At 33.6% G+C, this 60,948-nt stretch overlaps 4 protein-coding genes and 1 long non-coding RNA gene across 7 annotated transcripts; 2 read left to right on the top strand and 3 right to left on the bottom strand.

The window, feature by feature from the left end:
- The first annotated feature begins 15,751 nt into the window (after window positions 1–15,751).
- LOC140866379 (transcription factor MYB1-like) lies at window positions 15,752–16,584 on the top strand. Its single transcript, XM_073271358.1, has one exon. It carries the CDS (start codon window positions 15,846–15,848, stop codon window positions 16,545–16,547), a length of 702 nt encoding a protein of 233 aa, XP_073127459.1. The 5' UTR covers window positions 15,752–15,845; the 3' UTR covers window positions 16,548–16,584.
- A 1,615-nt stretch (window positions 16,585–18,199) lies between these two features.
- Window positions 18,200–20,364, top strand: LOC140863654 (uncharacterized). Its single transcript, XM_073267236.1, has 2 exons — window positions 18,200–18,646; window positions 19,802–20,364. Exons 1-2 carry the CDS (start codon window positions 18,212–18,214, stop codon window positions 19,955–19,957), a joined length of 591 nt encoding a protein of 196 aa, XP_073123337.1. The 5' UTR covers window positions 18,200–18,211; the 3' UTR covers window positions 19,958–20,364.
- A 36-nt stretch (window positions 20,365–20,400) lies between these two features.
- Window positions 20,401–24,789, bottom strand: LOC140863652 (mitogen-activated protein kinase kinase kinase 5-like). 2 transcript variants are annotated; one of them, XM_073267234.1, is made up of 11 exons: window positions 24,205–24,785; window positions 23,101–23,640; window positions 22,928–23,015; window positions 22,785–22,847; window positions 22,537–22,700; window positions 22,368–22,443; window positions 22,221–22,280; window positions 22,013–22,138; window positions 21,263–21,475; window positions 21,032–21,129; window positions 20,401–20,955 (listed from the first exon to the last, which is right to left on the bottom strand). In XM_073267234.1, exons 1-11 carry the CDS (start codon window positions 24,579–24,581, stop codon window positions 20,709–20,711), a joined length of 2,052 nt encoding a protein of 683 aa, XP_073123335.1. In that variant the 5' UTR covers window positions 24,582–24,785; the 3' UTR covers window positions 20,401–20,708. The 2 variants fall into 2 exon arrangements, with proteins under 2 accessions (XP_073123335.1, XP_073123336.1); XM_073267235.1 differs by having other exon boundaries at window positions 20,813–20,950; window positions 24,205–24,789.
- A 3,795-nt stretch (window positions 24,790–28,584) lies between these two features.
- On the bottom strand, window positions 28,585–31,647 carry LOC140861688 (serpin-ZX-like). The gene is made up of 2 exons (XM_073264706.1): window positions 31,124–31,647; window positions 28,585–29,579 (listed from the first exon to the last, which is right to left on the bottom strand). Exons 1-2 carry the CDS (start codon window positions 31,622–31,624, stop codon window positions 28,800–28,802), a joined length of 1,281 nt encoding a protein of 426 aa, XP_073120807.1. The 5' UTR covers window positions 31,625–31,647; the 3' UTR covers window positions 28,585–28,799.
- Window positions 31,648–37,735: 6,088 nt separating this feature from the next.
- Window positions 37,736–41,889, bottom strand: LOC140865548 (uncharacterized). 2 transcript variants are annotated; one of them, XR_012144630.1, is made up of 8 exons: window positions 41,716–41,889; window positions 40,535–40,637; window positions 40,211–40,387; window positions 39,501–39,723; window positions 39,079–39,235; window positions 38,555–38,923; window positions 38,004–38,060; window positions 37,736–37,863 (listed from the first exon to the last, which is right to left on the bottom strand). It is a non-coding gene; the product is annotated as an uncharacterized lncRNA (long non-coding RNA). The 2 variants fall into 2 exon arrangements; XR_012144631.1 differs by having other exon boundaries at window positions 40,211–40,384.
- Window positions 41,890–60,948: the final 19,059 nt, after the last annotated feature.

Raw genomic sequence — 60,948 nt, 5'->3', positions numbered from 1 at the left:
CGTTTACCGACTCTATGAGGGTCATCAGGTGTCGGGATTGGGTACAATTACGACACATATAGGAGTCGATGCTTTGTTGTCAAGGATTCACCACACGCTTGCGAGTGTGGATATCCTATGCGATCTGAGGAGATATTAGTGTGACAAATCTCTGGCCAGAGTACTCAATGTGATTTAGTTTACTTGGTTTCCTAGTAGCACATGCGATGTCACTATTTGATTTTCAAGATGCATTGCATAGTTATTGAATCTCGAACGACTCTCGATGTACCAATGGTTGTTGATTCGATCGGGATATATGGATGAAGGGACCGCACTGTACGCTAACCAAAACCTACTAGTTCTTGCAGGCACTATCAGTGATACCTAGGGAATCATGGGGCGATGTTGCTAGGTGCTCTTACCATGATTCGATGGGTAAGTCGGAAATTGTTGTTCCGAGTCACAAGGAGTTGTGAGCCCACGACTAGCTGTATCCCTGAACCATTGAGGGTCACACAAGTAATGGATTACTAATCCCCGTTGAGATAGTTAAATTTAAAGAGTTAAATTTAGCTAAAGAGAAGTTGGACTTCTTAACTAAAGGGAGTGGAATTTCCTAAAATGACATAGGGATGGACATTTTTGGAAATCACTGAATTCGGATTCAGAAAAATTATCTTGACTTTAAAAGGTGCAAAAATGGTTTCTATGCACATTGGTAAAATCAGTTTATCAATCGGAGTCATGATGAATTTTATATTAATTTCTATAATAACAGGCTTGGCTTGTTGGACTTAAGTCAAGGATTATGGGCCCAAAGGAGTTAGTGTCCTAATAGACATATAACTTAATCCAGTCTAGAAATTATATATATATATGTGCAATTTTTGAAAATCACAATAGATTTTCTAAGGGGTTTTTCGAAATTCACTTCTCCTTTTTGAGAGAGAATTCAGTCTGTGATTTTTGGAAAATTACATTCTGAATTGACAGATCAAATCTGTAAATCTCTTCGATAAACATCTGATTGATTTCTAGTGCAATCAATCAGAGTGATTTAGTTTTCTTTTCGTGGACCTAATTCAGGAGATTGATCGAGCGAGTCATCAGTTCCTGGAATTTACAACAAGAGCAGATTAATCTGTTGGTATCCATAATCAAGCCATAGCTTGAAGAGGTAAAATATTAATTGTTATTATTATTTTACATGTTGATTTTAATCGTTAGGATTTGATACCCATGATATGGAATTGTTTCATATAAGAAAATAAAAATTTTTAAACTTCCGCTGCTCCGGGTATCATATCACACTGATCTAAAAACGTGTTCCATCAGTGGTATCAAAGCCAGGTTGCTCTCAGATCAAACGATTAAAATTAATCGATTGCACAAAATTTTTAAGCCTCGGGTTTTTAGAAACAAAAACAAAATTTTTAAAAATAAATTTGAAGGGCAACACGGGCAGCGATGTGATCGTTGCCCAGGGCCGCGCTGGACGCTGCCCATGGGCAGCAACTTGATCGCTGCCCAAGGGCAGTGACGGGCTGCCAATGCTCGGGCCCCACGTAGGGGCGGGGCTGCCCGGGAACATCCCGGGCAGCCCGGAAAATTAAAAAATTATTTTTAAGAATTTTAAATTTTTGAAATTTTAGCTTTTGGTCCGATCGAAAATTGTTTTGATTGGTCCACGAGGCATCAGATCAAATTGTTTGAGTTCTATAATTTTTAAAATTGATTTTTGGATAAATTTTAATTTTTGAAAAATTTATAAATTTTATCCGTTAAATTAGATTTTATAAAATTAATTATTTTTGTACAATTGATGATAAGATATGATCTTATGAATATATTAGATAAAATTTGATTTTATCTTTTTAATTAAATTGCCATTGCATGTTATCCAATGATTTAATTATTGAATTAAATATTGGATAAAAGGATGATCGATTGCCATGACCAATATTATAGGTGTATGTTAGGTTGTTTACATTTGATTTTTATTTTTGTTGTTGGGTTTTATTAATGGGCTTAGTTTATAGCCCAATTTGATTTGTCATTTGTAATAAAAGTGGGCCTGGTTTATAGCCCGTTCCCACCTTTAAATATGTATCCCCTACTTGTCATCGAAATTTATTGTAAATTTATTAGACTTAGTGGGAGATAAATATTTGAAGGCAATGGTGGGCCCAGCAGACAATAAAGACCGAAGAAATGTAAATTGGAAGCTCAATATAATAGAATTGTATTGCATACTTGCATATCACCTAGGATTGGACTTAGACTCGTGATTGGCAACCATGGGTCGATTAGTTATTGGGGTCGATCATCCTTTATATAATATATGATATTATTGTTGTATGCATGTTTAGACTAAATTGCATGAATCCCGCAAGCATACAAATTATTTAAAGATGAGACAATTTTCAAAATTAAAATCCCTCATTTTAAATATGATTTAAAATTGATATCAAGATAAACAAAAGAGAATTTAAATATTGTTTAAATGTTCCTACCTTTCATCAACGATCAATGTATGAGATGCTACCCGCGGGCACGGTCCGGCTCATATTATTGGAGGGGCCCGTTCGTCGGAAAGCTGTACATTGGATCGGCACATGTTGTAAGTTGGATGGAACTCCCATGGGATTGGCTCATATTATTGGGGATCCACATGGCGACCGTCCATCACAACTTAATATTGATGGATCATCTTGACATGTCACAATAAACGACGTCATATTATTGGGCCCTTATTGGACACGAGATAAAATCATGGGGGTTGCTTTGGAAGCAATTGGGCTCTACCTTTTAAAAATTATGGTTGGCTAATATTATTCGGGACTATGATTTGTCAATTGGACTTCATGTTTCCACTAAGGAAACCAGTTTCTCGTTTTCACTAGAGGGTAGTGAAATCGTTAAAATAGTGAGAGTGAAATTCATAAAATAAAACTCGCCATATTTTATGTCTTAGTAAGTTAATTAAACAATCACTGATAATTGTCTGTTTCAACTCAGTATTTCATTATGATGAATTCGCGCAATCCACTATTCTCAATTCTCGAACAAAATAAACTGACTGGCGCAAACTATACGGAATGGTTCCATAAGTTAAAGATTGTTCTAAGTTCGGAAATGGTTTTCTACGTGTTAAAAAAGCCTCCTCCGAAAGAAGCCCCGGCTGATGTGAGTCCGGAAGAATTGGCCAAACTTGACAAATGGTGGGACCATGATGTCAAGGCCAAATGTTACATGCAGGCTTCGATGTCTGATGAACTTCAGAGGCGATTTGAGAATGCAGTAAAGGCTGCTGACATTCACGATACTCTCAAGGAACTTTTTGGAGCTCAGTCAAGATCGGAGAGGTATGCCACCGTCAAAGAGCTCATGACATGCCGCATGCGAGATGGAACTTCGGTCCGTGAGCATGGGGTACACATGATTGGGCTCATTGAAAAGTTGGTAACACTCGATTTGACATTGGAGCACGAATTGAATGCGGACTTGTTACTTCTTTCACTTCCTTCGTCGTTTGACGGTTTTGTGATGAACTTCAATATGAACAAGATATAGGCCACCCTTGAAGAGATGGTCAATATGCTTGTCACATATGAGGCCACATTAAAGAAGGATAAACCGGTATTTTTTGTTGGTTCCTCTTCTAAATCTAAGAAGGGGCCAAGTGAAAAGGGTAAGAAACATTCTGCCCCACCCAAGAAAACTGTGCCAAAGAAGAATAACAAAACAAAGGCTTTAAACGTGAACAGATCTGAAGGCGTTTGCCATCACTGCAAGAAATCCGGTCATTGGAAACGTAACTGGAAAGAATATCTCGAGCAGTTGCGAACTGCAAAGGGTATGTTTTACATTGAAATAAATGTTTCACTTAATACTACTTCTTGGGTATTGGATACCGGATGTGGATCTCACATTTGCAATGATTTGTAGGTGATGATAAGAAGTCGTAAGCTTAGGATGGGTGAGACCCAGCTAAGGCTCGGAAATGGTTCTAGAGTTGAAGCCAAAGCTGTGGGAGACGTTTATTTAGTTTTGCAGAACAATTTTAAGTTACTTTTGAGAGATGTTTTATTTGTGCCAGATTTGGTTAAAAACATTATTTCTGTTTCTATGCTTGATAGAGATGGTTTTTCTTGCAATTTTGTGAATGAGATTTGCAATATTTACAAGAATGAATGTTTGGTTGGATGTGGACAACTTGAAAACGATCTATATAACTTAAAATTAAAAGACGTACCAATTAATTATGTTGATAAACCGGCAACAACAAATAAAAGGAAAAACGATAGTCAAAACTCGGCAAACCCTTGGCATGCTAGGCTAGGTCATATTTCCTCAAGGAGGATGAACAAGCTAGTGGGAGAGGGCATGTTTGATATGTCTGATATTAACTCTATACCAACTTGTGAGTCCTGCCTAAAAGGAAAATTGACTAAAACTCATTTCAAAGGAAAACCTGAGCGTAATCAAAATCTGTTGGATTTGATCCATACAGATGTTTGCGGCCCATTTAGTATTGGTACTAAATTTGGTCACACCTACTTCATTACCTTTACTGATGATTATTCTAGGTACGAGTATTTATATTTGATGAAATATAAGTCTGAATCATTTGAAAAGTTCAAAGAATTCAAGGCTGAAGTAGAAAATAAACTAGGTAAAAGTATTAAAGCACTTCGATCAGATCGAGGTGGAGAATACTTAAGTACCGAGTTTTTGGGCTATCTAAAAGAGAATGAGATTCTCTCTCAGTGGACTCCTCCTATGACACCTCAGCTAAATGGTGTTTTGGAGCGTCGCAATCGAACATTGTTGGACATGGTTCGATCTATGATGAGCTTCACTGAGCTTCCACCTTCGTTTTGGGGCTATGCGCTTGAAACAGCGGTATTGTTGTTGAACAATGTCCACACAAAGCAGTGAACAAAACTCCATATGAATTATGGACTGGCAAAACTCCTAAGTATTCGTACTTAAGTATTTGGGGATGTCCTGCTTATGTGAAGCAGACAGTGAGAGATAAGTTGGATAGTCGATCCACCTTATGTTATTTTGTAGGGTATCCGAAGAATTCAATCGGATATTATTTCTATCATCCTACTGAAACAAAAGTGTTTGTTTCGAGAAATGCCACCTTCATGGAGAAGGAGCTCTTACTTGATAAGAAAGGCATGATGATGGAACTTGAAGAAATTCGAGAAGAACCCAAGATACAAAATAACGATCCCACACCTCAGGAACCATTAAACAACACGCCTCTTTCTAGAAGATCCGAGAGGACTTTTAGACCTCCTATTCGATATGGTTTACTTCTTGAAGGGGGATCAAAGTGAATCCGACATTGGATGTGATCCAAAAAACTTCAAGGAAGCAATTTCTGATGCGGATTCGAATTTATGGCTTGAAGCTATGCAATCGGAAATAGACTCGATGCATACAAACCAAGTTTGGTCTTTAGTAGATCCTCCCGATGGAATTGTTCCAATAGGGTGTAAATGGATATACAAGAGAAAACTTGGGCCTGATGGTAAGGTATTGACTAGGGGTGCAAACGAACCAAACCTGTTCGTGAGCTTTACGAAATCGCTCGATAAATATTTGATTCGTATTCAAGCTTATCGAACTCGAGCCGAATTCGAACATGTTCGAACTTTTTTTCGAGCCGAGCTCGAGCCGAAATTACTCTGTTCGATAGTTTGCGAATAGTTCGCGAGTCTTAATATTTAATTAATATAATATAATTATATAATAATATATATACATTTCGAGCTTTCGAACTATAATATCCGAATAGTTCACGAATAGGTTCGAATATTTCGAACCGAACTCGAACTCGAACTCGAACTTCATTTCGAGCCAAACTCGAGCCAAAATATTTGAAATTATCGAACTTCGAATCGAGCTCGAACTCGAATATACTCTTATCGAGCCGAATTCGAACCTTAAAATTTTACCATTATTCGGCTCGATTCGGTTCGTTTGCACCCCTAGTATTGACCTACAAGGTACGATTGGTGGCAAAAGGTTATACTCAAAGACAAGGTGTTGACTATGATGAAACATTTTCACCAGTCGCAATGTTCAAATCCATAAGAATCCTTATTGCCATAGCAGCTTGGTATGACTATGAGATATGACAAATGGATGTGAAGACTGCATTTATTAATGAAAATATTAAGGAAGAGATTTATATGATGCAGCCTGAGGGAATCACATCCATGGGAAGCGAGCATAAGGTATGCAAGCTTCAGAGATCAATTTATGGTCTCAAACAGGCATCAAGAAGTTGAAACCAGAAATTTGATGAAACAATAAAGGACTTTGGTTTCATCAAGAACCCGGAGGAACCATGCGTGTACAAGAAAGTAGTTAAGGATGCTGTGACATTCTTAGTGCTTTATGTTGATGACATTCTACTCATTGGGAATGATGTAGGGATGTTGCAGTCAACAAAGATATGGTTATCAGGTAGATTCTCGATGAAGAACTTAGGTGAGGCGTCCTATATTCTAGGAATACAGATCTATAGAGATAGATCTAAGAGAATGATAGGACTCATTCAAGCTACCTACATCGACACTATATTGAAGAGGTTCTCTATGGATGAGTCCAAGAGAGGACATCTACCTATGTGTCATGGAGTTTCTCTATCCAAGTCTATGTCTCCCAAGACTGACGAAGAGATAGAGAAAATGACACACATACCATATGCATCAACCATAGGTAGTATCATGTATGGGATGATATCTACCAGATCGGATGTAGCATTTGCTCTGAGTGTCACGAGCAGATATCAGGCCAATCCCGGTCAAATGCATTGGAAAGCTGTGAAGGATATTCTAAAGAACTTGAGAAGGACTAAGAATATATTCATGGTTTATGGGGGAAGAGAATTGAAATTGGAAGGCTATACCGACTCTAGCTTCCAAAGTGACGTGGATGACTCGAAGTCAACCTCTGGATTTGTATTCATGCTCAATGGCGGTGCTGTCTCTTGGAAGAGTTCCAAGCAGGACACCACAACGGATTCCACCACTGAGGCAGAATACATTGCAGCATCAGTTACTGCTAAAGAGGCCGTTTGGATGAGGAATTTCGTCCAAGAGTTGGGCGTAATTCCTGAAGCTGTTGGTCCAGTCAAGGTCTCATCAAAGATCCAAACACATACTGAGGAAATACCACATCATCCGGGAGATCGTGGAAAGAGGAGACATCACTGTCGAGAGAGTGGCCTCTGCAGACAATATCACTGATCCACTTACTAAGCCCTTGCCAGGACCATTGTTTGACAAACATCGCGAAGCAATGGGACTACGTAGTATGACTAGTTGGCTATAGGGCAAGTGGGAGATTGAAAGAGTTGATGCCCCGCTAGCCAAGTTGTGGCTAAGGGCTTTGAGAGTCTCTTATTGTAAACAATCTTTGTTTAATATAATTTACATTCATTAATGGCATTTTCTTTATCTTTCTTCATAATGTTATATTGTGATATACTATTGTTGTTTTGATAAAGACCTTGAATATACTATAGTGTAAGTAAGATGAGATAGTGAATAAAGAGAGATCACTATCATGAAACACATCTTATAGTCACTGTATATTCTAAACATTTCCTAGTCAATTGAGCCATCCGCAAATAAGGATAAGGATCTCTCGAGATCGAGACTAGCATTTGCGATGCCAAGTACCACGTTTCATTGGTATGGAACATAGAGATGTTCAAAGCATGCAAATGGATATTCATATGATGAATGATCGAACTACCCTATTCGGAACTTCCAAGTGGTTATTATTAATTGAGTGGATAAGTCCGCGGTTTTGGTTGTACACCATTAGTCCTTACTACTTGAAACATCATGGAGACTCTATATGCTAGTACTATACTTTGACTCGTTTACCGACTCTATGAGGGTCATCAGGTGTCGGGATTGGGTACAGTTACGACACATATAGGAGTCGATGCTTTGTTGTCAAGGATTCACCACACGCTTGCGAGTGTGGATATCCTATGCGATCTGAGGAGATATTAGTGTGACAAATCTCTGGCCAGAGTACTCGATGTGATTTAGGTTACTTGGTTTCTTAGTAGCACATGCGATGTCACTATTTGATCTTCAAGATGCATTGCATAGTTATCGAATCTCGAACGACTCTCGATGTACCAATGGTTGTTGATTCGATCGGGATATATGGATGAAGAGACCGTACTGTACGCTAACCAAAACCTACTGATTCTTGTAGGCACTATCAGTGATACCTAGGGAATCATGAGGCGATGTTGCTAGGCGCTCTTACCATGATTCGATGGGTAAGTCAAAAATTGTTGTTCCGAGTCACAAGGAGTTGTGAGCCAATGGCTAGCTGTATCCCTGAACCATTGAGGGTCACACAAGTAATGGATTACTAATCCCCGTTGAGATAGTTAAATTTAAAGAGTTAAATTTAGCGAAAGAGAAGTTGAACTTCTTAAAGGGAGTGAAATTTCCTAAAATGACATAGGGATGAGCATTTTTGAAAATCACTGAATTCGGATTCAAAAAAATTATCTTGACTTTAAAAGGTGCAGAAATGGTTTCTATGCACATTGGTAAAATCAGTTTATCAATCGGAGTCATGATGAATTTTATATTAATTTTTATAATAACAGACTTGGCTTGTTGGGCTTAAGTCATGGATTATGGGCCCTAAGGAGTTAGTGTCCTAATAGACATATAACTTAATCCAGTATAAAAATTATATATATATATATATGTGCAATTTTCGAAAATCACAATAGATTTTCTAAGGGGTTTTTCGAAATTCCCTTCTCCTTTTTGAGAGAGAATTCATTCTGTGATTTTTGGAAAATTACATTCTGAATTGACAGATCAAATATGTAAATCTCTTCGATAAACATCTGATTGATTTCTAGTGCAATCAATCAGAGGGTTTTAGTTTTCTGTTCGTGGACCTAATTCAGGAGATTGATCGAGCGAGTTATCTGTTCCTGGGATTTACAATAAGAGCAGATTAATCTGTTGGTGTCCATAATCAAGCCATAGCTTGAAGAGGTAAAATATTAATTGTTATTATTATTTTACATGTTGATTTTAATCGTTAGGATTTGATACCCATGATATGAAATTGTTTCATATAAGAAAATAAAAATTTTTAAACTTCCGCTGCTCCGGGTATCATATCACACTGATCTAAAAACGTGTTCCAACATTACCTTCCTTCATTAGTCTTTTTTCCTTGAAGTTTTGATGCAAAGTCAAGGCTCGACTAAAATCTCTATCAGCTAAATTGTAGGCTATTCTTGGATAAATAACTCCCACAATTTTTCCTGCACATAAATTTCCAGAGATAGTTCCTAGAACCGCATCTTGTATATTCCCCATTCTTTTATCGCATACTACGATATCTATGGGTGAATCTATTCCCTTTTTAAAAGTAGCCTTGATCATAATCTGGATTGCTCCAATATGAATCCAAGACATTGTCTTTGCTACTTCTGTTTTTAATTTCTGTAATTCTTCTCGAATTTCTTCAAAGGGAATTAACTGCATTTCAATTTGATTACTGGTTAATTCCATAAGGATCGCCATTTCCCTTCTGGATACCTTATACATCAAATTATGTCTTCTTTGTCTTAGCCCTAGGTTTCCTAAGACCCTTTCAACTTGTCCTGCCGAAAATCCTTGGTACTTCTGTAATGTTGGATTTTCTCTCATAATCCTTTGGACCATATTATGAGATATCGTGGTTTGACTAAAGAACCCAGCCAAACTTTCATGTGTTTCATGGCGAAACACTTCCTCTTTACTCTGATTCTGATTCTGATTCTGATTCATATTCAGAAACTTCTCGACTAAACAATATATCTTCTTCGTATATGCTTTCATCTAAGGGGATATCCTCAAATTGATATACTTGGACTAGATCTTAAAAGAAGATCGCATCATCCATATCTGGTGTTGCTTCAAAGAGTTTAACTCTTTTTTTCTCGTTTTCTGGACAATTTGTAGATATATGTCCTCTTGCTCCACATGTCCAGCAGTTGCAATCCTTGAAACTTTCACTTGCTCTTGTATGAGTTCTTCTGAAAGTTCTACTTGATGGTTTTATTCCCCTGCTTTGTGATGAGCCTGTTGCTGGGGATGTTCTTGTAGGTCCACTTCTTCTACCTGATCTATAGGATCTGACCTTTTGTTTGGACCAAAATGTTCTTGGTTTCCAAGAACTTTTCATTCTTTTATTATAGGGATTATTTCTGAATTTCTTCCTTTTAAATCCCCGTGATCTGTTTCCAATGATCGTTGGAAGATCATTTTCTCTACAACACAAAGGTGTACGCTTATCTATACCCCTTATTTTCTTGTAGTTCTTCTGTAATGCTGCCATATGGCACCATTCTGCTAATTTTCCTTTTAAAAAGGAGGCACGTCTTGCCAATGTATCAAGATTGCCTGGAACATATTCTTTAATCAGCATTTCTCTCCAGGGACTTGGCATTTTTGCAAAAAATAGCTGAATATCTATATTTTCCTCGACTCCCAAATTCCATCTGTATTTAGTGAATAACATAATGTATTCATCAACTAAGCAGATATCATGTAACTCGAGGATATAAAGAGCTTGAGTATATCTTCTCTTTTCTCTGTATCTTGATTATTGAAATAGTCTACCCCTATGAATTGTGCTTTAAATAGGGTGGCCATTCTTTCTCCAATCTCGCTGAGGGATTCTCCTTCTAAAATTGATTCCTTAGTTTCTTGCATAGTCATCTCCCATGCGATCTTAACAGATCCCATTAGACTCATTTCTAGAAGTTTAATGAATCCTTCTTTATTGAGATCTAATGTCCCTGCTGCTATTCTCATAGCTGACGTCCAATTATCTATAAGATCTTCTCTATTTTTAAAGTCCAAAACATCAAGGTTTAACATAACCCCGTAAGGATGTATTGGATCTAAAACAGTTTTTCCGTAAGGAGTTTGATGGAGTGGGATTTTACTCCTTCTCGATCTGGTTCCTGCTGGATGTGAATTTTTTCCAACCTGGAACTCACTATGTGGTTCTTCTGTTTTAACCACATATCTTGGGGGATTCCCTATGGGTTGTTCACCCTCAGGGGAATTCATTTTTAGATCTATTACTTTGAGATTCGCAAAAAAATCCGCAAGATCTTGTAGATCCTCGAGGTTTAATCTTTCTAAAGTAGTCATCAGATAGTGTTTTTCTCTGATACTGCTTTTATAAGATTAATCATCATTTCATCATTGGTGAAAGGTTTTTGGACCATTTTGGTTTTACCTTTCTGATGTAACAAAGGTTCGGTACCAAATGAGAGTGGTAACCTTCCTCCTGTATTTCCTTTTCTAGAACCCGAAGTGTGTTCTAGATTTATGATTTTATTTTGAAGATCCTTTAGGTTTCCAAGAATTTCTTCTTGTTTCTTAAGAATTTCTTCAATTTGCCGAGGTATTTCATACAGCTGATTACTGTAATATTGTACCGTCTTTTGAATTTCTCTAAGATCTTCGGAGAGTTTAGAGGAATCTGGGGTAATCTCTAAAAATTGAGAGTTAGAAATCATTTTTCTTTATCTCTTCAAAACTAAGAGCATTAATCACAACCTGTTGTAAGTAATCTATTGTGAATAGATTAACTTGTTTATAGGATTTCATATGAATAAAATCCTCTTGATTCAAACCTTCATTTGAAGTCATCTTTTAAAAAAAAAAATCTTCTCCTCAACAAAGAAAAGCATGAATTAACGAATAATATTATGTCTGAATAATTAACCTAAGGTTCTGATACCATTTTTACGGATAATTCTTTGTACCATGAATAAGCACAAAATCTTCAGATTTTAGCATAAAAGTCTTTAGATTTTAAGCATAAAAAAGCATAAATCTAGTACAAGAATTAAACAATTAAATATTCAAGTTTTGTGGTCCTAGGGAGCTATTGCAAAGAATCTTATGGGTAGGAGCTAGAGCAAAGTCAAGTTTGGGTTTGAGGATTTATCACCAATTTGCTCATTTAAGTTTTAGTCTAATATTTTTTATTGTCTTGCAATTTTGGTCTTTATTCTATGTACAGCTGAGGTGACGCTAGTTGCGCCATCAATGATTCCAATGCCACGTAAGTATTTTCATGGAAAATTACAATATTTTAAAATAAATTAATGGCCAAAAATGAAAAAAAGAAGAAAAATATACATGAATAAAACTCCATAACCTACAAATCATAATCGGGGAAAAAGTAACATAGAATTTGAGGAGAAAAAAAAAATTCCCTCATTTCTTGGCTAGTGATTGTAATTTGTGACTTTGGTTTGCAAATTGTTGCGCCCAGAAACAGGCAACAGTATGTGGTTGGCGGGAAACACAAGGGGGGAGGGCCGGGAGGCATTGTCAATTATAAGCACAGAAGTTGAAGACAGACCAATCTCCACTAGTATTTTTATGACCGTGTTTAATGTTATGTTAATACGTGTATTAATATAATACAACCATTTATTAGACAAATAAGTGTGTCAAATTGATATTGTTTTTTTTGGATATTATGAATATAAAACTATGTCTTAACAAACCAATACACTATAAATTAATTAGTGACAAATAATTGCGTATTTAATTTATTAGTTATTTATATTTTTGGAAAAGGGTGTATGACGGACTTATTATTGGAGTGGATTTGGTGTCTGGATTTGGACCGTGCCGTTCGGCGGTCGGTGGAATGGTACTCTGACAGCCTGTAATGTTAGCAACTGCCCAACTGCAGCTGCTTTGACCTAACCAATAATATACTGACACGTGTGTCGAGGCTCCCAGTTGCCCTTTTTTCTTCCTGCCATGCTGGCTGGCGCGCTTTTGCTCTATGCATGTAGTCTAATTATAATGATTATTATGTTTGTTATTAGAAAAAAGGAGGATCAAATGAAGATATATTTTTGTCCATAAAATTTGGAGTAAGAGTTATATTTCTGGGTTATAAACCAAGCAGAATACAAAAAGTTTAGAGCGAAATGTTGGAACTTTATAATATTGTATAAGTATAGTAAGGTAAAATGTAATGTATATAAATATAAAATGGCAGAACACATGACTTCTCATTCTCCATTTGGTTCTTGAAACAAGAGGAAATAAAACCACGAAAAAATATAAAGAAAAATGCAATACGGCGAGTGGAGCCCGAAATGGGAGGCGAAAGTCAAAGCAAAACAGAGGGTGTGGAATCACGTGAGATTCTGCCAGGCTGTGGTGGGTCCCATATTACGTGGAAGCCGTTGAAGTCATCCCCAAACTGGTTAATTTTATTAATGGCCAAAATTCACCTTTTGCGAATGCCCACAGCTCATCGCAGCCGTCGATTCCACCTGGGGACTCCAACCCAAAAACCCCCACAGCTGTAAGTCTGCAAACTAGTCAAAAAGCGGTGGCACCCCACTTGACGTTTTTTTTGGCTTTTCTCTTCAAATCCCATTTGTGATGACAGCTTTCTCTTCACTGTCATCTTTTTTTGAACTACTACCGATTATTTTCCCATTCAAACTATAATTGTGTATTGTCCCACACCACTATATATACTCTTCTACAAGGTAATTAATTAGGAGTATCCGATCAGTCAGAGGTTTATGGTATAATTATCTATAAACATTATTAATAGGGTGATGCTACATGTACACGGAAGGTTACACGTTGTGTTACATGTTACAATTGACATTACATAAATATCCTTGATGTATTTTGGAAAGAATTTTTTCAAATAAAGTGAAGGGATAATTTTGTAATTTTATATAAAATGTGTAACCCAATGTGTAATTTTCTATATACATGTAGCATTTTCCTTATTAATATTCACCGTAGAGTCACAACGACTATATAAACATACAGTTCGAATCTGTCTTTTTAACTAAGGAGTTTTAATCCGGGTTCAAAGAATAGTTTTTAACACTAAAAGCAAGTGAGATTTGAGGACCATTAATTAATTTGTTATCTTAATGTTGAAGGAACATCGTTCATTGTTGTACGGGCAGAGGACAATATCAGAAATTGCACCCCCAATTATTAAACCTTGAATGTAGACTAGCAGACAAATGAGTCTCCCCCCCTCCTTCCCCATTCAATGAACCTAAGTATTGGTTTAACCACACAGTTAATTTACTTTGTTATGTCAATTAAAAATTTCAAATTAATGTTTGTCTGCCCAGATTTGTCATTTTATCCGCTGGGACAAAACATAACCAGTTACGACAATATCTATCCGCAGGTACAAAATCCCAAATTTGTTTAGCAAATGAGTGACCTCATCCACTCGTTGGAATTTACATATATTCATTTCAATCTGCCTTATCTATAATATATATGTTATGATTATAATCATCCATTCATGACTCCATCAAATTAATATTTTTTTATAGAAAAAATAATATTATGTATACACATGATATATATATATAATACAAATTTGTTAAATCAATATATGATATATGCTATGCAGCTAGTATAATTTAGGTATGGATGAAACATGTAAATTATTAGAGCATATGATATAAATATAGACGAGGATCTCATAATTTGACATTGTATCTTCCTTAAGATCCACCCAAGATCATGTCTTTATATTAAAAAATAATTAATTGAAACTTTCGTGGATGTTGTTTCCAGCATCCACCACAAACTGACAAAACATTTTCACATTTTAAAAAGCTGAAATTTATGTACTAAATTGGCGTCATATTTAAATTCTTCTCACCGATCTGGAAAATATCCTCATATTTACATTCAAAAGAATAAGACACTGTTGTGTTCATCATATTACTAATATATGTATAACTCATTTCATCACATCCCACGTTATTCTCATCATATTATTTATTCATATATTAACTATTTATTTTACAGCAATCAAATCATTAATTATTTATCTTACATCAATCAAATCATTTAATTTAAATTACTATATTACCTTTTATAAATAATATAATTTTTATTTTATTTATTGTTAAAAGGACAAAATAGTCATTTAACATTTTTATATAAAATTTAATCAATCAAATCAAATAAATTATAATCTATTAATCAAATCCAATAATATTTTAACTATTATTTTTTATTACATTATATTACTAATCTATATATTACTTATATTATTATATCTCAAACCAAACGGTGTTTAATATGGATGCATTTAATCCGGCTCTCTGGTCACTAATAATAGTGTCTAGTGACACAGATCGAGGGACAATCGTTACGTGATAAATTAAACCAACACGATACGTATAGCCCACAGGGGCATAGACGAGTTGGTAAGGTCTGAGGTGACGTGAGAAGAAATTTTCCAGCGTTGCGGGTTCGATCCTCGTGTGGAGCATATTCCCTGCTGAAATATTGTGGTATGCTCTGGGGATTGGGCCATGTGCTCCCTCCTTCAGGTCCCTGGCGCTCGTGCACATCCCTCGATTTACCCTTCGCATGAGCCAATGGGCCCCTGACTCATGTGGAACGGGGTTTCCTTCAGGGTCAACCCTTTTTTTTTATTTTTTTATTTTTTTTTGAACACTATACGTATATATAATTTGTGTGTCTTATATTCCAGATTATAATTTTATTTTTTCCTCCATAATAATGATAATAATAATAATATAAACCTACTTTACAGAAGGCAGTTTCCACGAACTAACCTCCCGTATTCTACCCTTGGGCCTAAAATGCATGCATCCTCTTAATAAAATACTCGTAGATTGCCATCTATATAAACTCTTCCACACACTCTGTATTCTCCCACTTGTTCTACTCTCTGCTAGCTCAAGCATTCATTCATTCATTCAATCAACCAACAAAATAATCTCGAACATGGAGAGATTCAACAGGTGTTCGTCGACGAGTTCTTCTTCATCGGACTCGTCATCGGACTCATACGGGACCAAGAGTACTACTACTCTTCCAGACGGAGACAAGTCTGAGAGAATCAAAGGTCCATGGAGTGCGGAGGAAGACAAGATTTTGACCAGATTGGTGGAGCGCTACGGAGCCCGGAACTGGTCTTTGATCAGCAAATACATAAAGGGCCGGTCCGGAAAATCTTGCCGCCTGAGGTGGTGCAACCAGCTCAGCCCAGATGTGGAACACCGACCCTTTTCGCCGGTGGAGGATGAGACCATCTTGGCGGCGCACGACAAGTACGGGAACCGCTGGGCTACCATCGCGCGGCTGCTCCCTGGCCGGACCGACAATGCTGTTAAGAACCACTGGAACTCTACTTTGAAGAGGAGATATCTGCAGAAGCAGAAACAGAGCATGGATGAGGCCAAGGAAATCGACAACGCCGCCGGTTCTGCGAGCTACGATTTCGACGAGTATGATCCCATGACGGCGTTGTCGCTAGCGCCGCCCGGTATGGGCGCCGCCGCCGCCGGGATGGCGGAGAACAGGGCGGGGATGGAGGGTGTGCCGGTGGGGTTTTGGGATGTGATGAGGAATGTGATTGCTAGGGAGGTGAGGGAGTATGTTTCATCGTCTTTTCCTGACCATAATTCCTCAAGATTTCACCAATAATTAATATTCAACGTGTTGATTTAATTATGATCATAAATTGGAATTCCCGTTTTTATTCCCTTTTATTGGTTGATTATTTGTTAATTTTCTGTTAACATAATGTTTTGAATCGATAGTATTCATAAGTAATTTATCAGCTTATGAACGTTCTCTAGCTTGAAAACTTACAACTCCTTTTTAACTATCCACGTGCAAATCACAACGTGCGAGAATGTTCACACTAATATCTACCTGGGAACATTTATCTCGTACACATGCATACATCTTTTTAGTGGAACATATCAGTATTGAAGGCATGTATGTACCTTCACTTAATGAGTGATGGATTGTATATTGATAAACAAAATTGATTTCGTGTCAGGTTTGGGTTGATGGATTAATAGATTTAGAAGAAAAAAGAACTTTGATTTGAGTTAATGATTCGACGTACGAGTATTTGAAATCCATCATAATTACACTTTCAATAGTATATGTCGAGTGAATTTGAGATTTTTAGTTTAATTTTATTCATCCTAGAAAAAAAAAAATCAAAGTCCATTAAATCAAACTCCACCTCAAGTATATTTGAGATAAGGTTCCTAACTCATTCAAATTATTGATGAGATATTCGGAAAATAATTAAAAATTAATGGGGTCAATGTCTTTATAAAATGTTGATTATAATTTTTTTAAAAATGTAGCGATTAGCACACATATCCGTTTTATATATGATGTTATGCACACAAGAGTTAATTAAGGCTCTTAATATTTTTAAAACAACAAATCACAAATTATATAAAAAAATATCTAATTTCAAACGGGGACTTATAGCTTAAGTTTAATGTGAGGCGATTATTGGTGGTAGATGGGAGTGGGGCACCCGACACAATGTCGTTTCTAGGTAGAAAAAGGGCACGTTTAATTTCAAGGGGAATTTACGTACTTTATTCTTTATTATTATTAATATTATTAGTATCATGTCGGCATATGAAATCAAAGTATTCATAGATTCGGACATTAAACAAAGCCTACACCACATTCTAAACGTGTATGAGAAAACATGGACGGTGTTTTTCTTTTTCCGTGACCCTTCTGTACCTGATTTCAGTTTGTAATAGTATTTCCAAACAATGGAAAATTTTGTCTTTATAATTGAATTTAACCTAGAGTAGGTGTGTATAAGTTTGAGTCTGACTTTGAGATACATAGCTAAAAAAAATGAGCTTGGATGATCGATAAATAGAGAGTTCAATTCAAGTTTCAATCGAACTATTCAAATAGCGATTCGGGAGATGTTAAATTATATTTTTCGTACGTTTAAGATTTTTTTTTTGGTTGGTACTTTATTTGCAAATAAGATAACCTATATGTCTTGGATTTATAAATGTATTCAATCATTTTTACGCCAAGAGTACTATGTGGAATTTAAGTATAATTTTCTTTGTTTCAATTGAAACCAATCATCATGATGTAAAAAAAAGAGAATGTTATCGAGTGAATGAACCGAGATTGGGCCTGATAGTAGGCAATCGCTAGAGAAAAATGGCCCAATTTGTATTATTGGGCTCTGTTGGATACAAGACGCGCAACTTGGCCCAATGTAGATTTGATCAAATGACATAAGAACGAGCCCCACGAATCATATTATATGTATTCGAAGATTCTGAAAGAGATCGAAAACTCAGATGAAATCTGTTCCAAAGAACCCATTTTTCTGCTTAAAATGGCCGTGGGACAATCGTCAGCAAGAAAACAACACCCAAATTTCCAATAAAAGCAGCTGCTCTGCAGAACCCCCTTGGCTCTTCAATTCACTCAAAAATCTTGGCACCTTTGCCTTCAATTTAATCGATTCTGCCAACAATAAACCTTTTCGTTTGAGCACTGACATCAGCCAGAACAGAAAGGTTTTGAGCCCCGAGGAGCAAGGTGAGGCGGAACAGAGAGCGTTTGCCGCTGCTTTAGCAAGTGGAAAAAAGGCCACAGTTCTTGAGTTTTATTCACCGAAGTGTAGCCTTTGCAATTCCTTGCTCAATTTTGTGATTGAAGTTGAGAACAGGAATACTGATTGGCTTAATATTGTCATGGCTGATGCTGAAAATGATAAGTGGTTGCCCGAGGTAATAATCTTTGAAGTGTCAATGTCATGCCTTCAGATTCTTTACCGCTATTAGATATTAGGTGCAACTAAGGAACATGTCCTAGTGCGAATTAGCTTATACGGGGCAAATAGTTACGTTTTTAGGCACGGCCATCTCCCGCAGCATCTTGTTTTGCACCTCTAGAATGGGGCAACTGTTGCTTAGCCAAATATTGGGTGTTAGAGTTCAGTTCAACAGAAATGGAAATTCAGCTGCTTTTCTGATTACTTTGTAGCAAAAGGGATGCTTGTGTTAATGTATGCTAGAGTCCAAAACCAAGGAATCAAAGTGCTGATCACCAGAGGTGGAGCTGATTTAGGCACTATCTCCTCTAACTTTGATCCAGTATATACATTTGCAGTTTTTTATTAGTAGTTGCGTATTTGCATCTGAAATCTGTGGAATTGTTTTCTTTACTGTCTTGGTTTGAGAAGGTGAAGGTGATGCTGCCAACGAGATTGGCTGTTAACTTTTAAGTTGGTTAACCACATAAAACAGGGTGTTTCCTCTTCTACACCTAATTGGTTATACCTTGTGAAATCCTTCCAAAACGATGACAGCACTATCTTGAACAACCTTTTATGTCTCTCATAATGTTTGCCTATTCTATGGTGCACAAGGGAGTGCTGTGTCCTCGGCTAATTGTTTCTAAGATATGAAAAACAGATGTCCCTTTGCTTGAACATCCAGAACATGCAAAAGTAACTAAAGAAAGTTTTTTCAGTAGCCAAAATGAGGGTGCCAGGGTTATTTACCATCTGACTACTTATCATCAAGGGGTAACACATGATAATTAAAATTCTATGTCTCTTCTGGCCAAAACTTTTTATTTTCCGAGTGACTTGTTTAGGCTTGAGTTTTTAACTTCCTTTTTTTTTAAAATCAGGAACTATTGATTTATTAGTTGGTAAATAAAATCTCCGAGGTTCATTACCTGTGAATTTTTCTCGGTGCTGAGGACTTTTGGATGAATTTTGCTTAAATATACTCTCTTCTTAATTGAATTAAAATTTTGTCTTTTATTTTTTGAATCAACCTTTGCTCATCAAGAAATTTCTTCACTCTTGGTATTATGTAGTCTGTTTTTTTATTTTCTCGGTTGCTTAAATACTCTTTTGTGTTCTCTTCTTGCAGCTGCTCCACTATGACATCAAGTACGTTCCATGCTTTGTCTTACTAGATGAACATGGGAATGCACTTGCAAAAACTGGTGTCCCCAACAATAGATACCATGTGATTGCAGGTGTTTCCCATCTTCTCAAAATGAAACGCCCTCATCACAATCATTAGAAAGGAAGCCTTTTTATATCAGATTGGCATTGAACTGAAAGTTGAACTCAGGAAATACAAGAATTTGCTCTTGATGTCAGAAGATGGATGCTTCCTACATTCAGCTGCTGAATGAGTGTGAATCATCTCTATGTTCGTCCTCTACATTTGTTTCGTCTCTGAAAATTCTCAGCTATCGCTGCGTTCTCAACTTTCACCAACCTTCTGTTAAACTAGTATGGGAGTGAGAGAAGAATTGTTTTGTGTCACAGGACTCGTAGTTGCAGTTTATGTTGTTAGGCAGGGGCCAGGAGTTATATCAAATGTTCTCTTTACTGTTATTGAATGTGTTTATGCAGATATCACAGAATTTATATTGTTAGGCAGGGACCAGGGATATATCGAATGTTCTCTTTACTGTTGTTGAATGTGTTTATGCAGATATCACAGAATTCTGATACGGCTGCTAGACAATGAGGTGATAACTATAAAATTCTAATGATCAAATTTACAAACAATGTTCTCTGTTTGAGCAAATCAACTCATATATTACAATACATACTTGATTCAGTGTTTTATTGGCGTTGAGAAATTTTAACAAAGTTACGTCAGAAAGAATACATGCTGCTGCCTTCAATATCAGGGCAGCAACATTGTGAAAGCCTAAAATTTTTCACATCCAATGGAATTTCTATCAAATTTACAAGGGGGAACCTGAATATGATGATCAGGAAAACGGACTAATACTGAAAACGGCTGTTGATTGCAGCACTTATTGTTTTTTTCTTTCTGCCATTTTTGGTATTAGATGACTGAGGTTTCTCTTCCATGCACTGTTGATCCCAGCTTTAAAAACTGAATTATTTTGAATGCTTGAAGGGCTTGTAATATTTGAACCACGATTTAGGTCCGGTGAAGGTATACCAGAAAGGAGTTCAAGTGTTGAACGAGGAGACTGATGAGGTGTCACTCCAGTTTCTGAGGATTCGGTGACAGATTGTCGCTTTTTGTCACCTGAACTGTAATCAGATTTTAGTTAAAAAAAACCACGTTATTCAACTGTCTGTAAAACAAAAAGGACAGGATTAAATATACCAGTTAAGTGGCAGTTTCCCTTGCTGGATCATTGGAGTCGATGATGGCTGCACCACATCCTTGTTCCGTCTAGTCCAGCCACTTGGACTCTGTATTTCCTGGATGATACTATTTACTGTAAGATTTTGAATTTCAGACAAAATAGAGAAGTGGCAAAGGGAAATGTCAACAAGAAATTGCAATTTATTCAGGTTTTAAATGTACGATTTAGCTTGTGTGTGTGAATCTTACAGGGACTCTCATCCGTGATAATTCTTGAGGAAACCCTCCAGCATGATTCTGATCCTGGGAGCTTCTTAAGAAAGGATGCTCGAGCAGCTTAACAGCCGATGGTCGATCTTCAGGTTTTCTCTGAAAACACCATTGCAGGAAATCCTTCCCTTCTGCAGACAATGTTTCAGGTATGGGTGGTGCTCTGTTCAATACATTGAACATTGCTTGTACCTACCATCAAAACGAATGTCACAACTCAACACTCGAATATACAAAACCTTAGCTTCAACAGCATATTTAAAGGATCACAATTAGTGATCCACAACATGAAGCATTGTTTTTGGCTCAAGATCGCATTCACGGCATTGAATATCAAAACTTGTTTGATATCGCTTGTCATGATTCCGCGTTGACTCCACAGAAAATCGTGGAGTAAAAAATAATTATGGGAAAATTTCCAGTTTAATAAACTAGTACTCTGGGTTACCGGGTCAGCATCGATAGTGCCATATATATCTTCAGATAATGGATGGAATTAAGATGCATTTGTGGATTGTCGACAGATAAGTAAAACCATCCAGTTTAGGCTAGGTGACATACGCTTAGCAGTATTTGTATGATTCCACATTTGTTTTATAAGAAATTGTGCAGTGACCTATAATTTGGGAGGCTTTTCGCACCTAGGCAAAAATGTGGATTTGAGTTCTACTCTTGGGTTTATGGCCTATTAGTTTCTTACGTGCAGATCTGGGTGATTCAACTACTTACACCATTATGTTCACTCCAAGGAGGTTTTCCTGTCAGCATCTCAATGACTGTACAACCAATGCTCCATATGTCGACTCCATAGGCCAGTTCCGGATGAGCATCCTTTCGCATGACAGCCTGTAGTACCTGTGAGACACAGTTCGTCAAGTGTTTGGAAATTTAGGTCAGCAAAAAGGCAGTGAGCGTATCCGAATGGGAAATGAGATACCTCTGGAGCCATCCAATGTGGGGTACCCTTCAATGAAAGTTCTATATGATGCCCTGTAAGCTAGAAGAACAAACAAGAGCGAAAACATGTCAGTAAATTCATTTAGAAGCTTGAAAACAACATGAGTTATAAGTTACGAAAGCTCACATGTTTTGCTAATCCAAAATCAGCAAGCTTGACGACACCAGATGCATCCACAAGTAAGTTTGCCCCCTTAATGTCCCTGTTTTAGTCATATAGAAACTTCAAGATTATTCTAAAGACATTATGTCAATAATCAGAACCATTTTTGCTCAAGTCCTAAACTGACTGTCACCTGTGTATCGTCTTTGTGCCATGCAAGTAAGCCAACCCTGAAAGAATGTGACGGGTGAAATTGCGAACAATACATTCAGTCATAGCCCCACAATGTTCACGAACATATTTGTTAATTGATCCAGGGTGAACGTACTCCAAATATATGCACAATCGATCATCAATCTACAGAAATTACATCTTCTGGGTCAATTTGTTTGTTATCAGTAACTATAGTCTATAGACATCAAGGAACCGATATTTGCTTACAGTCTCGGATCCAAAGTATTGGACTATGTTCGGATGCTTCAACTCCTTTAGAAATTTGATCTCCTGATTCCGAGAAACAGATTAGATAATATATAAAATATGTCCTATAATATGTATAATAGTAAGAGGATGATCTCAAGAACCTGCTCCAACTGCTTCACACATTCTGCACATTTAGGGTCATCTGGAACAATCTCAACTTCTTTCACTGCACATGTCGCGCCAGTTTCACTATGGAAACAAAGCCAAACAAACTTAAATCAACTGAAACAAAATACCACAGTTAGACAAACCCATTTATATTTTTTACTCGTACCAGTGAGTTGCAACATAAACACTCCCATATGTCCCCCGTCCTATTAGTCGTCCCCTCTGCCATGGCCCTTTACCTGACAAGCTATCTGATTTGTTCATGCTATGTCGAGTAGAAGGTGATGGCCTTGATATTGCTGGTGGACGAGGCAAAGGATGAACATTGGCATTATTATGTGAATGAATTAGAATACTCTCACGACTTCTCAAGTTCTCAGCTTCAGACGAGCTTCGGAATGGAGAGTGGTCGGGGGTTGCAGATATTCTGTCGGAAGTGGAAGCCTCTAATTCTAAAGCTGATGTGACATGAAACGAGGGGTTGAAAAGATCCACTGTTTTATATCTTTGTGGGCTCAATATGGGACTAGAGTAACCGCTGCTCGGAGCACTTCTTGCAGGGAAATGTATTTGGACGTCTTTTTGTGCTGTATCGACATTTAGGTGTTGAGGCAACCCTCTTCGGCTTCGACGGTAAGTTGGATAAACGTATGATCTTACGGCAATATCATCTGTGGTTTTTCCCAGATTTCGATGCAAATTATTTCTGCATGATGAACACTGAATAATTTATGTTTCTTTCTAATTTTTGAAATTTTAAGGCTTAACAGCTGCTTGAGAACTCGAAATTATGAAAATTCACTCTTCATTTTCTCCCCTATGCATGTACCAATTATACCTTCAAGCTTTATTCTTTCTTACAGGCATGGGATCTACTACAGTCCCCTCTCAAAGTACCTTGCTTCCTTGGCCTTTGATTGGGAACAAATGGTATGATAATTGATATTCTCACCAAACTCAAATCAAGATTTAATTCCTTGTTTGTAGTGTTTCTTTTAGTAAAATTGATATTTATCTGAAGCTCTAAATAGCTAAAAATCATGATAGTTTTCACCATTCTCTCAAGCTCCAAATCAAGACTCAAATTTAAATAATAACAACAGCAATGTTTGTGCTAGTAAAATCAGCATCTAAATATCTGTTAACGAGACTCTATCCAAATCATTCATCCAAGGGTGTTTACATCTCAATATATATATATAATTAATATTACAGTGGTCATGCAATCCAATCAAATATTAATCAAAATCATTAACACAAAAAGTCAAACCTGGCAGCTGAAGAGCCATGCAAACTGTCATTCTGCTTAGACGGAAAAGTCACTCCAGGAAGGGGAAGGGGAAGCGGTTGCGGGACAGCGGAGTTGGACCAGTGACCGCCGCACGTCTGTGGCACGGACACTGAATCAGGAGAAACAGGCCACGACCGAGAGCCATCAAGACTGCTCCTCCCCAGACGAACTTCGTCATCCGTCAAATATCTCAATTTGCTTTGCCGGCTCAGCTTCTTCTTACTCTGATCACAACTCCTCGAGTTCATGAAGATATCATTTGAGCTTTTGCTCTTGCTCTTCAATGACGGATTTGAGGGAGAAGAAGATGATGATGATGAAGTAGAGGATGAAAATGCACTCCAAAGAGAAGGCATGGTTACACAGGATTTGAATCTTTAATTTCTTGAATTTTTATACAAAGTCTAAAAGAGCCACGTCCCATAGGATAGATGGGGAAGGGAGAAAAACATGGTCAAACTCTATATCCTTCATTCTTCATATGAATAGTGCCTCTGCTTCACATTAAGTAAACATTTGGAGTCAAAAACACGCACAGAGTTTTGTAAATTCTTTCTTAAGCCCAAATAAATAAATATTTGGGGCAAATGAGAGTCAATGGTGACGATTATGAAAAAATGGTGTGTTCTTTTAATGAAATTTCGTTGGAGAGGCTGAGGTTGACAAAACATTGCCGTGTGGGACTTGCCAGTTGTACGCAAAACGTACTATAAAAAAAAATCATATAATCCAATATAAATTATGAAAGAGGATAAAATTCAATAAACTTATTAATATTTATTTATTGAATACTACAATTACTTATTCTCCAAGGCAGTAATTATTTTGGCGAATTAATGTGATATAATAATATCTGTTTAAGAAAATCTTACATAACTCTATGGTACTGTCTATGAGTGCAAAAATATATCATTTGTCAATTTATAAATAAATACGCGCGCTCGCACACGCATATATATCATATTTTCTTAAAATATGATTTTCACTTAATTATTTTTTTAAATTATCAAATTTAATTAGATTTCGTCTCCAGTTGTTCTTATAATAATATCTAAAAGTCGTGAAATTGATTTCTCAAATTTTAAGACGAAACTACGAAATATGTATTGTTGTCGTCTTGTTTTTGTGTTTAATTCTAATTATATGTCACACTCCAAAGCAACTTGAATTGATTAATGAACTGTCTTTAGTTATTTCATTTGTATGTATCTAGTTATTTTACGTACAAATAAAATTAGATAGTAGTACATTTTACTCTCCCTTTTTTTTAAAAAAAAATGTTTTGGTTGGTTCATAATTATACCCGATGTTTCATAATTTTAATTTTATTAATTAGTCAAAATAAAACATAAATATGAATTTTAAGTTGATTAAAATTATATTATTTCATTCATAAATTTACTCTATTATAATAATTTATATGGTATATGATTAAAAATATTTGAGATTATTAATTTCTAAATCTAAAAGGTATATTTTGTCCTATACACAATCCAAATTTCATCCATCGGCTAAAAGAGGGGAAAAAAAGAAGAAGAAATTTAGAGAAGCTTCTTCTTGATGATGGTGATTATTTATTATTATTTCAAAATAAAAATTGGATTGCACCGGTCATCAAACGTAATGTCTGACTTGTTAAACTAAACTATACACGTTGATATATAAAATATATTTTATATACACAGCGGTCTTATATATCTAAATTATTATTTAAAAATTGCCCATCTTTCAAAATCTACATTAAGTAATTAATTTGCAACTCAGTCTAAATCGTGTGGTCTACGTACAGACTTTAAGCCAATTCAAAGTGCGTGTAAGCTGGAAAACAAACGAGTTTATTTAGGTTTTGGATTTGATTTTTGTGCTGAATCAAGTGAACTTCATGTGACATTAACATGATCAATGGTTCTGCAATACATAACACCAGAGTGGTATGAGTATCTTTCCACGTTTAATTGGTTACTTTGTCAACAATACACACATATGGCCAATCATACATCTTTTTGTTATTTTTTAACATATAAAACGCGATTCAGTGGTATGGAATATTCACATGTTTTTTCTTAAAAAAAATAAAAAAATAAAAAAATATTAACATGTTTTAGAGTTTTATTTGTACAAGTATTCTCGTGCACGCACGCACGTGTGTTTATTTTAAGAAAAAAAAAATGCATTTAATTTTACAAATAAATGATATTTTCATAAATATAAAGACATTAAAGTCACAAAGTTGATTTCATTTTAGCAAATAAAAAAAACATCTAATTACTAAGAAAATATAAGGTCATATAAAACAACTAATTCCTATTAATTTTAATTTTTTTTGAATTAAATTGTGATATAATCGTAATTTTATCTCAAATTTCATCGATTAATTAAAAATTAATTAATTAAAAGATAGTTATTATAATATCTATCTATACTATTTATTATGGAAGAAGACCATATCATGGTCTCTTGGTATAGTCAATAATAAAAAAAATAATTAAAAAACTCAAACTTAAAACATGGAAAAAAGCACTAATATTAAAACTACCCACTCACATTAGCATAACAACCACATAATACTCTCCTACATAAAACTACTTTCTTTCACATTTTAGTTGACAATTTACATCAATATCCAATTTACATCAATATCGAAAATAACTGGTTTATTTTTCAGTTTGCTTATTCATTATGTTTTTTATATGACGATCACACATTACGAGATAATACATTTAATTTATGTTTTTCACACGCATCGCGTGTGCTTTGACGCTAGTAATATAATAAGTATGATAGTTACTTGTTTGACGAAAATCTTATGGTGTTACCGCGGTAGATAATAATAATAGTAATGATGTCCTAAGGGGATGTTTAAGTTGGGCAGAGTCAGCCCTGGGGTAGGCTATCAGGGCTTCTGCCCAGGGCTAAAAAATTTTGAAAAAAAATTAAGGTCCAAAATTCTAAGAATATATATATAACAAATAAAATAATTCTAAAAAAGTCCATTACTCTTAAAATGTATATCTTCAAAATCTTTTTTGTCGATCAAAATCTCACTCTATACCTATCAAAAAAAAAAATAACTCCGTGGTGAGGAGAAAAACTCTTGCGACACTTAAGTTTATATATTTACAATCTCACGAGAAACCCTTTCTTCTTATTAGTTCAGGTTTGTTAATTTTTTATTATTTTTATTTAGTGCTTTGTGGAGTAATCATTTTTTCAAATCTATTTTGTACTTTAATTAATTTCTTAGATATAAATTTGAGTGATTCTTTTTTATGGTTTGATTAAATTGTTGTGTATTTTATGAATTTTGAGGAAAAATTTTTGTTCTTTAATTAACAAAATCTTATTTACAGATCACAATAACTCAAGATAAAGTAAATGGATTAGCAATTTTATGCATTACAAAGAATATTTTGGAAAACATAATAGTAACGATGATGATGATGGAAAGGCGTGTTGAGGAATTGTGGGGGAAAATAAAGCACGAGCTGTGTACATTGTTTGTTACTAATGTTCTCATGTTAATGATTTAAATTAATATTTCAACAAACGTGGCAGTAGGATTGAGTCATGGGAACAGAAGTTGGTGAAGACATTGACGAAGCTGGGGAATGCATGCATTTAGGCATAATAATTGATTTGAAAATTATTTCTTCCCTTTATATTCTAAAATCTTATTTGTATATTTAATTACTCCCCAAATCACATGACGAAAATAATTAATCAAACATTGATTTCTTTTAAACATCAAGATGGTAAGACGAGCTAGCTAGCTAGGTGTATTTGTACTCCCGTTTGTTGTTTTCCAGAATAAGCTCGATAAGTTCGATAACCATGACAAAAGTTTAATGAAAATCGATCATCGAACTACAAAATAACATTCATCCTTTTTACGTATCTTCCCTAAGAGGAAGCCGAGAGTATTTGCAAGGACAACCATTCGACTAAATGAGATGGAAGAACTTATTTAATTTTCAACTACAAAAAGTGCATGTTACCTTTGTTTTTTTAACAATGAAATATATCTATGATATAATTTAATTCGTAAAAATGATATAATTTTTTATATATATATTTTTTAATTTCAATTACCAAAAGACTTATTTGTCTTTCTGTGAAAAGAAGATGATCACATCTGTGTTTTATGTTGAGAACAATTGGAAAATGCGTACCAAGTCAAGTTCATTACATTTTTTTATTATTATTTTTTCTGAAATGACCGTGCTATGCTTTGGCCACATTCTTAATGACAATGGATCCCATTTGCATTGCATAACAATTTTGGCTTTCCTGAAGAATCTCTTTGACAAAATAACTCACCAAAAGGAAATACAAGTTCAACACATCACTAGGCATTACAACTTTATCATATGCAAATCAGAAGAGCACAGAAACGTGATATCAAGCATAAAAACAACTGGCACAACATATATGCGTTACTCTTGCAAATGCAACGGATCAAGCTCCTAGTAAAAGTTAGGAAGAAATCATTGTGCATGCTCATCAGCAAACTCGTAACCAAAAGAAAGTTCGACAGAACATATATAGCTTTGTGTGTACCCTCTTCCATGTTTTTATTAACCAGCTAAAGGATTCGCAACTTGCCCGGTGAACAACACCACTCCCGTCATATCTTCGCGTATGACAAACAAGAACGGATGGTCTGCCACAAAGTCCAACTTCTCGTTAATCATCGCCGCCCGTAGTGTAACAACAGCAGCAGTAGCGGCTGCAGCTTCTGTACCTTCCTCATTTACCTCGATAAATGACTTGTGGAAAATGTTTGAAACATAAAGATTTTGGCTAACGGTGGAATCCACCATCTCGGTGAGACCACCACCGGTGAAGGGCAAAACGAGCCCTTGTCCTTTGAAAACTTCAGATGCCTCGAAACCAAAATCTATTTTGAATTTAGGAATGCGGAAATCACCAACTTCTACTCGTTGATATGGGAGGTGACGCTCTAAGAATCCAGATGTGGAGCCAAATTTCTCTAACAAAGTGGGAAGCCCATCTTTGGCATCCGGAAGAAAGAAGTACATCGTGAATTTACGTTTATCTTCACCTTGTTTATATGATAGCGCCAAAACTTTAAAACCATCAAACTCGCGTACATATTGCTTCTTCTTGCTGGTCATGAATGGAACCTGAACTGAGCTGCCATTTAAGAGGAAAAACTCGTCCTCTTTTGTGCTTGATGCATCAAATTTTTCATTCCAGGCTCCTTTAAAGTACACTGCATTTGTGAAAATGAGTCTTGTAGAGGCATCAACTGAACCGGGTGGAAGAATTTCCTTAATCAGCCCGTTTGTTTCCTTACCAGCCCATGTATTCACCTCGTTTGTTACCTCGACAGCCTTCAGAAATTTCAAGGACCAACAAAAGTGACGATTAGCAAATACCGAAAATCAATTTCTTCAAACTATAAACAACAAAACTATCTTCAAACTATAAACAACAAAACTATATCATAAAATACTCGAAATTTGATTTCTCTGCGCTGCATCTGGGCCCAACACTGCACATATGCATCACTTTTTAATCTATACATGTCTGGTAGAATTCAACCAGCTAGTGGACAACAAAGATAAACCAAGAAGGCAACGGGCTTGGAATTGCATACTTAATCATGAAACAATTAAATTTTAGTTAGAAAATATATAGCTTAAGATTTAGCTCTATGAACAAGATTCACTAATGGGCAGAAACCTGAATGTTGTGAATGGAAAGCAAAAAAAATAGTAAACACGCTATATAAAAGTGGACCTCCAAAATGTGCTAAGTGAACCCAAAAAATTAAGATTTTGTCATTTAGTTCATATGCATACATTCAACAGAAACTCAAGCAACTTTGATCAGCAAAGTTTGGTGATTATTTGAGACTCTTCATCCAACCCCAAGGAACTGTAACTCTTTGTTCTCAACACTTGTACAACGACACAGCAGAGTCATGAAACAAAAGCCTAAGTAATAATTCTTGTAGCAAAGACAGTTTTCGAACAACCAGCATTGAGTTGTTAGGCTAGGAGTTATCTTGCCCTCTGCCTAGTTATGATCATAGAACTATGAAGTGAGAAAAACAATAAATGTGTTTTCAAATGCCAGTTTCGAACCCTGCTTTGCTTAAAAAGAAAAACTAAGAATCAGGAATCCTTGAGGACATGGAATGTGGCCAGCAAAGCACATAAATGAGTGATCCCTGTCACAGCAGTGTTCTGCATTAAATTACACAGTTATTCTTCAAATCCTACGTCGAAAATTTATACCATGGAATCTTCACTTGTTCATATAAAAATTTTAGTTCAATAACAAAGTCCAAAAGTAGGATATTATTTGATTAGTTAATATCAATTGTATCATACATACTACGGCCTGGATTTATAAATATACCGCAAATTTCATATTTCATTCCTATGTTCAAAAAAATCCACCACCATTTCCAAACAAATTAACCTGAAAATATGTGCATGGTCGAAATCAAATCTAAATATCTAGTGCATCGCAAAGTCAAACAAATGGCTCCTAGAATCTGGATTTCAGCACACAGATTAGGAACATATAAAATGATCATATAAATTCTTGATCGAGCCTTCTCACATTATTTACCTAAAGCTGTCAAAAAATGAAGGCAAAACATCAAATGACAAAGTAAGTGTTCGATTAAAAAAGAGCATTTCAGTTTTCCCGCAATCACTGATACTCAAGAAACCAGGAAAAGGTCTGTCCAATACCAAATTCCTGATTAAAAACTGACAAATAAAAAAAAAATTGTACCTGGATGCACCAACCAAAGATAATAGAGAAACCGCATTGACGAAAATTACAAAAACAATTTCCAACTACTATTATAAACAAAAGAAGTAGCTTGATTTTACAGTTACAGAAATCCAAAGAAACCAACCTTGGTCTGGAAATCAACTTGGCTAGAAGCAGCCTTGTAAACATTATCCACAATTTTCTTGAAATCGGGCTTAAAGTTAAGGCTTTGATCAACCCATACCCCGTTAGCGAAAGACAAGAGGGGCCCACCAAGCGGCCCAGCGTCGGCGAACAGAAGACTCACAAGCTGCGAGGAAAGGGAATTCAGGTCATCCGCTGATTTGGTCTTGAGAAATCCCAGTAACTGATCTCTGGTCTCGCCATTCGACCCGGCGGTAATCAAACCCAGAACCACATGAATCGACAGTGGGGAGAACACAAGATTGGCGTCCTTGGCTTCGGTCTTGATGACGTGCTTCGCCAGGGACAAGGAAACGTCGGTTTGGTTGAGGATTGATTCTCGCAGATCCATTGAAGCAAGAAAATGAAGACACTCGAACTTGGATTTCTTGAATGCTAAGTGGCTGTTGATCAACACAGACAGCGAAATGGAGTTTGGAATCAAGGGAAACTTCCTTCTCATTTCGTATATAAAGAAGAAGAAGCTATTAAACAAATTATTATTATAATATTATTCAGTTCGTGCTAATGTGGAAGTAGATCCAAACCTAAACTAGGGATTGGATTCATCACACGTACTCGTTTTTTTTTTTTTTTTAGAAAAAAGAATTCACACGTACTCTTCTAAATTGATTGATAATAATTAGGGATGATTTTTCAGTATATCATAACAAAAATATCGGTATGAAAAAAATTTATACCGGTATTGATATCGAAATTTCGAAATTTTGGGATAAAAAAAATCATATTGATACCGTACAGATATCGAAAAAAAATCGATATACCGAAAAAATGTCTTTATATCGACAAAATTTTGATATGATAAAAATATAATTTGGTATTTTTGCACATTGTCACCCTAATAATAATAAAATAGTAAATGCAAAAATAATTGACCAAATTTTTTTTTTTTTTGGGAAAATGTTTTTTTTTATGTATATTTGTGTTGGGATAAAATAATTGTTGTAGAGCGGTCAAAGTTCAAACCATGACGCTCGGGCTACTTTACGGTTTAAAAGATTTGAGTTGTACCATTACAACTAGCTATAACTTTTGCTAAAGCAGCAAGCGCTCGGTCCTACAATTAGTATCAGAGTCAAGATCTTGGGTTCGATTCCCATTGATTGCAAAAAGTTCAATTATTGGAAAAGATATTGTTGAGATGCAATAATTGTCTTTGTTGGTAGAGCGATCGAACCATTACGCTTGGGGTGCTGTGCGGTTTAAAATATTTGAGTTTCACGCATAATTACCTGTGCGATTTAAAAGATTTGAGTTGCACGCATCATTACCACCAGCTATAGCTTTTGAAAAATTGGCAAGCGTTCGGTCCTACAATTTGTAATTTAAATACACTTAAATATATTTGAAAAAGTTAATTTAAAGTGGCAAGCGTTCGGTTCTACAATTTATAATTTGAATACACTTAAATATATTTGAAAAAAATTAATTTTAAAAAAAATGAAGTTTTATCATAAAGATTCTTGGTAATTCTCTTATGCTATTGTGTACTAGTATTTCATTCATGCCATACACGAATTATTAACATTTTAATAATTATTTAAAAATATTGATATAATTTAATAAATATATTTAAACTTTAAATATTATTGCAAAAAATTATTATATAAAAATGTTTAGGTTATCTGGGACAATGATTAAATGAGACTAACAACTTTGTGTCAAATCGACTTTTTTTTTTATACTGACTTGATGACTCTTGCTGATAAAAATAAAAAGAATAAAAATAGATATCTAAAAAAATATTATTATTTTTCTATCAGGATTTTTTAAAAGAAATAAATATTTTTCAAAAAATCAATTTTTTGTTATTTAGTAGATGAAAAAATATAGGTTATAAATTTTACTTATTTTTTAGAATATGTTAAAAAAATTATATCAAAGTTCTAATTAAGATACATATAATAACGATTTAAAAAAATCAATATACCAAATATTCATGATGATAATTTTAAAAATATAAAAAATATTTATACTCATTTAATATTAATATATAATAAAGAGTAGTGATGACTAATTATATACAAAAGTAAAATACAAAACTCAAAATCATAATAGAAATAAAATAAAACGATAAATCAATGTAGTGATTTAAATGTAGCTTATATTTTTCAGGTGGGTCGAACATAACATCGGTTATGTTAACATCCTATCAAAATTTGGACCAAAAATTTGTATATTATCATACATGATTACGTCTCTTGTGAGACAGTCTAACAGATCTTTATTCATGAGACGGGTCAACCTTGACAAGAGGTGTCAATTCGGGTGGATTCGGATCAGGTTGATGAAAAAATTATTTAAAAATTTCTCAATCCGAACCGGACCCCAACCCGAAACAACCCAAGAGTGGCCAACCCGAACTCAAACCCGACTAAGCCGATCAACTCGAACTAACCCGATTTTAATTTTTATATTATATATTTTTTTAACAAAATAATTAAATAAAAATTCAAAACACACAATAATAATATTTAATTTAATCGCATGATAACAAAATCTAAGCTTATATATAATTTAAATTTGAAAGTCTTATTGTTTAAAATTTAAAATATATTTACTACAAAAAATCAAAAAAATATTTTAAAAAATCGAAATTGTAAAAAATAAAAATTAAACTACGAAAATCTATTATATCAATATACAATATTTTTTTTTTTCAAATATACAACATATAAAAATATAGCAAATTTTATATATAAAAAAAATAATAAAAAGTTTCGGGTCATCTCGGGTCAACTCGAGTTGACCATAATCTAGGTTAGCTTTCGGGTCAACCCGAACCCAAAAACCCCAACCCTAACCTGATATTTTTTTTAGTATACTCGTGTCGGTTTGACGGATTGAGTTGATTTTTGACACCCCTAACCTTGACCATATTTACAATAAAAATGAATATTTTTAGCATAAAAAAGCAATAATTTTTCATGGATGACCCAAATAGAATACCGTCTTATAAAATTGACTCGTGAAACCATCTCAATAGAGTTTTTTGATCATATATACTATTTATGAAAATTTCACATATATATGATATGAATCTAGAAGGCGCTCAAAGATTCATATTGTTCCAAGATTTGCTTCATGATTTACATTCGAGAGTTGAAGGGTTTGGAATTCATGACAATCAAGTTGGAGTACTTGAAGATCACTTTGAAGGATGCTACAATGTTACTGAAGTCCAAAGAAGTCAAGAGAGTGGAGAAAATGTCAAGAAGAACATAAAAATAGGTGACACAACCCGAGACGCATGCGCGCCCGCGTCATGTTCTCGTGCGCCCGCGCCTGTTTGACAGAACGTTATGCGCACCCGCGCCAATCCCACGCGCGCCCGCGCGTCGATCCAGAGAGCCATGCGCGCCCGCGCCTCGGAGTTTTACACACAGTTCAGCATATTTGTGTGTGTGCGAGACTTTTTGATATTTTTGGCATTATTTTCTTAATTTAAGTCTTTTATATAGGAAACTTTTAGGAAGATATTATCATATCTTTAGATATATTTTTTTGAATTATTTCGCGATATCTTTTATTATTTGTAGTTGTATTATAAATACAACAAAAACATTCATAATTAAAATAGAATTCAGATTTTGATATTTATCAATTAAAATTCTCTCTAGAATTTTATTAAGCTTTTGCTTACTCAAAAATCAAACTTATCAAAGTTTTCAACTTTGTGGCGTTTGTCGATTGATTATCCTCGTGGGTTGTCAGAAAAAGGTTTTCTGAAGGTCCCGTTGTGATCAATTGTTTTTCTCTTCGTGATTGTTTGTTGCTAGTTTCAAGTAAACTAGAGGTAAATAATCCAAAACCTTTACTTGTTTTCAAGATTGGGCAATTTCTTGATTTCTTTTGTTATTGAATTGAGGGTACGATTTTAATATAGTCGTGTTTGCCTTTCATACATTAAGAATTCATATCATTTGGTATCAAAGCCAAGGTTTTGAATCAAGTAAGTATCTTATCTTCATCTGTTCTTCGTGTTCTTCGTGTTCGTCATTCGTCATCCTTCGTTCTTCGTTCTTCATCTATCTTATATCAAATTTCTATGTCTTTACTTTCAAACTTGTTATCCAAGTCTCGTGTCTTGTGCTACAAGTTATAATTTCAAAAAAAAAAAGGGAAGAGAAAATTCTAAATTCAAAAAAAAAATTATAATTTGAAATCGGTCACAAAAAAAAAAAATAGAGACCGAAATTGTCGGAAAAAAAAGGAAGCAAAATAACTTGTGGTCATAAGTTCTTGTGTCTTGTGAGTCTTGGGTGCCAAGTCTATTTCAATCTTCATAAAGTCAATTTCTTGTTTTTTGTGCAATCTACGTGAGTCGATTGACAAGTGTTTACAAGTTTTGAACTTGTGAGTTTGATATTTAAAATCACAAAGCATAAGCTATTCCATATATTTGAGTGAAAAAAAGAGCGATTGAGTGATTTTCTTTGGAGTGACTAGTGAGAATTTGGGTGAGGAATTTTATTACTAATATTTTTCTTGCAGGTACAATTTTTGAAAGAAAATTCAATGGGTATAGGGAGAGTGAAAGGAGGTTTGATTATGGGAGTAGGAGAGAGAGAAAAATTGATGTGTATAGAGATGATGATGGTTGTCGTGGAAAAAAAGATTTTAATTATTATTTGGATATTTTTAAGAAAAATAAAATTCCGTCATTTGATGGATATTCGGATTCGGAATCGTACTTGAATTGGGAGAAAAGAGTAGATAATATATTTGAAGGTCGTGATTTTTCTGAAGCTAGGAAGTTTAAACTTGTTTTACAAGAGTTTACCGACTATGCTTGCACTTGGTGGGATAAAGTTGTGGTGAACAGGAAAAGACATGGAATGAATTCTATTTCTACATGGGATGAGATGAAGCGAGCTATGCGAAAACGTTTTGCTCCTAATCACTGTGAATATCCCAAACGTGAACATCAGGGTATATCTAAACTTTCAAATTCTAGTACCTTTGATATTGCATGCTTATGGTGTCGTAGAAAAGATATGCATGATATGAGCCAATGTTTTAAGGAGGCTATGATGAAAGTATCGGATTCTCGTGTAGAGGTTGAATCTAAATGTGAAGTGGAAGTAGTTGAGAAAATTGAGGTTGATGATAATTCAACTATTGATGATATGAGTGTTGAAATATGTGCGGTGGAAGGTGAATGGCTTGATGAAAAACCTTTTATTGTACATGGTATGGTTGATAGTGGTGTTAATGTTGGCAAATGTGAAGTGGTAGGTGAGTTTGTAGGTGTTGAAGAGTCATCTAATATTTTTGTCGTAGATGAGAGTCCTATGGATGTTCATAATGAGACTAGTAATTTGTTGTTGGATGAGTCTTGTAATCTTTCTATTCAATTGAGTCCAAAAGAATTTCTTGAGGATCAATTGAAAATTAAAAATTTGAGTGATATGGCTGAAAAAAAGAGTGATGAAAAAAGTGAGATAACCATAGAAAAATAAAAAGAAAAAGAAAAAGAAAAAGAAAATTTAGAGGCCGAAAGAAAGAGAGTTCAAAAGAGTGAGATGACCTTTGAGGTAAAAAAAGAGAGGAAAGAAAAGAGAGGAAAGAGACCAATAAAAAAAGAAAATATTATGGTCCAAAATTGCGAGGATGAAAATTTTGTGCAATTGAATAAGATCCTTAAAGTACTTATGTACAAAGAGGTTTTATCTCATTGTGATGATATAGCCGGTTCAATCCCGAGCATCGTTTGTTCTTATTTGCAGGATTTTGGAGATGTGTTGTTGAAGAAGCAAAGGAGATACAAAACTAAAAGGCTTAACATGTTGGATCCATGTCAAGGTGAGGTTGAATGTTTGAAAGTTGTTCCCTTTGAGAGGTACGATGTAGATGCAATTCGAAGGTACAATTTCAATTCAAACTTCCAAAGGTATGAACTTAATTCTATGTTGCATGAATTTACTTACTTTGTTGAAGGATTTGAGAAAGTGTTAGCTATGAATTATGCTTTGATTTCAAATCTTGATATTAATTCTCTTAAGTTTGTGCATACTAAAAGATTTGATGAGTTAGTTTGTGTCGATGTGAATCAATTGTGCATGAGTAGCATATGTGGTAAGTCTTATTTTCTTGATTAGTTAGTGATGCACTACAAGAAAAACGGCTAAAGACAACGGATTTTATCCGTAAAATCCGTTGTCGTAGGCTGCAGAAAACCGTTGTACTTTTCAGTGTTGTTGAAAGTGCGCCTTACGACAACGGATTTTATCCGTTGTCGTAGGTATCAAAGACAACGGATAAAATCCGTTGTCGTAGGTATCAAAGACAACGGATTTTATCCGTTGTCTTTTCTATTTACGACAACGGATTTTATCCGTTGTCGTATCTCTCAACGACAACGGATTTTATCTGTTGTCTTTTAACAAACTTTTAACAACACTGAAAAATACAACAGTTTTAAAATGACAAAGACAATGGATAAAATCCGTTGTCGTTTCTAAAATAAAAAACAAAAAAAAAATTTAATATACAAATTTTCAATATTATAAATAAATGAAAATTTAAAATTTCCAAAATTAAATTTAATATACATTTTTCAATATTACAAATCATTCAAAACCCTAATTTTAATTCAATCTACACTATAAAATAAAGCAAGGAACTAATTTATATAAATTAAATTGGATCACTCGTTTCAGCAACATCCACTTGTATCTCCTGCAACAATTCAAAACAAAATTACAACAGTAAATGCAAATGTTCAAGAAGTATATATATAGCAAGCCGCAAGCCGCAAGCCGCAAGCCGCAAGTTTCAAATAAATAACGTAAATAAAGCGGCAAGCAGTTACAACATACAAATAACTTCGTCAGTTTGATATAGTCAACAGAGGCACATCTGAATCCTTCAAGAATCTGAAAATGTTGTTAAAAAAAAATCACCATTAAAAGTGATAAGTCATATTAATCATGGTCATTATGTTCAAAATCTAAATTTCCTAACATCACACACTCATTAGACAAGCCACAAATATAATATGAACCAAGCAAGACCTAAGTTCTGACTTCCAAGAAACCAAGTGAACCACCATATATCGAGCTAATTGGTCAGCCACAAAGAAGAACCAAGCATTGGGAGTAACTTTGCAAATCATGACATTGGTTGTTAATTATGATGCATTTTTTATATTATTTTACTCTCTTATAAGTTAAGGAAAAAATCCCTGCCTGTATAAGTGTTAATATTGCAGTATACACAAAGATAAAATGAATAGCCCTATGGCTATTGTGTCATGCAGGTAGTAGGCCACAGTAGCCTAATTGGGAAAATCGTGTATTACATCAAGTGCTCTCTTCACCATAGTTTGTCTACTCCAAAATTCAGGAGATCGCATCAAAACTGAACTTACTGGAATTAGCATTAAAATTGTTATTGGGACAAGTGTAACAACATCGGTGGCTGTTCTCTGCATTTTTCTCCTTTCCCGCTTTGTAATTTTATGGCAGCATAATTGCTTGGTCAGAAGCCTCAGGGAATCCAATATATCTATAAATAGCAGCTGAGTACCCATAAAAATATTCTATATCGAGTGATCCAGAATGCATAATTAGCAAGGACAAGAAAAAAAAAATACAGATATGTATAAAGGATAAGTAGACTCACAACACTCGTAGCAATTAAATATGCGGTTGTCTTTCTGAAAAAACACTGTTGAATGGGTGTGGTAGGATGCTCCGAATCATCTGCGGTTCCAGCCCGGTTTGTTGCTCATTATATACTTGTAGAAGAAGGCGAATTAGAAGTTAATTTCAGAAATCACTCTTTTTATAAAAAAAAATAAACCAGTAGTTAAGAGATGTGTTTGGTTCAAGAACAAACAAATTAGGTAAAGTAGAAATGTTACAGCAGTTCTGAAACAAATATGGCCCATACCTCAGTTTGAGTTGACCTGTTCGGTTGTCTATCTCTCGTTTTCAATTCTGCCAAAATCTGCCTAGCATCCATAACCAAAGATGGATTTTTTCCGCCATTAATAAGAAATGATTGTGCCGAATCAGGTTCATTTCTTTCACCTATTTTCTGAAGGTCGCTGCTTGAGAAAGTTGACAGACGCGTAAATTGATACTATATTATTACTCATTGTGTCATTTAACAACATATCTCATTTTTCTTCTTATGCAATTCAAATTTTTTAAGTAGTTAATAACACAACACCTCGTTTCAAGTGCTATACCAAATTGGCAATCAGGTGACAATAATGCCAATTGTGACTCCCCAACATTTTATGACGAACAGAAATGTTATTATATGAACTGCAAAAAATGTTTCCCAGTTATCCACCAAGGCAAACTTACCTTGATACGTCATAAGCAGCCCAGTATTCCTCCAGACACGATGACAGCCTTTTGGAGGCCTTGTCCTTTCCAATAATTTTTCATGAACCTGTTGCAATGTCAGCCTTTTGGAGGCCTTGTCCTTTCCAATAATGATCGCTCCTATTGACACTTAGAAAAATCCCAGACTTCAATAGTTGTTTCATCAGAACAGGAGCAAAACTTCAAATTTTTCCTACAGAAACTGGCCAACATGTAACATGGATGAAGTTAGCATGCTAGTCAAACATAAAATGCATGAAAATTATTGAATTTTGATCAAAGAAATCGTCCAAAAGGAGTTTTTCCCTATCTAAATATTACAATTAAGGAAATAACGTTAACAAGAAAATGTAGAGAAGTATAGATAAATGTTCTCCACATCTTCGTTCGTGGACCTAGTATGTTGGTTCAATTACATGGAGTGCAAAGGCACAATAAAATTACTTGGGGAAAAATACCATTAATAATTTTGGTTACATCATTCTTAATAATCATATTGATCCAGATATTTTGGCATCAAAAGTGTTAACAAAGTTAGCATAATCAAAATGTTAACTATATTTTTTTATGATATATAATTGGTCGAATCATGTATTTTTTTATTTACGAGAAATAAATAAATGCATGAACAACTACGAGCAAGAAAGTTAGTGGCATTTACTAAAATATATTAAAATAAATGTACGTACCTGGCACGAATTATTCAGTAGATCTACTGCAAACATACATGATATAAGAGCAGGGCCATCCCATGGTTCCACATAGGAGCAGAGAAATATTCGTAAAAGGACTTCCGATGAGGATTCATGTTCTTATCATTCTGCCAAGCTTCAGGAATCATCATCATTATAGCTTCAGGGAGACTTCTACCATATCGAACCAAAATATTTGCAGTATGACACAGACACTTCGGTTCAGTGAATTGTGAAAAAATTATTAATTGCAAGATGAACACATTAAAAGCTATTTTTAGAAGCAAATGTGGGAAGAAAAGATTTTGGCAAATATACAACCTGAATCTGACAAGCTAGCATCTACAATAGGTAGAAGCTTCTTCATCTCCGTCTTTGACAAGCCAAGCTCCTTGCACTTTAAAGACCTTCACGAGCTTTCATCCTACAGGAAAGAAAATAAAAATACCAATGACTTTCTCACTCGTGTTTATTATCGAAATTCTATAAAATGCCAAATCACATCCACAAAATCAGAAAATAGTTTCTTAGATAAAATGTCATCCTTGTACTTGAACATAAATTTATATGGAATCAGACTGATAAGTGATAAAAAAAAAAAAGCAGACTTAGAAAAGCTACCATGGGAAAATCCGTGGTTTCATACGCAACAAATAACTACACTTATCTACGTTGCAATTTGGATAACAACACGACAACAATATCCAAGGTCTACTTTGTTCCCAGTTTCGTGGCATACCTATTCATGCTTTACATGGATTGGATATTTCCTGATTAGAGTGGCCTAAAGGATTTGAGTGCCCCTGATTTACTATAAAGTCTTTTTCTCTGCTACTAAAAAATAAACAAAAAGAAAAACTTAAACAAAGCAAAAAAAAATTCAATGATCAGTATTTATTTTTTCCTCTTCTAATATATATATATTAATAAATTCGAGCATGAAAACTATATGCACTGATTTTGGATTGTTAGATCATCCACGAGTGGATCATCACAATTTTCACACACTTACACTATCACAAATTCAGTTCACTTTAAAAATAACGTGACAACCACAACACTGCACTTCTATCACCAGATTGACTAAAATTACACTCAAACAGACCAATAATCACTCAAAACAATGCCTTGAAGAATTGTAACTAAACTCATCCAATGGGAGGCCAAAAAAATGCACTAATAAAACTAGAGATCTACAAATCGCACTTAACCCCAACAAAAAGAATAAAAAATTCAGTGTACGTGCATACTGATGAAAAATTACCTAAAAGAACGAAAAAACTCCACAAAGCTCAGGCGAAAATGGCATTTCAAAAACAAAAGCATCACAAATTAAAAAATATTTGGTAAACAATCACAATTATCCGCCTCTTTCCTCACCACATCGAGCACCGAATCGATCAATTCGGCTCCCTTAGTATAATGACCCTTCGCCCAGTTGTTCCCTGTCCCAGACTGTACGAAAACGAAGTTATTAGGTTGGAAAATATGCTCGTACATACCAGATTTGACGCTGTCCATGGTCCCCGGGATCCAAATCCATGAGCACGACGCTAGCAGAAAGGAAGTAGGACGACCTGTTTCCGGCGATCGATCGGCGGCTAGGGCGCCGGATCTGACCTGGATCGAAGGGGAGACGGGTTGGGGCTAGGGTTTGGGTTTTCTCTTTTCTTTCCTTTTTATTCTTCACGCGTGTAGGTGTATATAGGTTGTGTGTGTATGGGTATATATATATATATATAAAATATAATATATATATATATATAATATAATATATATATATATATTATATTTTATATATATATATATATATATATATTGCCTAAAAAAAACAAAAAAAATACTAAATACAACGGTTTACAAAAAGTGTTGTCTTAGACTACATAAAGCAATGCAAAAACACAACGGTTAAAAAAAACCGTTGTCATAGAGCTCAAAAAAGCGCACATCGACAACGGTCTATTAAAACCGTTGTCTTAGGTCATAAAAAACCCGCTAATAGACAACGGTTTTAAAAAACCGTTGTCGTTTTTTATTAAAATAAAGTTAACGACAACGGTTTTTGTGAAAACCGTTGTTAAAGACCAAAAGACAACAGTTTGTATATAAAACCGTTGTCTTTTTAGTGTGGTTAATTCACATATTTGTTGTAGTGATGACTTTTGGGCTAGCTAATGTGCGTAGTACTTTCATGAGATTGATGGGATATATTTTGCATGCATCTAAAGGTAAATTTATTTTGTTATACTTTGATTATATCTTAGTATATATCAAAATTTTGAATGGGCGTGTCGAATATTTTATACTTGTGGTGTCGACACAAAGAGATGAGAGTTTGTGTGAAAGTTTGAATGATAATGTGTTGTGTACAAGAAAATTTGCTTTACTTGTGGATGGTGAGAATTTTCAAGAACTTAGGGTTGTTGGTGAAGAGTTGATTAAGTACCAACGAGGTAAGGAAAATGTGGTAGTTTTTGATATTTATCAATTAAAATTCTCTCTAAAATTTTATTAAGCTTTTGCTTACTCAAAAATCAAACTTATCAAAGTTTTCAACTTTGTGGCGTTTGTCGATTGATTATCCTCGTGGGTTGTCAGAAACAGGTTTTCTGAAGGTCCCGTTGTGATCAATTGTTTTTCTCTTCGTGATTGTTTGTTGCTAGTTTCAAGTAAACTAGAGGTGAATAATCCAAAACCTTTACTTGTTTTCAAGATTGGGCAATTTTTGATTTCTTTTGTTATTGGATTGAGGGTACGATTTTAATATAGTCGTGTTTGCCTTCCATACATTAAGAATTCATATCAATATACGAACAAAAAAAAATTAAATTCAATTAATTTAAACCAAAAATTAACGAAATTTAAAAATAGTGACAGCTTCCTATGAAATTTCAATTTTGAACTAAAAATTTGAATGCTATTATATATATAATTTATTAAAATTGTTTCATATATAAATGTTGGGTTAAGCGTGCAAGGGTGAGAGAAGTACTAGGATGGGTGACCTCCTGGAAAGCTCTAGTGTGTCTAACTGATGATGTTGCGCTGCTTGATTTGGTTGGCTAGCTAAATGACCGTAAAAACAGAAGCAGAAGAGCTTAACAACAAAAAGAAGAAACAAGAGCTTAACAACAAAAAGTAGAAGAATAAGAATTCAAATAGCAGACAGTAGAATTAAATCAGATTAGAACATCCTTTTAACCAGTCCAAACTATTATCCAAAGGTTTCTAGTACACTGAGTAGACTTCGAATTGCGCAGCCACAATATACCTTTCTACAGTGAATTAAAGGTCAAGAAAACGAGTATTTATCAACGGATGTATTTGAATCAAGATGACTGTTATCGTGTACATATAAATAGAGATCACATCACACAAAAAAAAAAGACCGGCTTACAACAACTCACATAACTTACAACTTAGCAAAGAACAATTGAAAACTTTCAGTTGTTACATATATACAAGAAGAGTTCGACGCTTACACATAAGATCATATACAGAAGTTGAAGAACACTAGCACACACCTGAAGATATATCAGATCTCTTAGGATCACTTCGTGTTATGTGTTGAGTTGTACAATCTTCGTAAACTAATCAGTTGAGTGAACTGACCAAAACACTCTTATAAGAATCAGTAGAGAGCTGATTCGTTGAATCTAAGAGTCTCAGTTGTAGGCAGTAAGATAAGATAAGTCCTAACTGAGGTGAGGTGTTGCAAGGGTTATAATACTCAAACTCTTCTAGTGGTACCTTCTGGAAGATCTAGAAGAAGGGGTGATGTAGGAGTTGAGTCTCCGAACATCCAGAAACAATCTACTGTGTTGTTTATTACTTTTTACACTTGCACACCAGTATAATCAACAGATGCAGTCCAATCTCCAAGTTGATCTCTTTCCGCACAAGTATATTTGTTGGTCAATTTGTGAGATATACAAAAAAAAAAAAAGAGTTTAGTGACTCACATTACTAAACTCACTAAGCAGCAATCAGATACTACCATCACAAATCAGCATCAGGCCAGTAGTAGCTCACTATTTGTCTATACAGTATCAATAGCAAATCGATCCTGACAAGTGGTATCAAAGCGAGGATCCTTTCTCACTCCTAAACGAAACATCAGAACCAGAAGACACGTTATGTCAAGACAACCCATTCAACAACTCTGACAGTTACACCTTCAAGAATACCACTTCCTACATTACTGTTAAGAAAGTATTTGAATGCAATTTATATTTTTAAGCAGTCAAATTTAAAATTGAAATTCAAAAAGGAAAAGGAAGTCATTAATTAAATTGAATATCGAAATTCAATTCACAATAAATGTTAACTTTCTTGATACAAATTGGAAAAGGAATATTTTCAAATTAATATGTGTAGGACCAAACGTTTGCCACTATACCAAACACTATAGCTGATGGTAGTGACGTAATTCAAATATTTTAAATCGCACAATAGCTCAAGCTCCATGATTCCATCGTTCTACCAAGTACGGACAATGATTGAACCCAAATATCTCTCTTCCAATAATTGCACTCCTTGCAATAAATGAGAATTTAAATCATGACCTTGACTCTAATACCAATTATAAGACCAAACGCTTGACGTTTTACCAAAAGTTATAACTGATGGTAATGGTTCAACTCAAATCTTTTAAATCGCACAACAACTCAAAATTAGATATTAATTACATATTTATTAGCAATTACCATTTACTGTGTAAAAATTTTCACATCGGATAATTAGGACTATTTATAGAAACTAGTATAGGCTATAAATTTCTATTTTAAGCTAAAACTTTGTTATATATATATAGTTTGGATATCATGGATAATCACCATGGGCATCTACATGAGCAACAACTGACATGACACAATCACTGATTGGATCAGCTGTTGGCCATGTAGGTATCCATGGTAATTGCACATGATACATACACACACACACACACACACACATAGATATATATATATATATATATATATATATATATATATATATATATATATATATATATATATATATATATATATATATATATATATATATATATATATATATATATATATATATATATACATGCGATGCACGTTTACATCAATTAAATATATAAGAATTAAAAATATATATATAGTTAAAAAATTGATTCTCTGAAGCTTGTGTTATAAAAAAAATGATAATATAATAAGCATAACACATATAAAACAATATGAATTGAAGAAAAAAATATTTATACATCCACAAATCATATAATAAAAAAAGAGTTACAAAACAGAATAAATCAATAATTTAGATAAATGTATAATGATAACTAATGATCACATTAATATGTATCAAACTATAATGTTCATAACTAACCAATAAAGAGAGTCTATAAAAAAATTGAACATATAACATTAAGTTAAATTATCTTCTATCTTGTTAATTTCTTATGTACATTTATATGAAAGAGATAAGTAATTTATTTTTAATTGTTCATAATTATTGGTTCTTAGAAACTATTGGATCTTGTTAATTTCTTTTGTACATTTATATGAAAGAGATAAGTAATTTATTTTTAATTGTTCATAATTATTGGTTCTTAGAAACTATTGGATATTGTACTACTGCTTTTATTAATTTAATTTTTAATATATCATGATACTTGCTTTATTACCAATAAATTAGAATATTAATAAAAAAAATTGACCAAGTTTTTAGATTTGTTCCCTGATTTTTAATATATCATGATACTTCCTTTATTACCAATAAATTAGAATATTAATAAAAAAAATTGACCAAGTTTTTAGATTTTTTCCCTGATTTCCAAATTGTATATTAATTTCAGATAATGATTATATATTAGGTGGTATTCTGCTAACTAAAATTATGATGTCATTTTATGAACTTCATTTAATAAATTCTAAATTAAATTAACTATATATTTTATTGGGTACAATTATGTTAGGACAATTATATCACTCAAATTAATTTGATATAATAAATTATAAAATGTGAAAAATAGAATAAACTATTTAAAATATCACAATAGATTTAATTTTAATTGTTTATTATTATTTTTATTTTATCTATAGTTAATTATTTATCCATTAAAGTAGTATAATGTCATGTGATACTAATAGGCCATATATCAACTCATTTTTTGATTAATAAATTAAAAAAAATTGTTACCAAAAAGATGTCTAAAAAATTAAAACTCGGTGGTCATTGTTTTTTTTTTTTTTTTTAACATTTATTGCATGTCATTACAATTATATTGATATATTGTTATGATTAAGTACTGGTGAATGAGCCAAAATATATTATATTTTTTATTCAAATTATTTGTTTATTGTATTTGTTTGTTAGTTAATGTTTGATTGCCTTTTTGTCGATATAATTGTCATTTTATGTGTATGAAATTAATAAAATTGTCATGAGATTATTTTTATGATTAAGTACTATTTGATAATTACTTATTAACCCGATTGTTAAAATTACATGTAAATTTTTTGGATACAATATTTTGGCTTGTTTTTTAAGATGAAAATAAATAGAGTTTAATTTGAGAGTGTACAAATGGCAAACCATAATGTGGTGATTTTGAAAAATAGATCAAAATATTACCTTCCAAGTTATATTGAACTTATGTTTAATTTTTAATTTTATCAATAATTAATAATTTATTATTCATTAAACAATATTGATTTTTGATGGTTTAATTTAATGATTAATGATTTTTGATGTTATAAATAACTGAAAATTTATAAACAATACTTAACCAAAATTTTATAAACAATATATATAGATTTTCGATGGTTTAATGATTAATGATCTTTGATGTTATAAATAACTGAAAGTTATAAACAATATAATTATATTAGTGGGATTATAAACAATATAATTATATTAGTGGGAATAGTTAGTTAGTTAGTTGAGAAAAATATGGGTAATTAATTTAGTCTTGATGTTTTAATGATAAGTAATAAGTAATTATATTTGCACCAACCACCCCTGTGAAATATTGAAAATGCATACTTCTCCCATGTGAAATTTTAATAGGCATCTTCAACCCTGACCTTTTAAAAAATTATCACACTCGCCCCTTCAGATGAGTGATTGTTGCGCACGCGCCCCTCATGCGACTGGGCAAAGATTTTGATATTTTTTTTTGCACCAAATATCCCTGTGAAATATTAAAAATGCATATTTGACCTCTGTGAAAATAATTTTTAAATCTATTCAATCTATAATACACAATTTTTAATAAAATCCAATTATAAATATTTAGAAAACATTTTTTGTTATATTAATTTTTATTTTTTATTTTAAATGTAGTATCATTAATTAATTATTTTTTAAAAAATATTATTATTTTATCCTGTTATAATTATTTTATTAAATTCATTTTATATTTCCAACTTTTTCATTAAACATGCATTCATAAACAAGTATTTAAATAATTTCAAGTACCAAAATATTGAACTAAACTGATAGTTTCAAACATATTGTTTTTTCGATTTAGAACTATATATTATTGAACCAAAATTTAAATTTTTCGAGAATATGCATTGCACAATTTGTAATAAATAAAAAAATATAACATGCTTATATAATTCTAAATCGAAAAAGTAACATTCATGAACTTATAATTTGGTTCAATATTTTGGTATTTTTAGATATTTAAATTCTTATTTATGAATCATGTTTAATGAAGAAGTTGAAAACACGAAGTAATTTGATAAAATAATGATAACGAGATAAAGTAATAATTTTTTTAAAAAATCAATTAATTAAAAAATTATAAATTTAAATTACGAGATAAAGTAATAATTTTTTTTAAAAATCAATTAATTAAAAAATTATAAATTTAAATTATAAATAGAAATAAATAAAATTTAAAATTTTTGGTACTTATCATTCACTTATCATTTTGATTTAATATTTTGGTATTTTTAAGTATTTAAATCTCGTTTATGAATGCATTTTTAATGAAAAAGTTGGAAACAAGAAGAAAGTTTAATAAAATATGATAACAAGATAAAATAATAATATTTTTTAAAAAACAATTATATAATCATAATAAATTAAAAATTAAAAATAAAATTAATAAAACAAAAAATATTTGATAAATATTTTATAATTATATTTTAATAAAATTGTGTATTATGGGTTGAATACATTTAAAAATTATTTTCACAAAGGTCAAATATGCATTTTAAATATTTCACAGGGGTATTTGGTGCAAAAAAATATCAAAATCTTTGTCCAGTCGCATGAAGGGCACGTGCGCAACAATCACTCATCTAAAGGGGCGAGTGTGCTAATTTTTTAAAAGGTCAAGGTTGAAGATGCCTATTAAAATTTTACAGGAGAAAAGTGTACATTTTCAATATTTCACAGGGGTGATTGATGCAAATAACTCTGATGTAAATATAGAAGTTTTGTTGAAAGGCTAAATATGTCAATACACAATTGAAAAACACTCTCCAATATCCATACTTTTATACATATATAGATATATATATCATATAAATTTTCGATGGTTTAATGATTAACGATATTTGATGTTATAAATAACTGAAAGTTATAAACAATATAATTATATTAGTGGGAATAGTTAGTTAGTTAGTTGAGAAAAATGCGGGTAATTAATATATATAAATTTTCGATGGTTTAATGATTAACGATATTTGATGTTATAAATAACTGAAAGTTATAAACAATATAATTATATTAGTGGGAATAGTTAGTTAGTTAGTTGAGAAAAATGCGGGTAATTAATTTAGTCTTGATGTTTTAATGATAAGTAATAAGTAATTATATTAGTGGATAATTTAGTGGGTGTAATGATGTAAATATAGAAGTTTTGTTGGAAAGCTAAATATGTCAATACACAATTGGAAAACACTCTCCAATATACATGGGTGCTTTGTGTATCTAATGAGTGATTGTCACGTCAGTTGTTGCTCATGTAGTTGTCCATGGTGGTTGCTCATGTGATCGAAATATATTTTAGAAATCAAATACAATTGATACAAAAATGTTTTATTTAGGTAAATAAATATATAAATCGTATCTACTTCTAGTATTAATGTTAAAAAGGGTTATTAACAATAAATAACATGCTCTACCATTTACAGCTCAATTTTTGGTTTAAAATTATCCGCTAATTTTGATTTTCATTGTACAATATCATTTTTTACAATCTGTATTCTTTTTGAATTTTTTTATATTGATCACAAATATTCCACAATTTTTTTAATATATTCGTTCAAGTGTACATATATAGATCAATTCCACAAAAAAATCGGGAAATACTGGCTAATAAAAGGTAGAGTAAATGTGATCCTACCTATATATATATATTTTTTGAAACGACCCTAACTCTATAATTAATAAATAAATATGCGGAAAATTTTTTATTTTTATACTTACTAAATAAAATATGTACATATATGCCCATACATATATGCACAAAATAAAAAGTTTTAAAATAAATAAATAAATAAATAAACAACTAAATACTTAAATAAAATGCATTCTTTAAAATAAAATAAATATCTGAGTCAAACATTTAATTAAAAATACTGCATAAATAAAATGATTAAAATTTGCATGCACTAACAATATTCCATAAAATATTCAAAATTCCCAACCACTGAAAAATAATGTAAAATGTAGCATGCTGACAAAAATAAACATGCACGTGACTCAGACATCTATCACGGTCACAGGGTCACTGCATGTCTGCTCGTACATCCTCGCCTCCGGTGGGTACAACATCATCCTCAACGTTCTCACCTGCACCATACCAGTGTAGTGAGCCTAGAGGCCCAACATGCAAACATAACAAGGGTTTGAAAATAATTTAAAATAATTAAATACTAATACATACATATACATGAATGAGCATGCTTAAAAATTACATAACATAACTTAACTTAAATAAACTTAAATAATATAATACATAACAATGTTGAGCAAATTAATTTTCTAACATAGCATGGTTGTATCCATAGTGTAACCTTAAATCATACATTAAATACTGATCAGCGTGGAAACCAACGTACGTGGCCGGTGACGAATCACCTCTTAAATTGGCAGTAAACTGCCCTTCAATCATATGGGGACGAATCCCCCTTAAATTGTCACACTATTTCAACTTCCAACATAAAATATTTTCTTGCTCAACCTTAAACATTAAATCATGCATAAAATATTATTTCATGAATGCATGTACTTGAATAAAATGTGTGTCCTTCATATATATTTAATTTAAATTTCATACTATCATATAAATATAAAAATAACTTCCATGCATAAAAAAAAAAAATTAAATATATATTCAGGACACATGCAATTTCTCATGGGTTGTCCTGAACTGCTGGCCCTAACACTCAAGCCCATTTTTCTTAAATCTGGCACATTAACACTGAGAATGACCCAATAACATACTTAAGCCCAAAAATACAATTCTAAGCCCAAATAATTAATTTAAGCCCATTAACACTCTATTCTGGCCCAATGGGCCCAAAAGCCCAAAGACTGGCCCAATAATTTCCATGGGCCCCCAAGGCCCATAAAATTAATGGACTTACTTAATTAAATTAATTAAGCCCAAAATAAATAAATTTGACTCAAAATAATTAAATGGAGCCCAATTAAATTTTGGGATTTAATTAGGCCCATTAAATACTTAATTAAACTTAAAAATAAAAATACCCGAGCCCGACTCACTTAACCCAGACCCGGACCCAACTAACATAACCCATGACCCACTGACCGACCCGGAACCCACAGCCAGACCAGGACCAGCTAGAAACCCTAGAACCCGAACCCCTCTCTTATCCTTCTCCTCGGCCGCGAGCAGCAGCTTTCCGGGGCTGCCGCCGCCATGCTCCGGCCGTCCCCTGGACGGAGCACCACCACCTACCCCTAGCCCTCTTCAAGACGTTTCCAACAGGCTAAAAACCAGCCAAATCCGAGCCCTAACGAAGGAGAACGAACCAAAACAAACTAGCCCTTATTCTGCTCGCCTCCTGCGCGCGACAGCAGAGTTCCGACCGTTCGGCCGCCCAGCTCCGGCCACCACTGGCCGGAGCACAACTTGGATTACCTTCCCCTATGTCTTGTGGTTCTAACCCAACTGGAATCAGTCTAAAACACGCCTTATGGACCGAGAACGACACAATCTCCCAACATCGCTCAACCTGCGCACCCTAGGACCTGTTCTGAACCAGCTCCTCTCCTGGCCATGCATGGCTCGAACCAGGCAAGCCATTCAATCCTAGGGACCCTAAGACATCACCCTAGACGTGGCCAGCAGCCCTAGATCGGCCCCTTCCTTAAAAACATGAGTATGCATCATGAACAAGCCAACACATGCAGAAAAACGTGAATAGTTCATTCAAAATCCAAAGTTTCTTACAAAAATCGAACAGGACAGTACATAATCTGATGCATACACACTCACACATATACCCACTGATATGGTCTTAAAAAGTGGAAGAAAACATGCCTTTCACCGATGCAAATAAAGAGCTAAGTGCGTAGGACGTTTCCGGGACGACGATTGGACGAAAACTTGACAAAACGTTCGAAAGTTGGCTATGGAAGCTTGAAGGTTTCTGCTGAAAACGTGAGAATGGGGTGGAAGGAGAAGGTGTCGGCTGATGGAGTTAGAGTAGGATAGGTTTTTGTTTTAAATTTTGATAATTAGGAATAATCTAGGATAATAACTAACATAAAATAATTAGGTAGATAATATAACATAAATATAAGATTTTAAACTTTTAAAAATACAAAATAATCTGATATAAAAGATAAATCCCGAAATATAAATTTAAGGGATGTTTAAACATTAATAAAAGTCATTAAAATGACTTATTTTGGCTAAAAATAAACTCCTAAATAAATATATAATTAAATACTATAATTTTCTTGACAAAACACCTTAAAATATTATTTTGAGGCTCATAAAACTCATAAAATATTTTTGGCTAAAAATATTTTGGTATCTCGTCCGTCCACGTTCCCGTCTACGCGATCAAAACAATTAATTAAAATACTAAAAATCATAAAAATCACTAATTATGGGTTAAATGCTTAAAAATAAATTAAATCATGCACAAATAATTCACATAATTATTTAACCCATAAATCTAAAATTTAAATAATTAAATATCCTAATTATGCATGCGGATTTACGTATTTAAAAATACCGGGTGTTACATTTTTAGTGGAACTCACATATATTAATAAATTTCCATCATTAGATTAGATATTAAGACAGTTTTTGTATAGGTAGAATGAAATTTTCCAAATTTTTTGGGACGCATAGTGAAACGAAATTACATCTGTTCATATCGATTAATGCACACTTGTGCATGGAAACCTATCAAATATCTAAGATAAGTACAAATAGATAAACAATTAATTGTAAAAATCCTACCAAATTTAATTAATTCTCATAAGTGATCGTTGCAAAATCTAACTGATCTTTATAATTAATTAATTAGGAGTTGATCTTTTACAATCGAAACAGGATTTTCTTCACTTACACTACGTACAGGACTAATTAAGTTTCCTATCCCAACAACAATCCTAGCTAGCTAGCTCGTACGAATTCATTGACCAAAATTTGACTATAAAAGAGCATTGAGCTAGCTAGGCACATCAAAATATATAATTAATAATCAACAAATTAAGAAATAAAAAAATGGGGCATGTAATTGTTGAACATTTGGTCACGGTTGTTGTGTTAGCCACCATTCTCCAAGCAACCCATGCGTGTTATTTCACCCAGAAATACAAGGTTGTAATCATCAGTTGGATCCCCGTGGACTCACCCGATCCATTGAAACTCCATTGCAGATCGAAGAACACGATCTCGGTTATCATAAACTTTTCCGAAACCAAAGTTTCTCGTGGACGTTTTGCGAAAGTATATTCCAGAATACGTTGTTCTATTGCAACCTCAGTTGGGGTCTAAGGTACCAATCTTTCCAAGCTTTTAACTCGGAAGACGCAGGAATGTGCGACGGAGGGCTATGTTTTTGGCTGGCAAGAAGGAATGGTATTTATTTCTCAAAAGTAAACTCAACCTGGAGCAAGAAACTTGATTGGTATATCCGAGACGCATAGATAATAATGCTTTGTACGTAGTATTGTTACGTTGAATAATGCACTTTTCACTATTATTATTATTATTATTATTATTATTATTATTATTATTATTATTATTATTATTATTATTATTATTATTATTATTATTATTATTATTATTTAAATAAATAAATAATCAATTTTCATGATAAAGTAATGAATTAATAACAACTTTTATCATCATTTTTATTACTTTATTTTTTTTAATTTCAATTCCTTAACTAATTTGGGTATGTATCCTATGAGACAATTCAAATATATCTATTCATAAGATATGTCGATTCAATCCATATATAGATTGAAAGATAATATTTTCGACATAAAAGTCATATTTCTTGGGTTGGGTCGAGCAGAAAATCCGTCTAATAAAACTAACTCGTGAGACAATTATATTAGATATAATTTAAAATAAAAATAACTTTAAATTCATTCGTATTTATAATAGGATTAAAATAAGTAATAATCAAATATCCATGGTTTTATTTTTTTGAGACGATGTATATATTATTTTTTAAATAGTAGCTAAAGTTCTTATGTTTAGATCTTAAGTTAATTATTTCAATAAATATGGATTACGTTTTAAGTTTTATTCTTTAATATTTATCTTCAAATTATTTACATCGATTTATTTAATTTTTTTTTATATTTGACACAAATAATAGTAGGAAAGAAGTAAAGTGGAAGTTAAAAAATTTAAATAGACCGAAAAAATGGAATTTATATGTGAGACATTATTATACTCAATTATCTTGTGCGTTTTCCATATTTGTCCTTTTTTTTTTTTGGAAATTTTACTTGTATAATCATCATTACTATTTTATTTATATATATATAATAGGGTTAAACATGTACATAGAGAATGCAAAAACTTTACTCATATCATTTTTTTATAGTAGAAATAAATTTCGTTTAATGGAAAGTTTAACATAAAGGATTCAGAACTTGGCCAATAAACAACACCACTCCCGACTTAGATAGTGTTTGCAACCTCTAAAAATAAATGATTATGGAGATTCTCTTCACAAATTTGTGAAGAGAATCTCCATAATCATTTATTTTTAGAGGTTGCAAACACTACTTTATTATTAATCCGACCCAGAAACAACGGCAGCTTCTGATCCTTCCTCATTCACCTCGATAAATGACTCGTGAAAGATGCTTGAAATGAAAAGATCCCGGCCGACGATGGAGTCGTCCACCATCTCGGTGAGACCACCACCAATAAAGGGTAACACGAGCCCATGTCCTTTGAAAATTTCAGATGCTTCGAACCCAAATTTTATTTTGAATTTAGGAATGCGGAACTCACCAACTTCTACTCTTTCATAGGGAATGTGATGTAGACCCAAATTTCTCTACCAAAGAGAGAGAAGCCCATCTTTGGCGTGTGGAAGAAAGAATTAATACATGGAGAATCTACGTTTATCTTCACGGCCTTGTTGCTTAAGTATTCTTCAATCCTACACGAAAATTTACACCATGGAATCTTCACTTGTTCATATAAAAAATTTAGTTCAATAAAAGAGTCCAAAAGTAGGATATTATTTGATTAGTTAATATCAATTGTATCATACATACTACGGCCTGGATTTATAAATATACGGAAAAATTCATATTTCATTAACACTACAAAAAAATCTCGGCAAATTGCGACGGTATACTTTAAAACGTTGCAAAACTTGCCACGGTTTAATATTACCATCGCAAATTTGATAAACCGTCGCAAATTGAGACGGTTTACAATAACCGTGTCAAAAATATTACCACGGTAACTTTCAACCGTCGCAATTTGTGACGGTGTTTTAAACCGTTGCAATATTTGGCAATGGTTTTAAGAAAACCGTCGCAATTTGCTTTATACACGTCACCCCACATCTATTAGCATCTATTACGCGTATCAGACACGTCTCATTTATGGTGGGAGTATTTTATCTTTTATTTTGCAACGGTTTTTTACAAACCGTGGCAAAAAGTTGACTATATAGTCTTCGAGTTATTTGCACCAAACACCCCTGTGAAATATTAAAAATGCACATTTCTCCTCCGTTAAATTTTAATAGGTATCTTCAACCCTGACCTTTTTAAAAATTAGCACACTCGCCCCTTCAGATGAGTGATTGTTGCGAACGCGCCTCTCATGCGACTGGACAAAGATTTTGATTTTTTTTTGTACCAAATGCCCTTGTGAAATATTAAAAATGCATATTTAACCCCTGTGAAAATAATTTTAAAATCTATTCAACCCATAATACACAATTTTTATTAAAATCTAATTATAAAATATTTAGCAAACACTTTTTGTTTTATTAATTTAATTTTTAATTTTTAATTTATTATGATTATATAATTGTTTTCTAAAAAATATTATTATTTTATCTTCTTATCATTATTTTATTAAACTTTTTTCTTGTTTCAACCTCTCCATTAAAAATGCATTCATAAACGAGATTTAAATACCTAAAAGTACCAAAATATTAAATTAAAATGATAAGTTTATGCATATTACTTTTTAATTTTGGATTATAGATTTTTGAACCAAAATCTAAAATTTTTAAAATGCATTGCAGAATTTGCATTAAATAATAATACACAATATTTATTAAGATCTAATTATAAAATATTTTTCAAACATTTTTAATTTTTTTTATTTTTTATTTTAAATTTATAATTTTTAATTAATTTATGTTAAAAAAATTATTACTTTATCTCGTTATCATTATTTTATCAAATAATTTCGTGTTTTAAACTTATCCATTAAACATGATTCATAAATAAGGATTTAAATATCTAAAAATACCAAAATATTGAACCAAATGATAAGTTCATGAATGTTACTTTTTCGATTTAGAATTATATAAGCATGCTATTTTTTATTTTTTATTACAAATTGTGCAATGCATATTCTCGAAAAATTTAAATTTTGGTTCAATAATATATAGTCCTAAATCAAAAAAGAAATATGTTTAAACTTATCAGTTTAGTTCAATATTTTTGTACTTGAAATTATTTAAATACTTGTTTATGAATGCATATTTAATGGAAAAATTGAAAATACGAAGTGAGTTTAATAAAATAATGATAACAGGATAAAGTAATAATATTTTTTAGAAATAATTAATTAATGATAATACATTTAAAATAAAAATTAATACAACAAAAAGTGTTTGCTAAATATTTTATAATTGAATTTTAATAAAAATTATGTATTATGGGTTGAATAGATTTAAAAATTATTTTCACAGGGGTCAAATATGTATTTTTAATAATTCATAGGGGTATATGGTGCAAAAAAAATATTAAAATCTTTGCCCAGTCGCATGAGGGGCGCGTGCGTAACAATCACTCATTTGAAGGGACGAGTGTTCTAATTTTTTAAAAGGTCAGGGTTGAAGATGCCTATTAAAATTTCACAGGAGAGAAATGTGCATTTTTAATATTTCACAGGGGTGTTTTTTGCAAATAACTCTATAGTCTTCATTCCCACCTGTTCGATTTCAGACTTGTAGCATAATATATAATATATTCTCTGTCTAAAACATTTGAGTATAAATTTATATTCGCATATATATAGCTAGTTCGATTTCACATATTCTTTGTCTAAAAAATTTGATTATAAATTTTTGTTCGCACACAGTTCGATTTCACATATTCTCTGTCTCAAAATCTGAAAACGTAAAAAAGGTATGTCATTTTTATTGTGTATATTTTTAATATTATGTAATAACATGATGTGATTATTGTGTAAATATTTAATATATAACGTGATGTTATTATATTATTTTATATTTTTAGTCATTTTTTTGTGTACATATTTAATATATAATATCATCTTATTATATAAAAGGAGCCTCTGACACCTCATTATAATAACGTGATGTGATTATATTATTTTACTATTTAAACATTTTTATTTGTGTACATATTTAATATATAATATCATTGTATTATATAAAAAGAGTCTATGACACCTCATTATAATAATGTGATGTGATTATATTATTTTACTATTTAGACATTTTTATTGTGTACATATTTAATATATAATATCATTTATTATATAAAAGGAGTCTCTGACACCTCATTATAATAACGTAATGTGATTATATTATTTTACTATTTAGATTTTTTTTGTACACACATGTAATATATAATATCATGTTATTATATAAAAAGAGTTTCTGACACCTCATTATTGTAGTGACCCTGCATGGAATCACCTACTAACTGACAACTAATAGCATGCATTAAACTTAATACATCAAAATACTTAACAGAGTAAAACGTGCGGAAACATAATCCATAAATTATATATCAGCTTAGTAAAATATATCCAGGCTTAATACTGTAGTGATACAACCATATCGAAAAACTTAAAAGTAAACATTATACAGCTATATCGAATCCTGTTGTATAATAAACTCCTCAAGGCTCCTGCTCCCTAGTCCTGCCTTGAACTACCAGCTCCGTCCATCGTGCGACCTTCCCCATGGAATAGGGTGTCCAAGATAATAACTAGGACGTGAGCGCTAACGCCCAGTACATAAACATGAGTAAACATATGTATATAGTGTATGCAACATGATGACTGGTAAAGGGTCATCTGAAAAGCCATGCTCAGTACCGGCGCCACATGAGTGCTTCCACCGCACGGATCAAGCTTTGGGTGCAACCACACTCGTCAAGTACACCAGAGTAGTCAGACATAAATGTCCCCGCCGTCGCGGTACTCTCAGTGACAGACTATCGAGTATAGAGCTGAGCGGCTCTATAATCAGGTATATCAAGGTATAGTCTCAACGTGTATATGCACATGACATATGAATATAGAAAGCGGTAAATCATATATCATGCCATATAATAATGCCAAATAAATGCAACATATAAACATGTATACTCGCTGGCAATCTCAGTCAATGTGTACGTACCTCTAAGCTAGTCCAAGTATAGTAGGATCCTAGGTTCCAAGCCTATATTCAAAAGTTCATCGTATCACTACACAAGTTCTATAAGCCTTAACTAAGCTAATAAGTACTCCCAAAACTTAAATAGATTCCCGGACCATACCTTCGTCCGTCGATAGCCCTTTGAAGTCGCTAGTCCCGGATGACTATAACCACTCCTTGGTTATTCCAGAACCTCTATTATAACCGATAGGGTTCTCAAGTGTATAACTCACACTATATAACTAAAGAAGAAAACTCGGAGTTCGTATTTCAAATTAAAATCGAATGAGTCCTATTTATAGTAAAATTTCTGGTCGAGTTCGGGCCCTCCGAACTGGGGTTCGGATCGTCCGTTCTAGCTCAATGCATGCATGCAAGCCACGTCGGGTTCGGAGCCTCCGAACTCAGGTTCGGATCGTCCGAACTTCTCTTCGTTCGACACTTGTCAAAATCCATGGCTGAGTAATCCTGCTTGCATGGCATGAGGGAGTTCGGGCCGTCCGAACTGGCCTTAACTCCGAAGTCAACAAGCTCACCTTCGGAGCCCCCGGTGTGTTGAGTTCGGGCCGTCCGAAGTCCTCTTCGGACCGTCCGAACTGGCTCAGAAAATAAAAATTCAATTCTTGATTCTGAAGTCCGATTAAACCCCGGAATTGGTTAATCACCAATCCTTAATCATGTTTAACATATTATTATCTTAAAATGGAATCTGGGTTACTAAATTCTCCCCACCTTTAGATATTTCGTCAGCGAAATAAAATCTAAAGACAAATCAAGATAACAATATGAAACATCAAACCATGTTTTATTACAACAACTGTAATTACATCTTTATATGGTAATAAAAAATACACAGCAAACAACTCAGGATATTCTGCTTGCATATGACTCTCGGTTTCCCAAGTTGCTTCTTCAACGCCTCGGCGCTGCCACTGTACCATCACAAGTTGTATAGTCTTGTTCCGAAGAACTTTCTCCTTCCTGTCTAGGATACGGAGTGGTCGTTCAACATACGACAGATCTGGCTTTAGCTGAACATTAGTAGACTGAATCACATGTGATTCATCAGCTATATACTGTCGAAGTAATGACACATGAAAAACATTATGTATACTGGAAAGAGATGGCGGTAACGCCAAATGATAAGCAACATCTCCAATCTTCTCCAGTATCTGGAAAGGACCAATGAAACGAGGTGACAACTTTCCTTTCACACCGAATCTCATCACCTTCCTGAAGGTGATACTCGTAGTAACACATATTCACCAGGCTCAAACTGAAATGACCTGCGATGAATATTAGCATAACTGGCTTGTCTATCTTGAGCAGCTTTGATCCTCCGCTTGATCAAATCTACCTTATCTACAATCTCCTGCACCAACTCAGGACCCTCGAATTTTCCTTCTCCGACTTCATCCCAGAATAACGGAGTACGACACCGTCGACCATACAATGCCTCGAAAGGTGCCATATCAATACTACGATGATAACTGTTATTGTAGGCAAATTCGATCAAAGGTAACTGATCCTGCCAAGACAAACCAAAATCCATAACAGAAGAACGTAGCATATCCTCCAGCGTACGAATTGTCCGCTCTGAATGCCCATCAGTCTCCGGATGATATGCAGTGCTCAAACTCAGAGTGGTACCCAAAGCCTGCTGAAAACTACCCCAAAAACGTGAGGTAAATCCCCGGTCTCTATCACTAACTATACTCACTGGAATCCCTTGTAATCGCACTATCTCCTGGACATATAAGCGTGCCATGCGATCATAAGAATACTCCCGGTTGTAAGGAATAAAGTGTGCTGATTTCGTCAAACGGTCAACAACGACCCAGATAGCATCACACTGACGTGAAGTCATAGGCAAGTGAGTGACAAATTCCATAGTCACGTGCTCCCACTTCCATTCGGGAATCTCAAGATTCTGCAGTAATCCACCTGGTCGTCGGTGTTCAGCCTTGACCTGTTGACAAACCAAACATCTCGAAACAAATTGATACACACTCCTCTTCATACCTTTCCACCAAAATCTAGTTCGCAAGTCCTTATACATTTTCATGCTTCCAGGATGAACTGATAATCGACTCCTGTGAGCTTGAGAAAGAATACCGTTCCTGAGTTCCGCAACATCAGGTACAACCACTTGATTAGATAAGCACAATAATCTATCTGCCTGAAAATGGAATCCAGATGTATTAACCCCATTGGCTAGACGTGCCAAACGCTTAGTCTTAACATCAGATATCTGAGCATCTCTGATCCGAGAATACAATGCTGGCTCATATAGAATAGTATACAATCGAATCCCATTTCTCCCTTTCCTGTGCTTGAGCATAAAACTAAATGGATAACACTCTTGTATCATATGAGATATTTCATTAGTCTGAAGTGCAGACAGTCTCACCTGCCGACTCAAGGCATTAGCAGTAAGATTAGCAGAACCTGGATGATATTTGATTTCACAATCATAATCCTTCAGAAGATCCATCCAGCGTCTCTGTCGCATATTCAACTCCGCCTGAGTGAATAAATACTTCAAACTCTTGTGATCCGTAAATATCTCAAATTTCTCGCCATAAAGATAATGCCTCCAAATCTTGAGTGCAAATACAATGGCGGCTAACTCGAGATCATGTACTGGAT

Source organism: Henckelia pumila, chromosome 4 (assembly GCF_033568475.1).
Source record: "Henckelia pumila isolate YLH828 chromosome 4, ASM3356847v2, whole genome shotgun sequence".
Classification (NCBI taxonomy): Eukaryota; Viridiplantae; Streptophyta; class Magnoliopsida; order Lamiales; family Gesneriaceae; genus Henckelia; species Henckelia pumila.
The sequence above is the reverse complement of the archived record's forward strand: the minus strand, read 5'-3'. Positions and strand labels throughout refer to the sequence as shown.

What these genes read in the sequence shown, in the direction of transcription:
- LOC140861688 (XM_073264706.1), bottom strand. Translation starts at nt 31,624, where the DNA reads ATGAGAAGGAAGTTTCCCTTGATTCCAAACTCCATTTCGCTGTCTGTG. An exon ending in AAGTTGATTTCCAGACCAAG is followed by an intron (nt 29,580 to 31,123) that starts GTTGGTTTCTTT and finishes AAATTTCTGAAG; the next exon opens with GCTGTCGAGGTAACAAACGA.
- LOC140863652 (XM_073267234.1), bottom strand. Translation starts at nt 24,581, where the DNA reads ATGCCTTCTCTTTGGAGTGCATTTTCATCCTCTACTTCATCATCATCA. An exon ending in GTTTATGTTGCAACTCACTG is followed by an intron (nt 23,016 to 23,100) that starts GTACGAGTAAAA and finishes TTGTTTCCATAG; the next exon opens with TGAAACTGGCGCGACATGTG. An exon ending in GGGAAACTGCCACTTAACTG is followed by an intron (nt 20,956 to 21,031) that starts GTATATTTAATC and finishes ATCTGATTACAG; the next exon opens with TTCAGGTGACAAAAAGCGAC.
- LOC140866379 (XM_073271358.1), top strand. Translation starts at nt 15,846, where the DNA reads ATGGAGAGATTCAACAGGTGTTCGTCGACGAGTTCTTCTTCATCGGAC.
- LOC140863654 (XM_073267236.1), top strand. Translation starts at nt 18,212, where the DNA reads ATGAAATCTGTTCCAAAGAACCCATTTTTCTGCTTAAAATGGCCGTGG. An exon ending in ATGATAAGTGGTTGCCCGAG is followed by an intron (nt 18,647 to 19,801) that starts GTAATAATCTTT and finishes CTCTTCTTGCAG; the next exon opens with CTGCTCCACTATGACATCAA.